This window comes from Cydia splendana, chromosome 10, assembly GCF_910591565.1.
Source record: "Cydia splendana chromosome 10, ilCydSple1.2, whole genome shotgun sequence".
Lineage (NCBI taxonomy): Eukaryota > Metazoa > Arthropoda > Insecta > Lepidoptera > Tortricidae > Cydia > Cydia splendana.
In genome coordinates this window covers 5299387-5359334 of record NC_085969.1, presented here as the reverse complement: position 1 = coordinate 5359334, position 59948 = coordinate 5299387, and the positions used below count along the sequence as shown (strand labels likewise).

Here is a 59948-nt window from a genome sequence, read left to right as displayed (position 1 = left end):
ATTCAGTTCATTAAACATGAAAAGCAATTGAATTTGATACTGTGTTCAAGACAATATTTTTTTGTTCATCAATTTTATTTGCTATTACATACATACAAAAGTATAACAATAAGCATAATTCCTTTCATTAATTTTCAAAATGCAGTCGATGGTAAAGTCATATTTACACTTTTGCACCTTAACTCCTCAATGATAATGTAAAAAAAAAATATCTTTGACACTGTCGTGATGGACAAAATTCACAGTGTGACTTAGGTAGGTACACCTTTGTATATGTATACTTTTCTTGTATTAAGGAAATTGTTAAATATAGTACCGTCAACTGTAAAAATATGGGTGTAGCCAACTTATTCAAAAATATGTCCCATAGTACTTAATTCGCTGACATAAGAGCTATGGCACATATTTTTGAGCTGATTTGTGCATCCATATTTTTACAGTTGACTGTACCTACCGTGACAGACAGTCACGGTACGGTACCTACCCTACTATATTTAACTAGCTGTGCCCGCGGCTCCGCCCGCGTAGAATTCGGTCTGTGTCAGTAAGCGGCTAATTTCTCTCCCTCTCCCCTGGAGGCGGAACTTGAAGTAAATTTGACAAATGGATATGCTAGAGGACTGTAGTCCAGATAAAATATTTTACAGTTAGGTACCACTAAATAAAACTACACTCCAAAATCAATAGCTTTTTTCGCCCTTATAAAAATTTTACATGTGATTTTAACGACAGAGTAGTAGGTGTATATCGGACGATACAGTAAGGTATACGCGCGCGAGCGAAAGCGAAGCGGCCTGCCTGGCTAGAGCGCCACTCACCGTGGTCTTCTTCAGACTCCCGAGGAAGACCGCGTGCCATTTGTAACCTCAATGCGTTGCGAGACTTTCGCGAATGTTTCGATTTTTTTCGGGAAGGCATGGAAATGCGTATAAAATGCGAGTCCCAAATCGTTTGACTTGCAAACGACCAGTGCCGGATTAAGGTATTCTGATGCCCTAAGCATTTCTAGCGAAGCGAGCGCGAAAATATTTCGATATAAAAAACGCAATTTGATAGACAGCTGTACATTTCAACTTTTAGAATGGAAATCAGTTACATCATTTTATCACGAAAATTGACAGTGCTGCAGCAGTAACGTTGCAACAGAGTAATGCTGCTGCAGTCGCTACCCGAATGTCACCTTTATCATATATTAGAAAGTTATTGAAAACGCGAGCGATTGAGCGCGAAAATTTTTCCATATAAAAAACGCAATTTGATAGACAGTTTTACATTTTAACTTTTAGTATGGAAATCAGACACATTATTTTATCACGAAAATTGACAGTGCTGCAGCAGTAACGTTGCAACAGAGTAATGCTGCTGCAGTCGCCACCTGAATGTCACCTTTATCATATCTTATAAAGTCATCGAAAACGCGAGCGAAGCGAGCGCGAAAATTTTTCGATAAAAAAAAAACGCAATTTGATAGACAGTTGTACATTTTAACTTTTAGTATGGAAATCAGTTACATCATTTTATCACGAAAATTGACAGTGCTGCAGCAGTACCGTTGCAACAGAGTAATGCTGCTGCAGTCGCCACCCGAATGTCATCTTTATCATATCTTAGACAGTTGTACATTTTTATTTTTAGTCCCAACCAGGCACGAATCCAGGATTTCATACAGAGAAGGGATGGAACAGTTTTTTATCAGCCTAGCTTCGCATAGGGCTCGATATTTAAGGGTCTCAGTGAAGTTGTTTAATGCAAGAGAGGTGAAAAGATGCAAGAAAGCAGAGCTTGGAATTGACCAAGTGAATTGAATTGGCGAAGTGTGAGCAAGGCAGAAGGCCCAGCTGCGAAAGAGGAAAGCTTGGATTTGGGTCCACGCCCAAGTGTAATTAAGGCAGAAGATCAACTTTGCTGTAAGGCAGAAGGCCTCGCAATAAGACCTAACGCCGAACTGCAAAAGAGTGGCTTGAAATCGAATCTATGCATGTAATCACGTCTCTTCTACTGCTCGCTCTTTGGCTTCACTCGAAAGCGCTACTTGATAGGATGCTTTTAGTTTTCGGCTTTCACGGGGTCCCTTATAACACTTTGACAGTTAGGTCTCAGGATCGCGGCTAAGGAGCAACTCGGCTTGGCCGACAAATTTGGCGTGCAAGAGAGCAAAATTCGCTATAAAATCGGTAACCTATGTCGAAAAAATCGGCTGGTCGCAAGCCCGAAAGCAAGATTTTTTTCCATGACTTTAAGGGCCTCCGCGTAAGGTCAAATCGAAAGCCTACGTTGGAGATGTTCTTACGTACCCTCACTCTCTTACTTGATCCCTACGACCCTTCGTTATTAGATGGGTAGGTACTTGTACACGTATAAAAGTTTCATGTAGGTACTCTACTACTCCACGACGACTGCAATGCTGATGCAGCCTGCGTGTTTTTTTGCCTACGGTTTTGGTGCCCCCTAGACGTGGTTCCCTAAGCAAGTGCTTATTTTGCTTAAAAGGGTTAATCCGGCACTGCAAATGACAGAGGTCAATGTTTTTTTTTTCAAAGTACCCACCTTCGTGGCCATTATTAAGTGCTGTAGGTATACGTATGAATATGGATTTGATATGGATGCGATATAATTACGATTAGGTATAATTCATGACGGAGGAAATTAATAATTTTAGATAATTATGCAATTATACGCGTGTGATATGTGTGTTTATTTTACTACTACGTAACTATGTAAACTCATTTTTAGTTTTCTTGATTACTTAATGTTTACTCAGTTCCCCAAAAGATGGCACTGTGCAATGGGGGGCAATTAATTTTCTGTCGTTTAATTTTGTTGTATTATTAAATTAACATAATTATTCAATTAAATTTGTTGATATCCCTACCCTCTCTTCTAAACTTAGAGTTAATTTGGCAAAATCCTTCCTCGGTTGCTTATTCATGTCAAAACGTATTAAATTCAGTGCCATCTGTTAGTTTACCAGGGTACTCTATAGTGGCAGCACATATTTGAAAAAAGTTTGCCCCTCCTTCCTAAGTAGCGCCATAAGATTCAGGGGCAAACTTAAGTCAATCGAGTGTTGTGGCTACCTCCCCCTTTTAGGGGTTGAATTTTTATAGCCTATAACCTGGCCGGGGATTTTATCGACAGATTAGTAAAGTTTGCATCAAAATCCGTTCAGCCGTTTTCACGTGATGCGCGTTCAAATAAACAGACAAACAGATAAACAGACAAACAGACAAAAATTCTAAAAACTGTTGGAACGTGTTCTGTTATCGATTCTAAGTATCCCCAGCCAACTTTTTTTATAATATCTTCCATGTACAGACTTTCGACCCTCTTCAGCTTTATTATATGTAGGTATATATATATTTAACAATTTCATGTTATGTTATGTTTGTCTTCAATAGCATGGTGTTGAAAGGGACACTTATCTATCACGTGGACAAAGATTCACCTGTTAAGTTGTATATAAGTTATATCAATAGGTGTGTAGAAGTGTAGGTATAAACCTGTACCTGGGGAAATAAACCTTCGGTCTTCCTAATTTGTTATGATTTATTTCGGAAAGTTACAGACACGATATAGGTAACTATTTATGCAAAGTTAACTAATGAAAACTTTGAAAACTACAAGGAATTCCCTAGACGGTTACTACAAGTAACCTGGTATTATTTTATCAAAATTGTAGTAAAAAGCAGCAACAAATTATTATCTTGTTGTGGTTATGGATTTATCTTAAAATGGTCAGTCAGTATCCAAACTAGCGCACCTATATCAGACTTACGTCCCGATTTGAACTTTAAAATACGTCAGTTACTTATAGACCTAAACTGCAAAACGTAATTCAAGACCAAAAAAAGTAATGAAAATGTTGCCACTTTTTACTAGCGCGTCTTGTATTTATGTAAAAATAAGTAAATAAAAGCACTTTTTTAAATCGTACGAGTAAAATTACTAATAAATAAATTATCTTAGCGTGATTATTTATCAAAAGGAATTTACCATTTTACAAACAAATTATTGCAGTGGCAACATTGTCTTACTTTTTTTGGTCTTGAATTACGTTTTGCAGTTTAGAGACAATATGGATTAGATATGTCAGTGTCAAATGTGACGTTTCTTCAGACAAAAACGTCACTTTCCAAAAAATCCATATCGTTTCTAGATCTATTAATTGATGTACCTATATTAAAGTTTGAAAAGGGCAGTATGACTAATGAGGTCAAAAGTAAATATATATTCTTTGATAACTTAACAAGAAAAGATATGTTTTATACGAGTAGGTACTAGACTAGCGACCCGCCCCGGCTTCGTACGGGAAAACAAATTATACACCCAAACCTCCCTCAAGAATCACTATATAGTGAACACCGCATGAAAATCCGTTCAGTAGTTTTTGAGTTTATCGCGAACATGCAAACAAATACACAGACAGACGGGACGGAGGACTTTGTTTTATATAGTACAATTATATAAATTGTTGCAGGGGGCCGATTTTTGAATTTCGATCGCTCGATTTCGTCACTCGAAAATCGGTGGAAAACGGAGAAATGCTAATTTTTGAAATACGAGCGATCGAAATTTGGAATCTATTAGTATTGACCACTCGATTTGAATTCTATTAGTAGAATTTAAATGCCTAATAGTGAAGATATATAGATATATAGATATTATTTAACGAAATACACGAAATCGAGTGGACGAAAAAAAACTCAATTTTCAGATTAATACAAGTATGTATATATACCTATGTATCGTGCATTATTAATGAAAAGTATTTATATTGGAGCATTGTTAATAATGGCGGAAGCGTCATCGACAATAAGGTTCCTTTTCATAGATAACGTCACATATGATATGTAGGAGGTTGATGAAAAATATTTCATCTAAATAAAAGCCAAAATAAAAATTATTATATTTATTTTATTTACACAATATACTACTAGTGTCGGAATCTGATAGAAACGAATATTAGCTAATATTGGATATCACAAAGAGTTACTCGTAACTTATACAAATATTGCATAAAATAACCTTGAAAAAACATCCATACACAATATTTTGGTATGTAATGTAACGATAAGTTAAAAAAAAATACTATACTTAACTACTACTTATAGTTTTTTTTTTACTTAGGTACCGTGCGCAAAATTTCAAAAAATAATTACCTGGTGTTTTTTTTTAAGTCATTTATTTACATAAAATATATATACAGTGGTACTACTAAACGAAATTATTAAGTAGCTTAAATCTAAAATAGGCCCCTGAGGCATTGTACCAAGGATGCTGGCGGCATTTCCTCGCTGCATCGCAATGCTGATATTTATTTATTTGTGTGTTTATTTCTAACTCAAAATGTGGTCTTATTGTTTGGGCATTCCACACTTAAGTACTTAACTTAAAATTGGAGCTTTATGGTAGGTATGAGGCAGAGTTTTTAAACCGCTTTTAGCAAGTACCCTTATAGTGTCCCACTGGTGGGCAAAGGCCTCTCCCCTTGATCTGCACAACTCCCGTTGTTGTGCTTTTTGCGGCAAGTTACTGATGAAGGTGTCTAAGTCGTCCCGCCATCTCCGACTGGGCATGCGACGTCCGCGCTTCTTTTGCGGCATCCACTTGGTGGCTATACTAGCCCCCTATCCGGATGCATGCGGCAGACGTGACCCGCCCAGTCCCACTTCAGCCTAGCCGTCTTCTCCCCCGCGTCAGCTACGCGTGGTTTGGAGCGTGTTTAGTAAGTACATCATTCTTATTTTTATGTATTTCATCATTTTCTGCTTTGGGATGCTACATGTGTTAGCACCATGTGACGATGCGTGTTGCGATGACATATGTGAAAATGTACGTTTTATTTTGCCGATACCTGAGGTGGATGAGCTATCTGTATGATGACGAAGCCTGCGCTGTGGATCTGAAGGCACCTATGCTGTTGCTGTTATTATTAATGTTTCTTTTTTGGTCACTGAATTAATATCATAAAGTCAGTTATATCTAATCGTAATAAGGCATGCAGCCTTCCAAGAATTGTCGTAATCCAGTACAAGCGTCAGTTTCCAGCCAGTTTGGACATTTCTGAAAATTTAATAATTGTTTTAGTCGATGATGGTCTCATTTGAATTTTGACGGTAGATTAATGAAAAAGATCATTTTTTTGTTTGTTTATCTTTAGTCTTAGGCCCTCAAAACGATCATAGAGACTCAAAATATATTTTTACTCTGTACCTTACACATTTTTGCAGTATTACTTAAGACCCAGAAGAGTAAAAGTGATGTACCTCCTAAATAGGTCCTTAACTTTTGTCAGAAGAGAGATTTCCTCTCATCTACTCGAAGGTTAGCTGGAAGAAATCCCTTATAGGGATAAGTTCGCCTTTGTACTTCCATTATTGTAATTTTTCGACGACCGGTCTGGCCTAGTGGGTAGTGACCCTGCCTGTGAAGCCGATGGTCCTGGGTTCGAATCCCAGTAAGGGCATTTATTGTGTGATGACACAGATATTTGTTCCTGAGTCATCGTTGTTTTCTATGTATTTAAGTATTTATATATTCTATATATCGTTGTCTGAGTACCCTCAACACAAGCCTTCTTGAGCTTACTGGGGGACTTGGTCAATCTGTGTAAGAATGTCCTATAATATTTATTTTTTATTTATTTTTCTCAAACATGCAATGAAATATTCATGTTATGTTCCTTATAATAGGCTGCGAAGTATGACGTTTCAGGTGCGGCTAGGACAAAAGGTCGTTAATGGAATTTCATACACATCTTGCAGGCCTAGGCCGGCAAAGTCCTCTTTTTTAATTTTCATTTCACAGATATTTGTGACACAGCATCGTGGCATTCATCCATTAAAAAAACTAGAGGCAGTATTTGCTTTATGGTTCGTAATGACACTCTGCCACTACGCCTATAAAAAAAAACGAAAAACAATGTTTCCTATAATTTGCAGTTTTATTTGTATAAAATCAACATGAACTTAATAAATAATACATTCTATAATTTTAAATTATAAATTTAACTACACAAATAAAAACATTTAAAATATTTCATCTAAACGTTAGCGGTAAAAAGGTCTACTCAAACACGCGTAGTTATATTTTTTAAATTGTTATGGAGGTAAAGTTGAAAAATATTCATTCTGTTTTATTGGATTTATGGTGCGTTGTTAATTTTTTGACTTTAATATGAGTTCCGACGAAATAATGAAATTAATATTAATTGTAATCGTAGGCGTTGGAATTGGCAGCGTAAGCAGAATTGATTTTAATAACTTGCTGCCTCTGCCGCCAAGTCAAAGACGAAGTATGTATATGGTTGCTTATGGCAATTTTATTATTTGAGAAACTAAGAAAAATGGCTTACAGTTTATTAGAAACAGTTTTGTGGCATATTTTATTTAAATGAATGTAACTACAAATTCGTCAACACTTATAAATTATACTTATTTACTCCGTGCATAAAGCAACGATGTATGTGAAACATGATATCAACATGAAAGACTATGTAAACTTATGTGACGAAAATGACAGTCAGACGGATACAAGGCGAAAAAATCAAAGATACATGAAAATATACGGGTAGTAAAAATACACGACTCGTGTAAAACATACGCGTGATAATGATATAGGTACGTGTTGGTTATATTTTGGGTGTACTTTACTTTTAGTTTTTTCTATAAATAAAAGTTGGGTTTCGTGGATTTTTTATTTTATTTATTTCATTGCATGTTTGAGAAAAGCACTATACATACCTCGGCGGGAAATGGGGTTGCCCGCGCTCAGAGCTATCCGGCCTCGCTTCGCTTGGCCGTCTATATGTCTTCGGCCGGCAACCCCTTTCGTCCCGGCCTCTGTAGTAATGTACTATTATTTATTTATTTTTGTAAAACTGCATTGTGTACAATAAGGTGATTACTACTACTACTACTACCTTTTGTAAAATGTGTTTGACCCAATTGCGAAAAAAGATTGTTAATGTTCTTAATTTAAGTGATAACATGTATACTACCCATCGCAAAAGCATTGCGAATTTGTGAAAGAAGAATTAAAGATAGTTTACAAAGAATGCCAACTTGTCAGTGCAGATTAATTAAAAAGTGTTGTCTGCTTGAAATCTAAAAACGAAAGAGATAAAAAATCTTACGTTATAGAAATTAGAATTGATGCAGAAAAGAAGCTTGTCTGCGTCACACATCTCTTTGGGTCCAAGCATAGGCTTCTTACCAAGACAGCTGCAAAATTAGAAAAAGAGGTAATTCAATACACAAAGAAAGTAATACTGGTACGGGGTTTATATTTGCATTCGTTTTGAAAACTGCAATGGAACCAGTTACACATATATAAGAGCGAGTAAGTAATATGGCACATATTTATAAAATCAAAAGCTCTTCATACTTTAGAAACACTTATGCTACTACAACAATTTAAAAAATAACCCCGCTTTCAAAGGTAATCTTACCGGTAAATATTACCATTTTCTATTACTTACTATAATTAAATGTGAAAGGTCTAAGCGAAAACTATTTGTTTTAAGATCGTTGTTATAGTTTTCGTCAAGTGGGTGCTACACTAACTATTCTCCTTCATCTAAGTAAATGCTAATTATAACTCCTTCCTCAATCAACTTATAATAACTTTAATAGTTTGTTATAGTAACGTCCATGTATGGAATGGACATGTTCTCCTGTAAGAAAAGTAAAATTTGCTCTGAAATCACATTGAAATAAAGCTAAAGTAAGCCATCACCCACAGATGTTTAACAGTATTGACTGCAAGCATGAACTCCCTCCTATTCGACACCCACTCGTCCAGGTACTGGTTGACAGAGTCCTTGTCAATTTCATCGTTGTCGAAGAGCAAATCGTTGTTCCGGAGTAAGCAAGTTCTTTCTGCACACTGTGGAACAAACCAACCCAAGCTTAAAACTTAAATGGAGTTGGGCGGGACATGTTGCCAGACAGAGTGGTGGCAGCTGGACCAAAATGTTGACGGATTGGTAGCCGCGTTCGGATGAAAGAAGCGCCTGGCGTGGCGTCCGTTGGCTCGTTGGGTGGATGACGTTCGAAAAATCGCGGGGCACTTTTGGATGAGACTTGCCCAGGACCGGGATTAGTGGCGTACACGAAGATGGGCCTATGCTCAGCAGTGGGCGATTGATTGTAGGCTATTTTTTTTTTATAGCACATCGGTGGCAAACAAGCTTACGGCCCGCCTGATGGTAAGCAGTCACCGTAGCCTATGGACGCCTGCAACTCCAGAGCTGTTACAAGCGCGTTGCCGACCTTTTAAAAACCTGTACACTCCTTTTGGAATATAAATGATGTGGAATAATACTACGATTACTTAGTCTAATAGAAAATCTAATAGTAATAGGTAACAGGTACAATTATTTTACCAGCTCCTAGCCTAGTCAGTACTCTTAATAACGTAAAAACCTTTACTCTAATTAAGTAAATAAGATTTAATTGTAAGTTTTCATGTCTACATATTTGTATTTAAAATATAAGTATAACTTATACTTACATCAGGTGATCCACGATTGGTGAACACTGGTTCTCCTTCATGCGTTCCACTTCCACTACTGCATCCTGCATTAGTTTCTATTTCGAACAGCTCTGGAATTTTGCAGCATTGATGGGGCTCTTCCTGAAATTACGTACAACTTTATTAGAAATAGAGAATAAAGCGCCTGGCGTCCGTTGGCTCGTTGGTTGGACGACGTGGAAGATTGCGGGTCGCTTCTGGATGAGATTAGCTCAGGACCGGGACAAGCGGCATACTAGAAGAGAAACCTATGCTCAGCAGTAGGCAATAAAGGGCTGACATGATGATGATGATGCATGAGAGAATAAAGTGTCACAAAACGGCCTCATGCTGCTAGCGTTTTCCAGTTTCCAGCGCTAATCTTCCGATGAGACTATTATGTTCCTGTACATATTTCCGACAGTGCCAAATAGGGGTACCACTTCCAAACCTCTAGGAAGTGGTTCCAGTAGTATGGAACCCTACAATCAGCACCAGAGCAGCATGGCCGACCCTTGCAATATCTCTCCCTACCTGTGTGCCAAGAAAGGTTTAAACGCGCGAGCGTCACTCCGGATCCACTTTAGGACAGTGATTGAATCAGTCCAGAAAATGGTTGGGAAGGGCTCAAAACCGTGAGCGCGACGTTGAGAGAGCCTTATTGAAGTTTTAAAATGTTATATAAAGAATATTCTACTGTCCAAAGAACTTAATTTTTTTCTAGACTTTGAGCTGTTAAATTAAATTGTAGGTAAACTTATTATAATAAATCAAATACCATTCACCACTAGCTGCGAATTGTCTCATCGTCACTCGTCATCGTCTAGACGCTGTTTACAAAATATGATGTGTTGATATAACATTATAGACGGAGAGCTAGCTACGGAAATAGGTTTGTAATTTATATTATAGAGCAACTAAATCCCTCTAGTTAGTGTGCAACAAAGAATTGTAAAAAAAATTGAAGGTATGGTAAGTCGTGAAGGAAATGTTTTTTTAAAGGAAAGTTTCGCACGGCAGACTCTTTAAACTAAGGTCAGCTAAACGTAGGACAAATGTCGTTAGAAATTTCACAATTTATACATTTTAAACTTCAACTCAACGTCAACTGGACATAGGAAAAAAGGTCGTTAGTATTTACTTGCACTAGCATTACTGTACTTTAGACATTTAAAAAATAGGTCGATTAACCGTAGGACATGCATCTTTAGGAATTTCCTACATTAGACATTTTGATTTTCGATGTTCTGTCTTTAGGAATTTCGTACTTAGGATATTTGATTTTAGAAATTATGCTACATAACCACTACTACTACAACCATTACTGCTACTGAATCTATGAGCTACCTATACCGGGTGTGGCCTGTAACACGAGCAAAGAATTAAAACATAGAATGTACTCCTCAAACGGTGACACTTTTGTTCTACAACTTTTAAAAATTATGAAGTATTTAGACTACCTATTTTTCATACAAAATAAATATTATCTTCAATGGACGCCATCGCCACGCCATATCATTGTGATTGACGTTGCTTGTCACGCCTTAAACATAACAAAATTCGCAATACATTGCGTCTTAGAATAAACTTTAAAGTGTATTAAAAATCAAACCACAAGTTATTTTTAAAAGTTGCTGAACAAATGTTGGTGAGTATGAGGAGTACAGCCTACAGTTTAATTTTTTGCTCATGTTACAGGCCACACCCTGTATAAAATATCTTACCGCTGGTATTTGTTTGCATAGTGGCGATGACAATTTTGTTAAAAAAGACCGTAGTGTTGTATCTTTAGCTGAAATAACCTGAAATAGTGTTAAAATCAGAAAGTTATTCGCTAGATTTAGATAAAAATAGTATATAATATTTAATATGTACATACACGGATACACGGATGCTCGATAGAAATGGGTCAAGATATTAAAGTGAGTAGGCGCGAAGAATTTCGTACATTGACCTACCATGTTCTATCTCTACCGCACGCGCATAATAATACCAATTGGTGTCCCGCTTGCACAGTGGCATTGACTGCCGGCATCATGGGCGAGACAGTAATATAATTACGCACGTGCGATAGAGATAGGAAACGTCGGGTCAGTGACGTCAGTGTACGAAATTCTTACTTTAGTACGAATTGAAATTTCTACGTGAGTCAACAAAACAAGTCCTTTTTATAAATAAACTATAAATATGTGTATTAATTAAAACTTACCCTGTCTTACTAGTTTGGCGCGATGACCCAAAATGAGTCTTGGCCTCCAACACAAAAGCACGCCATTTTACCCGGTCCTGCGCGGATTCACATCATGCGGTCTAGAATAAGTTGCGTTCTCGTGCGCGAGTCCATACTTGAAGTCGCGCTTGATGTAGTTATGGAGTCACGCGCGAGAACGCAATTTTCACTGACGCCGAGCTCTCGGAGATATACCTCCACTCTATCTGCCCACCGATACTCAGGATGACCTACCCTACAGGACGACCTTCACCCATTCTTGGTGGCCCAGCCAACGGAAACACTGTGCTTCTCACCAATTATATTCGGTTCGGCTAAGAGTTCTTCGATTTCGACATTTTTCCAAAGCCTCCAACTAAATCGATTAATTAAAACAATACTTACTTTTAAAATCACTACTAAATATATTAATTGCATTGTAATTTCCATTGTTAATTAATGTTTTTCTTTTTTTAATTTAACAATGAAGACTAAATAGTATTGCTTGCTACAGTTTTAGTCTCTCAATGACTAAAATAAGAATATAGTGCAAAACAATGAATGAAGTCATTATAAACCGTTCGTATTGTATTGAATTTAAGGGGGATTCTCCACAACCGAATCGCCGTACGTTCCGAATTTTTTTTTTTACCTACTAGCTAACTTAAATTTTGTTTGAAACTGGAGCAGAATTGTATACTGCGATGTTGGAGCGGGACAGAAAAACTAACTATAGAAGTAACTATAGAAGTGCGACTAGAGCTCAAATAACCGATTTGCAAGACCGCAGTCATCCCATAAGGGTGGAATCACGTCTTGCGTACAGTACAGTGGATGCGTACGCATCGAAAAGCTGAAAGCATGCGTACGCATCTTCATACTAACGAGCAATTTCTCATATATAAAATGCGGCTCGATGCTGATAGATGTGATTCCACCCTAAGAGCTCCGCGAACAGTTTTGTGCGGAGCTCTAAAAATGAAGTCACGGAAATTGTGGCGTGAGTGACTCAAGTGTACTGCGTGCTTTTGCGTTGCGTAGAGTTTTGCTATGTATAAAATTTTATACTAGCCAATTTTTTTTTATGACATATCAATTGATCGAGCATCAGCGAAGTTTCTGTTTCAATGTTGTGAGCAGGTTCGGTAGATATCTGCATAAACAAATTCTGCAGTTTCGTGTTTGAAAAACCAAAAGAAAATAAATGAACTTTTCATAAAGGACTTTTCGCCAGTAAGGTCTATGGCACTTAAGGCCATTGTGAGTTCCCTGTGATAATGACTCAACGAAGTACCTAAGTATTTAATTTTTACATTTTGTAGGCTAATCGCGAGGTTTACAGCTCAGAGAGCTACTAGTTTTAAAGTGTCCCCTTAAGAGAATATTTAGGAAACATGGAAGCGTAAAACTACTAGTATTTAATGAATTGTTATAAACATAGCATTGCTGGATCATGTAACAGTGCCGGCGTCCTATTTCATTTCCTTCCTATATTTTGTGTCAGTTAAAAAATCTTTTGTTAACCGACTTCTAAAGATGAGGATCTCCAAGCTGAATGTATTTTTGCTCAGTAGCAACCGATAATACGGATATATAATTTTTAAGAATTAATATTTGTTAAACATTATGTTAAATATATGTCCTGAGGGATAGTGTGATAAGAAAGGAGAGGTAGGAAGACGGGATTGGGGGCAAGACGGGGTAAGTTGTAACCAGACATAGAAGTTTTTGTGGCAAAAACGAGTGTTTGAGAAAATGAAACATCGATAAATCTGTTATCAATATTATATTTTATATATTAAAAACTCATTTATTATATTAAAAGTGTTTTAAAATGAATATAAAACTAAAATTAACTACAATTAAGATAACTATAGCTAAAAAATTTAAAAATATCCATCAAAATTTTGCGCCCTTGGTAGGGTGCCCATCACGCAGGCAGCGTTCCCGCGCTGGATTGCTATTATCTATTATATATTAGGTATTTAAAATATGTAATTTCTACTGGCTGTAGGTAAGTTAGAGAGAAATTTCAATAATACAAATAAATTACAAAGCGGTACATAATTTCTTTATTACATATATTCAGCACTTAAAAATTAAAACGTAAACTGTAGTAGTATAAAGTGCCAAAAGAATAGAAAACTACCAATATATCAAAAGAGAAGAAGATATCGAATGTGTTGTGTATTTCGCGGTAGCTTCTTATATCTAAGTATAACGTTAAGGTAACATCGATAACAGCATGTCGATATTTCATTTTGCCAATCACTTTCTTTTGCCACAAAAACTTCTATGTCTGGTTGTAACTTTAAATCAAAAGGTAACTATTAGATTCATCAGAGGCATACAGCCTGTATTTTGATACGACCACATATTCTAAATAAGGGTAATTAGTAGCCCAAATGAATCAACTTTCATACGTTTCAACACTTTCAACTATGAGTTTTATTTTTCCTTATAAAATAATTCAGCACGCAATGTATCATTACTTTGTATTTCACATTTATAGACGTGTCTATCGCGAATTTATTATAATATCTTTATTTATCGACATTTCGACACAGGTTTCACTGGTCGTGGTCGCGGCTAACTGGTCCCAGCCATGGTATAATAATATACTCCGCCTGGTACTCTCTTCCGACCACGTGACTGACACAAGTCATCATGCGACAGCGCTATATGATAATATGATATAGCGCTATAATAAAGTGGCAATGTTATTGTGACGTAGGCTCTGGGAAGAGAAGACCATGTTTTATTAGACTATGGTCCCAGCAAAATATCAAAACAGAGATTTGTGCAACTACCCGACGAAAAGTGTAGGAAAAAGTTTGGGGTAGATCACATTTTAAAACCAACCACATTAATAAATAACGTTAACTCCTACTTGTGATTTTCTCGATATAAATGTACGTTAGAGGTACCTACAGAAAAACAAATCAAATTTCGGATGGTGTATTTACATGTTTGAACGCCAAAGCCTACTCAAAAATAAATACTATAAAGCATAGCGGCAAATACAATTAAAAAATTTATTTTATTAGGGTGCTGGTAGGTGCTGTACATCCTTTAGTTTCTGTGATAAATATAACGCAAAATTATATATCAAATGATCACGTATTAATTATTTCAGTTAATAAACTGTACTAAATAAATGCCCATTTACTACTTTTTATAAACTAACCGTTACCGTATAATTATCTTTCGTCTAATTAAATTCAAAATCGAATAACCCTTGAGTTATCGATAAGTTTATAAAAGACGTGAATTATAAGTATCTATACAAAGTTACACTCTTGAGATAGTCATAAATGGAAATACTACGAGAACAGAGGAAGCGCCGCCCATTTCACCAAACAGTCTATAAAACCCTGATTTGATGCTACCAACAATTGTCACGAAGTTTTTTTTTCATAAAATTAGTCACACCATTATATGAATATTTATTCGTACTTTTATGAAAGAATGACTAAATGAATATCGTTTATTGAAATAAATTCAACAACAAGCAAGATTAATTATGCATCATTTTCTATTTATTGTTTTTCGCAAAACTCTGTAACGCATTTTCCGCGTGGTATTTTGCAATTCGTTTGTTTCTAAGAACTTAAGGGATATTTTACGGGAAACAAAAATATTTAAACATCAATCATAATTTTCTTTGGAATCGAATTATTTTTAGATGCGAATAAGGTAAACTGTGCATTAAGAATTTCGTTGGCATTTACGAAAAAAATAATATTATGTACATTATATATTCTGATTAATTTATTTTTATTTTTTTATTTATCTATTTAAAATACAGTCAAAAATTAAAATTAAAAACTAAAGTTAAAAACTAAAATTAAAACTAAGCTTCAAAATAAAACTATAAATAGAAAATTTGCCCCAAATCGCCGTCTATTGGCAGCGTGCCCAGAAGGCTGGCAGCATTACCACGTTGTATGGCAATGCTGATCCGCTGCGCTAGATATTATGACCCAGCCCTCTGGTCACGCTTCAACTCGACTAACCTGCGGCTACATTCGTTGAAAACCTTGTGGGCGCTTTCCCCCCAAAGCCCCATAGTCTCAACCCCAAACGGCTCAAATATGCAGCCACTATTTATGGCTGCATACTTGCGCTGCTTGAGAAGCTCGGCCGAGTTGGCAGCCGAGCCAGCCTTCACTGCAGTGCCGTGGAGATGGGACAGCGCTAGGGTGTCGGCACAGGTTGCGTCCCAAACCAGCGGCCGTCCCATCTTCCACGGCACTAGGGTCATACCGTCGGGTCTTTTACCGTCATCGCGGGCGAGGCCGGTAGGTTCTAAAACTGCCGGTGCCCCCACACTGGCTAAGGCCCGACGGATGCTATCATTAAGGCTGGCATGGCGGGGGGCACGCTCAGCGCTTCTACCGCAGGACAGACCATGGTGGCCCAACCGGTCAACTGGGTCACCGCAGCGACAGCGATGTGGGGAAACACAGTTCACTCCCAGGCGGAGAGCGACGGAGAGGCGGAAGGTGGAGTTGTCCAAAAGTGTTCCAGTTGATATGGAAGGCAGGGCTTGGAGCCACTGCCACAAAAAAAGATCGAGATTTGCAAGATTTTTCTTTGACGTGTGTAATTTTCTATGTATTTGTGCCGTCATTACTCATTATAGATTGGATTTTGTATGTAGTGTGTGAAAAGTGCGACTGTGTGCACGTTTCCCCCCGCAAAAATGATTGCAGGGCAGAATGATTTGTACGGCAAGATATCGGAAGCCGGCGTTGCTCGAAGATTATAAGCAAATTAATTGATTTCTTTGTACAGGCTCTTTAACCCGTTCTTTCCTCACACCCTCTTTAGTGACGTGTCAGGTTCTAGGTCACAGTCCAATTAAGAGTTTAGCCATTTAGTCAATAAGGTGCTTGCCGGCGTTTGCTCAGCCTTTATGTCGGTCTGCGGCGACAAGTGTCGGCTATTTATGGCGGTCTGAGCGGTCCAAGCGACGGCGAACAAGCGAGAAAAAATCTAAGAACTTCGGACGGTTTAAGTCCTAAGTTACTAAATAAATAAATAAATATCAGGGGACATCTTACACAGATAACACTAGCCCCAAACTAAGCAAAGCTTGTACTAGGGCTGCTAGGCGACGATATACATACGTATTTAGATAAATACATTTTATTTTTTATTTTCTTTTTATTTTCTTTATTTAGGATTACCAACAGATAATACATCTTACATGCTCTTAAAACTATATAACAATCATGACTGATGCTTATCTAATTATAGGTAACCACAACTTATATAAGTGTCTTGTATCTGTGAACAATATTTAACATGCGGTAAACTTATGGGTAAATGAATTAATAGGTACCAGTACATTACATTAACTAACATTACATAACTTGACAACTAGGGTGATGTTAAATTGTCGATAACAATTGTTAACTACATGTATACTTATATACAAATATTTTCTATTAATATTTTATAAAGTATTATTAAGACATCTGTGAATCTGTGGCTACAATTACTTTGGGATATTCAGTACATACATACTTATATACATAGAAATACACCCATGACTCAGGAACAAATATTTGTGTTCATCACACAAATAAATGCCCTTACCGGGATTCGAACACAGGACCATCGGCTTCACAGGCAGGGTCACTACCCACTAGGCCAGGCCGGTCGTGAATGGTCGTTAAGTTTCGTATTAATAATGACTCACGCTAGAACGGCCCGGGTCCGGGCCGCGGCAACCGACACTTCATTTTCTATGACAGGTGACCGGTGATCATGTACCGGAAATTTCTCTAGGCTGGAAATTTCCAGGTCAACTATACAAAGCAGTCTTACTATAGAACACGAAGTGCCTCGACCCGGTCCCGGGCCATTCTAGCGTGTCATCCTTAAATACGAAACTTAATAACTGAGGATTTAAGTTCCTTCAGTTATCAAGAATCTTTAACGTCATGCTAGTGACAAGTGCTATAAAAGAGCTGACCACTAGATAAAGGAAAATTAGTAAAAAAGCAGTTTCTCCACCACCTGCAAACATTATTTATTAATAATCCTATTGGCATCGGAAAATTTATAAATATGTATTGAGAAATCTCTTGGTAAAATCAGAAATTTAGTTCTGGAAGTAACATACCTACATAAAACATTGTTTTGGTAAAAATTTAGACACTTGGATTTGTAAGGGTGACCTGACTAATATTTGCAGAAAATTTTCCTGGGGCCTTATTAATTAACCTTGAGAAATTTCCGGTGCCAAGTAATAAAATTAATAAGTACATAAAAAAAAACAAAAATAACAGAAATATTCCTAGTGAATCGCTCTACACTTAAGCCACATCGTTAGAGTTTATGTGCCGTAAACCAGATAGTAGAGAAATCGAAGCAAATGAGTCGCACAAATCATGTGAATACCTACTTACTTGTTTATTCTCATTGGCTGAATCGCTGACTCACTTGTTTACGCAAGTGATGTAAGGATGGCTGATGGCCAACATTTGTTTTTTTTATTTTGTTAAAATATAACCGGAATTACCCTCTTGTCTGTGTATGAAAATGATCCTGACCTAATTTTTAGTCATCTTTTTGAATTTTATTTGAGAACAATTTTTCTCTGTACTATACTTACAGCACACCCGAGGTTTGAACCTGCAATTTTTGACAACAACACATAGGAAAAGTTAAAGAGCTAGGTTATAAAAAAAAACTTTTCTCATGCGGCCGTGAGATGTGGCGGCGCGGCGGTGTTATATTTTTTTAACCAATACCTCCCATTCGAAAAACTAATAAATATTAATACGGCACATCATAATTATATACTAAACTTATACAATGGAAATACCAAATGGTTTGGAATTTTCTGGAGCATATAAATTAATGAACTTATATAGAGGTTTCGTACATGTTTGATATAAAATTTCTTAAACGCGTTGCGTTGACATTCCTTTTTACACAACATAATTACAAATCACCACTATAGAACAAAAAACATTTTACTTTTAATTATGCCTACAATATCGTTATTTTTGACGCTTAGCCTCTTAGAGCATTTAGTAACTGGAGATGTCATCGCTGTCATTTTCTTTACGAAACAGTCTGCCGATTTTTGCGGTGGAGGGGACTTAAAATTTATTGCTATTTCTACATGATTTGTACGTAACGTACAAATAGCCATGTCAGTCCATACAAAAGTTTGCACAATTGTGCAAGTTATTCGTCAGACGGGTAAGCTCAAGCTCTTAATGGCCACTCCAGTTATTAAATGCTCTAAGCTTAGCCTAAATTAAATGTTACTCCTGAGTTTAGTTTATGTCCCTAGACATTGGTGTTTGTAAAACCTGTCATTAACAGCCAAGAATTTCATTTGTCTTGTTAATGTAAAACAACTACAAGGAAAATGTATTTTAACCCCAAAGGAATAATGGAGAGCAATTTTATGTAAATGTTTTCTTTGGTAGAGACAAATTAAACCGGGCAGCCCAAAAGGCTTTGGAAACTTCTGCGCCGTAGCCGAAAAACGATGTTATTTACCTGTTTTAAAGAAATTAAGAGTGTTTACGTCACGCTGGTATTTAAATAAACAAATAAATATTAAGGGACAACTTTACAATAGTACATTACGATACAAGTGTGAAAATTAGGAAATTAGCAACGAGTGGCAATAAATTAAAACACGACCGAAGGTAGTGTTTTAAATCGACACGAGTTGCGAATTACCTTTTCGCTCGTGTATTATAAGTCATCATCATCATCATCATCATTTCAGCCTATATACGTCCCACTGCTGGGCACAGGCCTCCTCTCATGCGCGAGAGGGCTTGGGCTATAGTCCCCACGCTAGCCCAATGCGGATTGGGGACTTCACATACACCTTTGAATTCCTTCGCAGAAATTGCTATGCAGGTTTCCTCACGATGTTTTCCTTCACCGAAAAGCTAGTGGTAAATATCAAATGATATTTCGTACATAAGTTCCGAAAAACTTATTGGTACGAGCCAGGATTTGAACCCGCGACCTCCGGATTGAAAGTCGGACGTCATATCCACTCGGCCACCACCGCTCCTAAGCTAAGTACAACGTTTTAATTACAGTACATATGGCCCTTTACAGTAGGCTACATATGGTGCTATTTTACCTCCCTAGTGCGGTAAATCTGGTAAAAATAATCTAGCCCCACAGTTAGCGCAAAAAGGCTTGTGTTGTGGGTATCAGACGACATTATTAATAGATAGATAAAAATAAACACACAAATATATAGAAAACATCCATAGCGCAGGTACAATTATTTGTGATAACACACAAATAAATGTCCTTATCAGGATTTGAACTAAGGACCTCCTGCTTAGTTGGCAGGGTCACTACCGACTCGGCTAGAGGCCGTTAATGTATGTACTTAAACTTCCACTACTTCCAGTGGCGTAGATATGGCTAGCCCATGTTATTTTTAGCACGTAACTAAAATGTCTATAAAATTTATAAATATAAATATTTAAATTCTATGTGTGTATGTATGTATGTAGTTTCAGTTTTCTGAAGTGCATTAAGTACCAGACTTAAAGGGCCCACTAATTACCTGTCCGCCGGACGACATCGGCCTGTCAGTTAAAAGCAAAATTTGACAGCTCCGAATAACTGACAGGCTGATATCGTCCGGCGAACTAGTAATCTGTGGGCCCCTTTAAAGGGAGTTAGCATACACTTAAAATATTTTTTAAGTAATAAGTATACTCGTAAGTACTTACTTCAAGGTTAAGCTCCTGGTGGCCTGGGCCCTGTTTAATAAATATTACGAATTGTAAATTGTAGATTGTACCTGACAGGTTACAATTCTACAAGTTTCTGTTTAATAAAAATTATAAGTTACAAATTTGTATGAGCGGAAAATTTACAAAATGTATAATTGTAGCTACAATTTTACATAATTCTGTTTAATAAACATTTTCACCTTACAGGTGATTGTTTACAATTTTGTATGAAAATGTACTTAATTAAACACATAATGGTACTGACAAGTTGACATATTTTGTAAATTGTAATATGATTACGACAGGTGTTTAAAGCTGTGTCAAAACTTGATTTGAAGTGTGCTTTACGATCTGAATAAGAAAAAAACATGGTTTTAATACAGTAATAGTGAGGATAGTGATGACGAATATGTAATTCAACGGAATCGGCGAGTTTTTCGTAAAAGGATACATTTTACTTTTGATGTAACGGATTTTTCGTTCAACGGAGGTTACAATCGGGGTACAGCGAAAAATTACCGTCGAATATTTACTTTTAAAAATAGGGCACGATCTTGAACATGATACAAAAAGAAATGCATATGATGGGTTAATTTTTCGCTAAACCGGCCGAATAATATATCTTTATTCTCGTATATTAGAGATAAAGTTCTATTTTTGTTGTTGTTCTCCATGATTTCAATAGGTAAACCAATTTAATAATTTATTAATGAGTAACAAATAAGTCTACCCTCATTTATTAAGAACTTGTAGAAAAAACTTACATTTTATGTAAATTGTACCTCACAATTACAATTTTGTAAGGACAATATTGTCTTACGTTATTAAACAGTAAACGTTTATTAAACAGTGTTTACAATGGTAATAATTCAAAGTTATTTACTTGTAAGCTTCTTACTTATTTGTAGGATTTATTAAACAGTACTTGTAGATAAATTTAACAAATATGTTACTTTTTTACAAAATTGTCGAATTGTAACGTTTATTAAATAGGGCCCTGGCGGTAAGAGCGTGCGATCCGGAGGTCGCGGGTTCGAACCCGTACCAATGAGTTTTCCGGAACTTATGTCTAATTATAATTGCTATTTTATTATAATTGCCCGGCAAACAATCAGAAATATGTAACGATTTCACGAATTCCTTTCCTTCCTTTTTCCTCTCTAAAGAAACTGCGACTCATTATTCGAATTCGGCGAAGAAATGTCGGATCTCCCTCGAGAGTTAACTTAGAAGGAAAAAGGACGGAAGTTAACGAAACAACTTAGTTTTATTAAATCTAGAAAGTGCTTTTACATTTGTAAAAGAGGCCTAATTATTTTTGTACCACTGGGAATGGTTAAATTACGCTTTTTTACAACCACTCCCAGGTCTCAGACTCCAGGTCCCACGTCAGCCGTTGTAAATAAAACATGGCTGTATGGGGACTGCTTCGCGGCCCTTCTAGTCATTGCGCCTGCAACACAGCACCGCAAACCATGGCGCACCTGTTGGCATGCCCCGCGTGCCCATACTCCTGCTCGGAATCTGGCCTGCAGAGGGACGCGACGGTCATTGCTGTCAGCACCGCTGCTTTCTGGGCATCAACAGTTTAGAGTTTTAGAGGAACCTGGACACGAGAGAAGAAGAACAACCACTCCCGTCAAAGTCAAAATCTGCAAATCTCAGTTATCGACATGTTTTTCTTTTGAGAGTGACAATGAAAGTAATGTAATCCGGGAAATGCGTTGGAATTATCTTTAAAGTTATTTAGGGTTCTGTAGTCAACATGGAAACTTTTAGGTATGGTTTCGCCATGTTTATATATTTATCTATCCTTCTGTCTGTCCAAAACTTGACTTAACCCTTATGTTGGTCTATGTCTCTGAGGAGTAAAGTAAATTATGAAATCTTCAAAAATATGTATCCCTCTCGTCTTACGTACGTCATGTGTAAATACATGACGTACGTGAGCTATAGCCCGGATACGTTTTTTTTAAATTTACGCTAGTTCTGGTGTGAGGTGTCTTATACATCTTTCAAAAACAATGATTGTCGGTGTGCACACGTGTGTGACAATATTTTTTCAATTCAGGAATCTGTATCTCTTCAAGTATTTTATGTACCTATAATTAGAATTCTTAGATCAATGTGCCATATTTTTTATGTTTCATTTATTATTCATTGTTATTTTCCTTACATTTAACACAAACGCAGTTCAACAATCCCGTTTATATAAAATGTCACAACAAGTCTTTTCCAAGAATGTTCACCTTTGACTTCAGATAGACTTGTTTATAAAATAGACTAGTCGTTATAGCTTGATAAATTTCTCCAGCTCAGTTCCTCATCAACTGTTGTGCATATCGTGCAAAAATGTTTAAAATATTCGCGTTGTTTTTGATTTGTTCGGTTTGTGTATTTTTGTTTATTACATATAGATTGTAATCACAGTTTGCGCGCGCATTTACTAGGTTTATTTGTGATTTTTAATGGTGATGCGGTTAAACTTTAAATTATTTGTTGTTAAAAAGTAAATGAGAGTTCGAGACAATTAATACGAAAAAATAGTTAATGTGAAGCCGTGTAAAGTACATATCATTTGAACCACTTGAAATGAAGTTGTACAGTAAAATAACCTGAATTTTCTGAATGACTTTGGTTTTATTTTATAAAAATGTAAATTGAAACTTTGCCCATATCCATTTTTCAACGCATGTGCATAAAATGAATTACTGTAAAGGTGAAGTTCGGATGGCAACCGCAGCTGCATTACTATGTTAGTTGCCATTCGAATGTCACCTTTAGTCTAGAAGATATGAGCGTCATTTGTTTATATCTGTTTAAATATTATTACGAGTATTGACACTATTGACATTTAAATATATAATTTCAGATCGTAAATGCTGACCTACTGCAACAACAAAGGCGGAAGGGAGCCACATTGGTAACGTACCTACTGGAATTTTAATTATTATAGCAATTAAATATTGAGGAAATGGATTATTTTTATTTTTCAAAAATAATGTAATAATGAATTTACATTTAAATAATGACTAATTAACGCTAACTAGCCTATTCTAGCTACCGACCTATATAATCCGACCACTTATGGTGGGTGTTAAGAAGTTAACCGCAGCTTGAATGCTTTTATCTCCTTACTAAATAAGTAAATATCTTAAACTGGAGAGAACGAACCGAAACTCTTCTCTTTATCACTCTTCTATATTAGTACGATAGAGACAGAGTTTCATTTCGTTTATCTGCGAACGATTGTAATCTTGGCAAGGCCCTCTGCTATGTGGTAGAAGTAATAGTTCGAGGGTTCGCGATTAGATAGTTTAGCGCCTGACACTCTGACATCGGCAAAGAATAAGAAACCGACATAACAAATATTACAATTGCGACTGTTCGTTGTGTAAAGGCAACAAAAACAAATGAAACAAGGGAAATTAAAATAGTTTAGATGAGAAGACAACAAGAAAAACACGCTATGGAATCGTTATAACACTTATAACAAATAAAATAAACTATCATCTTTGTACCCCATCCTACATTACTTTCAAATTGAGTTTCTTGACTATTCTTGTATTTTATGAAGATAACAGCTAATTCCTTGTTTAAAAAGTAATATTTTATACTTTCAGAAACCTTTATCAGCCTGCTGTGATATTCCGGAGTTAGGAGACTCTAAGCATTTAGCAGAATGCTCAAATCCTAAACTGCCTGGACCAGTAAGTAAAAAGTACCTTCTCATATTTATTTTAAGCTTTCGTGAACCTTTCATGATTTTCACACATTATTTTTTCTTTCTTTTGACGTGATGACGTCTTATAAATCGATGAACACCGGTAGCATGCACGAAAAAGTGTCACGTTGTGAACAGATCTCCATGGTAACGTTGTGAACAGATCTCCATGGTAACGTTGTGGACAGATCTCCATGGTAACGTTACGGCCAAATTATGCAATTTTTCATCAATGTTTTCTTATGACGTTATCACGCAAAATTATCGTCCGTAAACCGACTTTACAGACAACCATTTTTTTATTACAACAAGTTTATTTAAACTAAAACAAGAAAAAAATCACAAATTATTATTTAGGTGCTTTAACAGGACTTCATCGCGAATATTTAAACTTTAAAATTACCTTCGACGTTTTGAGGAAGTCCTTGTCCACATGGTCTCGGAAAAAGATAAATTATTGGGTCCCGTTAAAGTAAATAACAACATATTTATGTTAGTGATAAAACAAATATAATTCGCGCATATTTTATCTAAAAATATACAATGAATCACGTCTCAATAAGAACTTGATAATCTTTAATTGTTGCCCAGATATAATTATTTATCTATATATTTTATATTTATAGACCAAGGATCAAGGATCATGGTTCAATAAAATGTTCGTCAACAATTGACAATGAGTAATAATAAACGCATTACAACATATTTCCGGCAATAAACTGTAATAAAATATACACACAGGTGTAATCATAGTATATATTCGACACAAGGCCCTTATGGGTTGTTATCTACGAGATCAATACTGCTTTGTCCTGAAAGGTTGATTTCTATTCCTCCATTAATTCCTTAAAAAATATCGAAAGAGTTCTTCCATTGCGTACAGTACTGCGTCATATTGTAACGTATAAAATAATGCGCATGTTGGCACCAAAGCATAAGAATAATTTTTTTTCCAGTGCAACGACATCCAATGCGTCTTTGAAAAGTCAGGCTTCCTCATCGATAAAAACACTCTCAACAAAGAGGCGTATCGCGCTCACCTGAAGAAATGGTCAGAGGCAAACAGTGGCTGGTCGCAAGCCGTCGACCGAGCTATAACCGACTGCGTCGACAAGGACTTGAGACAGTACCTTGACTACTCCTGTAAGGCGTACGATGTCTTTACTTGCACTGGCATCGCTATGTTGAAGGTATGTCTACCAAAACTACATTTTTTAGAAGAGACGTGTTTTATCGTTATTCGTCAACAGATGGTGCTAGTAGTAGTCCTATTCAAGAGTAACGCCACTGTATCGGCGATAGTTTACGCCTCACACCGCTAGATGTCTCCGTCAATTTCCTTGATAAACTACAACTACCACACTACTACTAGGTTTATGCGTACTGTGCGATTTAAGAGGAATTTCCTTCCGCGGACGCTCCGGCTGTGGAATGAGCTCCCTTCCGAGGTTTTCCCGAGGGTCTACAGTATGGGGTTCTTCAAAAAAGGAGTGTACAGGTTTTTAAAAGGTCGGCAACGCGCATGTAACACCTCTGGAGTTGCAGGCGTCCATAGGCTACGGTGACTGCTTACCATCAGGCGGGCCGTATGCTTGTTTGCCACCGAAGTGGTATAAAAAAAAATGAGTGGCGTTCGCAGCCGCATTACTGTAGCGATTAGAACGTTCACATCACCCGTGTCAAGGCCGCAGCTGTAACGCCGCAACAGTTGCTATCCGAATGTCACCTTAATACCTATACACTTAAAAATTGTCGACATCCTGTCCACATATCCGTATGTCATAAATTATGACATTATGACTCATAATAGAAGTTAATTAAATATGCATAGGTAAGTACGTAAAAAAAAACTATTCCTTATTTGTTGTATTTTTTTTCTTTCAGAAATGTCCGGAATCATCTTGGAAATGCTAAACGAAGGCACATACTTAGATAAGAGTATTTATTTGAGCAACATCAACAGTAGTAAATCTCCGTCGAAATTATTTAAAATTCTAAATTAATAAATCTAAATATTCTTAATATTTTATTTTATTTCTCCTGTTTTCAGCACTGATAAATAATCATGTACTTCTTTTGTTGCAAATAACTTATGAAGTAGGTACAATTTAGTAACAAGTTATACGATTGGAATTTAATCGACTACGTTTTTTTTTAATATGTAACCTCCTCCTTTTATATAGATTAAAATGTAGCCTATGTCAAAGAGTATAGTAAGTATATTAAGGTCACCAAACAATTTGCACTTAATTCATCAAAATTGACTCAGCTCTTTCTTTCTGCTTGGTCGCAGATGTGTCACACACATAACACAAAAATTGTACATGTCTACTGGATATGCCATATGTCTAATGTCCTCATTGATGACATTGCGTTACACAATTGTACATTTACCCTACCTTGTATTGTCCTTACCTCAGTAAGCTAATTAACTAATTATGCAGTGCAATACTAAATTACTGGTCGCAGGATAAGGAAGAAGTATAATCTAAAGGTAATTAGCTCAAGTAATAAAATGACTACATTGTTATTGGCTATGTGCATGACAGCGATGCCGCCAGGCGCCTATTTCACCACGATAACAATGGACACCTGGGCATTTCTATTTAAAGTTGTACCCCCAACTTTCACTTTAGATTTGGATTTTTTAATAATATTTCCACTCAGAATCACGACCCTCCTAACCATACACCACACTCAAGGGGCATTTTGCGGGCGCGTTTAGAAATTAGCAAATACTTAAATGAATAAATTTTCGAGTTGCCAGAGTAAAGGATGACTCACGCTAGACCGGGCCGGGGCCGAGCGCTCCGTTTTCTATGGAAAGCACCACGTGATCACCGATCAGCCGTCATAGAAAATTACATGTCGAACGTCTCGGCCCGGGCACGGCCCGGTCTAGCGCGAGTAATCCTTTAAGGTATTATTACGAGTATGATTAAATACCAGTTTACAAATACTAAGTGCAAATACCTTATTCTGACAACACGATAATTTATTGATTTATTTGCAAACGTTACTTACTGACGTGCAAAATGCCCTCTCGAGTGCGGTGCATATGCTCCAAACAATGTATGGAAATAGTCATGTGACTTTTCGTAGCATCTGTCATCCCGATAATATTTTTCTTTTCATTTGGACTTTGGAGTTTGTCAATCTACGTTTGTCACCTTGACTATAGTCTATATCTTTAGGTATTTAAATAAAAGTAAACAAAATCTATCCTCAAATGTCTCCTTAAGCCAATTGAGGGTAGATGAAAACATTACATGATCAAATAATGTAGGTTAAAGTCAGGTCGTTCAGTGACAGATCCAGGCGGTTTTGTATTTGGTTGGTTAACCAACCAATTTTATACACTGTATCTTTTAGCTGTAATCATTACTATGTAAACCAATAAATGTTATAACTAGCCGAAAATGTACTAATTATTTGTTTACTTTTATTTAAATACCTAAAGATACAGAGTAGGCCCTGGTCAGTCCGACCTTACCACCATACTGACCTCTATCCCAAATGAACCTCACATTAATTAACTCGCCATTATCTTAGAATTATCTCCGGCCGTTGACCCCATTGGCCAGCCAACGTGTAATTGTCAACGCAAGGCCCCGACACTGATTCTTAGACCGTGGACGCCGCATCCGGACAGTGTATGACTACGGAAAAAGGTAGGTTTGTACATAAATTACCAATCCAACTCTGTTTTATGAAAAAGAATATAGACGGGTTTATCGCGAATTTATTTTATTACCTTTATTTACCGATGTTTCGACACACGTTTCACTGGTCGTGGTCACGGCTAACCTGTAACCTGTAACCTGTGTCGAAACGTCAGTAAATAAAAATAAAATAAATTCGCGATAGGCCCGTCTATATGTGTTCAAAACGCGAAAGTTTTAAATATTATAATTCAAATATTGGTGTGAAACGGCAAAGTTTACATCTCTACATTAAATAATCGGGAATCATGGTTAACTTACGGTATAGTTAATTTTTTTAACGAGTTATCTTGCCCTACAGTTAACCTACACTTAATACTTTTACAAGATACAAGATACAATATATTTATTGATAAAAGTCAATGTTTTACAAGTCAGTAAATAATAAATTAGTAATAATAGTAGGTAGGCCCTGGTTACCTCCAAGACAAATTTTAAGAAACTTGTCATTTGTGAGTAGGTTAATTGCGCTCATACGAGATTCATCATATTTTTGAAAATTCCATCACTTGTCATGTCTTCTGTATAAGTTTTTAGGTAAGAGACGCATTGTTGAATTATTTTTATGCTTACCAACAAGCTATGACTACACCATCTAGTTTTTACATATATAAAGTGCATGGTTGTGGGAATTTCAGTACTTTGTCACTGTGACGCGTGAAACGCCTTGGTCGATGCCGTGGTTGGGATATGTCAGCTCAAACAATGACAAGGTTCTAAAAGCGCTCAGTAATTTTTAAGACCGTCTGAACTGATAGCTGACCAATTCTAAACCTTCGAGCACGGAAATAAGGTTTACTATGCTAGTTGAATCAGTTCTGTAGTATGTTACGGCTCGATTTAAGATGAATGCATGTCTGATGACAAATTAATTGTTTTAGAATAAGGTTTAGTCAAGGTTCTAGATTTGCAACGCCTAGTCATCTTGGTGTTGCGGTTTATAGCGTTGTATTAGCTAAGTTTAGCCAGCTTTTAAAATATGGGCATGTTAGTAAATATTTTAAGTATGTAATTGACGATAATTATAATAATGCTTACTAAGTATAAGCTTTTATTTAACTTGCCGTTGTTATATTGGTTTGTTAAAATGTGTATTGAACCTCATAAGTCATAAGACACAACGGTTCTCATTCTCACAAGACCATTTATTTACAAACAAAGAACATGAATATTTTTTAAGTTATTTAGGATACTTGAATGGAGACGCATCACGTTATGACATTGTTTTTAATGAAAGAATGCCAAAAATGTTTTACATCGGGTTATAAGTTAAAGGTAAACGTACTGGTGCTCGACGCCGTCCCAGTACATGCCATCTTGAAACTTTAGGTAAGTACTTGTCAATTGTCAATAGAAGTGACAGCAAGGTATCATCTATTGGGCATTAGCATGTCGAGCACTAGTACGTTTACCTTACTAGGAGATCATATTCATGTGCCAAAAAGGGATAATTACTTAGAATTTATATTTAATTGTTAGTTTAGTTCTCTGTATATTTTTTTATCTAAAGCAAAAAATAAGAATAAACAACGGTCCATAAGTCGTTGCGGCAATTATGTGTTAACTTCATAATTTCAGTCAGAAATTATGCAAAAGCGTACATCACTTACAATCGAACTGATTTGTGACCCACCATATAACGTTTTCATAATAATTTCACTTTTTACGTCAATGTACTTAATGCCAATGACCTAGTAAATGTTTCACATTGGATCAGGTCAGCAATCAAGTTGTCCGATAGTACTTCATTCCGTTTGTAGCATATCTGAAAAAAAAAGCATTCACAGGACATTTGCACCTACTTTTAGCGATAATATTAAATAATAACAATAGACAAGACTTTCATACAAACAATAGGTGCCTGCAGATGTAGTGCATAATTATTTTTCATCGTTTTTTCACGGAAACGTACGAACGTGTCTTAAATTGCTATTTTAGTCAGTTTCAGTACAAAAAGTACTGAGTTGACTGAAGTTGCATGACAAATACGAACGTTTCCGAGAAAATATGACGGAAATTAATTATTTTACTACATCTGTATATAATCATTATACTCGTTTATATTCGTCAGTTATTCAGAATGAAGCAAAAGCCTACTCAAACGCATTTACGCAAGCTAATGAAATAGATCATTACTATCATTAGTTTCATCCTCGTTAGTGACTTCGTGCGACATATTTTTCCTCTGCCCCATTCAGAAAAAGAGGCATTTCTTAATAGGACATATAAGTCAGTTATATCTTTTGTATGCTGAATAGTAACACTCGTTAGGGTTAAATGTCAGTCTTGTGCTGGTCTAGCATTATGATAACCAAGAATATCGCCTCAGAAAAACTATAGAACTGTGACCTGGATATTCATATCAACTATACGTCACCAGAGTTCACACTTTACTGGTTTATGAATTGATATTGTCCAGGAAAATAGTTTCGCTTAATTATGCGTCAGGCGCAGTTACGCTTAAAGTTTCCGTGAAGATATTTTTCACAATCATAATCATTTAGTCACTGTTCAGTTGCTACTTTAACTCTATTTATCTTATATATAAGTAGTAATCATTATAGTAATCATAATAAATAGTAATCATGTTTACTTCAATAAATTTGCAGAGAAAAACATACGTGTTCTTCTAGTTTGTTCTCATGTTTAGGTAGGTACCTTCAAATTTAAGAGTCGGAGCTTAACGATGTTTTGGCGATATAATTTACTTACACATCATGGACGTTGTCTAGCGTGAGCCCTTATGTGGCTGGCCAGGCCGAACTTGGTCTTAAATACTCTATTGCACACGTGACAATAAAGTTGGCCAGCAGCGTTGAGCGTGTACACGTAGGAGGGCTTAGGTCTCTCTTTCCGTAACTGGCGTTTTGTGTCTAAGCTTGTGAGGCGGTTATCCTCAAACATTTTGACACTGTTATGGATGGTAGAACGCCAAGATGACCTTCTTCCAGCAAGCTCCTCCCAACGCTCAGGATCGATAGCGCAAGCGCTCAGATGCCGTTTGAGCACGTCCTTGTAGCGCAGGTGCTGACCACCGTGCTTCCGCTTACCCACTGCCAACAAAAAAAAAAACAAATATCAAAACCAAAACATTAAAATCAGGTATTAACTATAGTCCTTAAGTAAAACTATGGTCCAATTTTTAACGTTGATTCTTAACGAGCCTTTATGACTTGTACTCGTTACATTTGCTCTTTCTACATATTATATACTAAACATATTACTGCATAACTTCGTCTCGTTGTCAATCATTGTGTCTCAATCAGGGCGTCTCAGTTGTGACTTGAATCATAATTATCATATTAATTAGACATCATCACTCAATGTATTCTTGTCATATAATGAATGATAATAAAGATATAAGTAAGTACTCTTGTTCAATGTTGGTTGGAATAATTGATTCATTCATTCTTAAATAACATCTTCCTCGCGTTATCCCGGCATTTTTTGCAACGGCTCATAGGAGCCTAGGTTCCGCTTGGCAACTAATGCCGAGAATTGGCGTACGCACTAGTTTTTACGAAGCCATCTGACCTTCCAAACCAGAGGGTAAACTAGACCTTATTAGGATTAAGTTGTCCGGTTTCCTCACGATGTTTTCCTTCACCGAAAAGCAACTGGTAAATATCAAATGATATTTCGTAAGAACTCATTAATTGGTACGAGCCGAGGTTTGAACCCGCTACCTCGGGATTCAAAGTCGCACGCTCTTACCACTAGGCCACCAGCGCTCTGATTCATTCATTCTTATTAGGTTTAGTTAATAACTTATTTATAGTGAGCGTTTTACGGTAGGAAGCCTAAGGAGCAATCCTGCCACAGGAAATACGGCGTTTCGCGAACCAAATATTTCCTGAGGCAGGATTGCTCCTTAGGATCCAAGGATGAATTTAGGAAGTGGAGCCAGTAAGATTTTTGATATATTTTATTAGGAAGGGCTCTCAACTTCAACTGGATAAGTACATCGTTTAAGCTGCTAGGCCAAGTTTGGTATCGTTTTCGTATTAATCGGGGATGCCGAATAAATTTATGGTACCTACCTTATGGCACCCAGAGCGCTGGGCCAAAGTAGCAACGGACTGGATTCCACAGGACGGATCTCATGGCAGAGGAAGATTCAAACGGAGATGGCGGGACAACCTCGATACATTCTGTGTGGAGTAGCGGGAGTGTGCATTGGACAGAGCCAAGTGGCGGGAAAGAGGCCTTTGCGCAGCAGTGGGATACACTAATAGGCTAAAAACGTACCTATCATATTAACACCATTTTGAAGAAAAACACATACCAATTTAAAAAAACTTTCTTTAATTAAATCAAGATAATAAGATTAAGAGTATTTTTTTTTCAATCCAAAATTATTTAGGTATTTATATAACAAATATAAAAAGTAATATTATAGAAATTTATAGAATAGGGTCGATAGGTAGGTACCCGGGTAAATGTGCCTAGCACGCTGCTGGCACGCCTCTTTGAAGTCTTTGAACAGCCAGCGAAATATGCTGGACTAAATATGCGCCGGACCTGGGGTCGCCGCTTTTTTCTCGGAGGCGTTGACCTAACTTTGGTATGAAGATAGTTTGAGTCCCGCATACCAACTGGTGGCTGTTTTAGCCCACTGCTCATCCGGCATATGACAAACGTGTCCTGTGCAGTCCTATTTTAGATTTTAAGAGATATTACATTACATAGGTAATACATGTGCAATAACATCACGGAACACTTTAAACCTTTGCAACCAATATCAGATTAAGATCCAGACTAGCATTAAAACACCGTCAATTACCCATCGGCTTCCTCTATGGCGACACCTCACAATGGCTGACCTTACGATGGTGGTATAAAACGGTGTGTCCGCGCACCGGCGTCATTCGTCACCATGTTCAGAGGCTGTGTGTTGTTCGCTGTTTTCCATGTAAGTTACAGTTTATTTACAAAAAAACGAAAAAAAAAAACTAAAAGTGATCGGCGTCGACCTCTCGATGATGATAATCGGTATATATGTACAATACAATGAGTGATAATTTAACTAAAAAAAATGTTTCCGTATGTAAGGTTAATCTTCTTCCTCGCGTTATCCCGGCATTTTGCTACGGCTCATAACTATTTAAGGTATTTAAGGTTAATAAGGTCTACAATCCTTAAAATTTTGTATGAAACTACAAGCAAATATCAGCCCTCGTGAATTATTATATTGTAACCTTAGTCCGATAATTAAGCTTATTTTAAAGACTATGAACTCTAAGTACTAGAAATAAAGTAGAATTTTACTAATGTTATAATTCTGTAATGCGACATGCTAAAGACAGCTCAAAAAAATTGAGATGATAGAATAAAAGTTTCAAAAAATTTGAGCCGACAGAATAAAAGTGTCACGTTAAAAACAAAAAAAACATGACACACGAGTGATCCTGTACACTTGTACAGTATCCGTCTTTTTTCCTTTTAAGGTACGGTACCCTAAAAGTTAGATATATGTAGAACTACCACTTAACTTACGCGGTGGGTAAAAGTTATTAGGTACTTATCTACTTATGGTTAACATCGCATTCATCCAAGGCTTGCCTGTGTGCGATTGATTTGTTTATTGTTAAGTATAATAAATATTTTAAAAAAACTACGCTGTTTTTTACCCTTAGGTCGCATGGTCCGATTGACTAGTCCGATCAATCGGAATACGAATATTATTTTTTCCTGTTGGCTCGATTGATCGGACTATAAGGACTTCTCAAATCCTGTCAGTCCTACTATCGGAGTAATGGGATTTTAAAAGTTCGTCTAGTTCGATCGATCGAACCACGAGGTCGTTTTTTCTTCCTGTTGGATCGATTGATCGGACATAACCTTCGAGCAACACCGGCTTCCGACACATCGGAAGGGAGGGGCCCAAGCGATATCTCACCGTACAAATCTTTCTGCCATTTTTCGCGGGGGGGAAAGGTGCACACAGTCGTACTTCTCACACACTTACATACAGAATTCAATCTGTAATGACGACACAAATACATAGAAAATGACACACGTCAAAGACAAATCTTGCAAACCTCGATCTCTTTTTGTGTACGGACGAGTGACAAGTGTCACAACACGCACACTAACACATTTTCGTTGAAGTATGTTATTGTATTCTGAGAGATGAGAAGTCGGATTTGTCGCTCGACCGATCCGCAATTTGTACTGAGCGAGGAAAATCGATAAATCCAACAATTACATGAGACTAAAATATAATAATTGTGTTTGAATGTAATTAAACGTATGATATGTAAAAAAAAATATTACATGTGAAATGTAACACTTTCTTTTTGTAAATTTGATGTCCCCGACCTCTTTTTATAACAAAAAACCGAGCAAACAGGCATTTTTGTGCAGCAGTGTTCACGCGCGCGTCTGGACTCGGTCTAGTGAAAAATCCAAGTGCAACTAGTTTTATTACCCGCGCTAGATTAGATTGACGCGCTAATCTTGTACCTCGGCAGAGGGGAAATAGTGCGAATGCCGCCTCCCTTCTGCTCGAAGGACATAACCGTAGACTTGATATTTTGCTTAGTCCGGATGACACATAAAGGTTATCTAATCTTAACTCATTAAGTACTAGACATTGGCATTTGATAAACTTTTCTATATTTTATTTGATGCGATGTCAGTTCATAATGTCAACATCTGATCTGATCAATGTCAATTTATTGAACCGGACGGACGGAAGATGGAGGAAATAGATCACAACAAAATTGTATTCTTACGCCGTAAAGGAGGTTGCGTACTACTGAATAAAGGGCATCAATACCATAAAAATAAAACGTATAAAAAAGGGCCGTCAGTATGGACATGCTGTAATAAAAAAACAAAAATGCCGCGGAACGATTACCATTCATGTAAGTTTTAATCAATTTATTACAGTTTAGACCATAATAAAAGTAAATTATGATGTTGTTAGTAGTTAGCGTAAATCACTGTAGCGTCTGCCTCAGAGTAAAAATAAACTATTATCAAAGAATACAGGCTAAATCAATGAGCAGTTTTTAGAGATTAAGGGCTCTTAAGATTATTTGTTAGATCTTTCCCTCGAAATCACTATTTCGTGGTAGTAAAATTCCGCGTCGAAAGTGAGAAAACACTTAGATTACAAAATTAACCATAAAACTACCGGTCGGACAAACAGGAAAAATAAAAATTGTGTGATCGGATTTTAAGAGGATTTTTCAAGCTCTCGTGGTTCGATCGATCGAACTAGACGAACTTTTAAAATCCCATTACTCCGATGACAGGATTTGAGAAGTCCTTATAGTCCGATCAATCGAGCCAACAGGAAAAAAAAATATTCGTATTCCGATTGATCGGAGTAGTCAATCGGACCATGCGACCTAAGGGTTTTTTTACTAAAATTGCAAGACGCATTTTACCAGCCGCGTGAATTACCTAAGAAGTGGTATCACTGTTAAAAATTATGTAATTTTACATGCAAAAAAATTACATAATCCTGTAAAATTCCCGAAAAATCTGGGAAATTTACCAGATTTTTCGGGAATTTTACAGGATTATGTAATTTTTTTGCATGTAAAATTACATAATTTAATTTAAAATTACATAATTTTTAACAGAGACCTAAAAAAAATTTTTAAGATATAGAACTTTTCAATAAAAAATTGCCTAAGGTGCAAAATTTTAATAGGTAATTGAAAAAATATTCGTTTCAATAGCTTAACTGGGAACACCACTATAAATATAAGGCCATATTCGAACAATTAGTGCCTACGTGCCTATAAGATATCATTCATTCATTCATTCTTTTAAAATTATGGCTTCAGCCCAGTGGGGCTATTTCGCCAGTATCAAGGTCGTAGTTGCAAGGTAATACGATTGAAATTGTACGGTTAGTACAAGACGGTGTACGGTGATTTTATTCGCTCTTGTAAAGCGATAGCACCTTTACAAGAAGCACGTGGAGCCAGCCGTTGACTCCAAAATGGTAGTTAAACGCGCTTCAAGATTAATTCTCCATTCACTGCACACTACGACATTAGTTTACTGTATAATAGGCTATCGATATTACACTTTAAACAATACTAATGAGCAATAAACAAAGGAATTGATCACGACGCGTGACTATCAAGATGGCGCTCAAACCGGAAGTCCCTATAAGATATCACAGCAATATGATACCGATCTGTCAGTGTCAAAAGTGACATTTCTTCAACCAAAAACGTCACTTTTGTTGACACTATAACGCTGTGACATCTTATAAGCAGCGGCCGTATAGTCTAGACATGACAATAAATGCAATTAGGTAGGAAATTCATAATATATAAAATGTGTCTAATTTTTACTTAACCCTTTAAAAGGCATAAGCCTGTCAGGAATTATGCAAAATTGAACCCTATTCTCTTCTCTTTGATATAAAATTCAAAATTGGGTGGGAAATATATTCCCTCTGCCTTGTAAAGGCTTAACCTCTTTTTCGTTGTCGCGTATAATTATTTCCTTAGTACACATTTCAGCTATTGTTATTTTTGTCCCATGACCCTGAAGACAAAACTTAGGTACTATGTTTCGCTAACAACCAGACATATACCTACGGGCGAATTTGTGTGCTAAGACTATAATAGTCTTTAGGTATTTAAATAAAAGTAAACAAAATCTACCCTCAAATAGCTACTTAAGCGACGAATTCTTTGAGCGTGTTACCGTAATGTAAATGTAACAGTAATTAAAACGTAATCGTAACGTTAAACGTATTAAGTAGATATTGTAAACTATATGTAGTGGTAATAGGTGATGTTATATACCTACATGTTAATAAGTGATGTGCCTGCTGCATGCTGATTATTAATAATGCACCCCAAACTGGTATGTACCTATGTCCGAGCTCACTGTTTATAAATTTAAATAATATTTAGTTAGTTATACATATATTTCTCGTGTAAGTGAAATGTAATTTCGTATGAGAAATAAAAATAAATATCTTTAAACCGAAGCCAGTTGAGGGTAGATGAAAACATTACTTGATCAAATAATATAGGTTGAAGTCACGTCGTTCAGTGTCTGATCCAGGCGGTTTTGTATTTGGTTGGTTAACCAATAAATGTTATAACTACCCGAAAATTTACAAATTGTTTGTTTACTTTTATTTAAATACCTACAGATACAGAGTATATTTAGGTAAAATGGGGAGTGCTATGTACTATATTTGTATGAGGGTACCAAATAGTACCAATTCTACGCGGCGGAAATAAAGAAGAGAGATCATAAATCATATATTTATAGTAATGTCATGACACAGCGGGGTTGCCAAATGCATCGCAGCCATAGTGTGTGCTTTAGTTTTTAAGACAGGTAATAATATTGTATTGTATAATATGCATGCTAGTTTTTAAGGATCTAAGATTTAAGAAACAGCCAATATTTGCCTCAAAATAAATATTTTTCATTCATTCATAAACTTTTTTAGTATGAGTTAATGTTTTTCTCTGGAAATCATGAAAAAAATAGATATCAATGACAAATGTTCTTGCTGAATTCATATTAATATTATTTATTTTACTCTGTACTCCCCATCGTGAATACCGACACTAATTTTTCGAAACCATATCAACATTTTAAGGAACATTTTGCCAAATTATATTCAATTACATAACAACGTAGTGTAGATAATAGTGATTGTGCTCAAAAGGAGCATTTCCAGAATGGTGCACAATTGCACATCGCTTTCGGTCGGATGATTAGTGGTCCTGGAAATGTTGCCTTTGTGTACTAACTCCTTCAAAATTAACCAAATGGATCCTAACAATAATGTACTTATTGTTTAACTGTGGCCTATTGCTAATAAAATACAAGCTACTAATATTAGTGAATTTGTATGTAAAATCACAAATAGTATTAGCTTGTATTTTATTATGCAATCCCGCCTCTTAGTTTAGTGAAAACGATCCATTAAAAAAAATTAAATTAGTTTAAAACTTGATTGACAGACTGTTATGGGTTGGATTTTTTTCTACATCATATTGTCCAACCTTAATGTCAAAAATATAACTGTCGAGAATTTTCGGGTACTCTCGTGAAAAGGAGTGTACTTACAGGATTCTATACGCGTATGTGACACCTTTGGAGTCACTGATGTCCAAAGGCCACGGTAACCGGTTGGTATTAGGCAGGCTATATGCTCGTAAGCCATCGACGTGTTAAAACAAAAGAACTTTTTAAAACCAAAGGTAGGGGGAGACCGGGAGACTTGGCCACGCGGGAGAATTGGAAATTTTCAATATTAGACTGAATAAAATAATGTTAACATTAATCGAAATCTGCACCTATTATTTTTTGATGCGTGCATTTTATTAAATAATAAAAGGTAAGAAATATTATCCAACAACCAGCATTAAAAAAAATCGCGTGACCAACAATGAAACCGTACAAGCAAAACAATGCCAACTTAGTGCTATGCAGGTGTGGGAAAATCATTATTTGTGTCAAAGTCTAGTGAAAGGTCCCACTATCGCTTACCATAAGGACGAAATTTGCTTATCTTTATATAAAGATTTACGAATGACCTGTCAAAGCGTCCTTATGGCAAGCGACAAAGTGGGACCTTTTGCCTGGGAACGACACATTTAAATAAAACCATGAACACTTGCCAGGCGATGAAGACTTTAGGTCGATGGCCGAAAGTCTGTTATTGTTTAACCTCCTTGTCTTACATAGGTTACGTGACATAACGTACGTATAATGCTGCATCTCTTTTGAAAAAAAATAGTTTTTATTTTTTAGTATTATAATTTAAATAATTATTTGTATATCCTTAGATTTCACGGGCCTATAAATCCCGGTCTTTTGATAGGCTTGCGTGGGGATATAGATCTAACACGTAGAGGCCCTTTGGAGAGCTTTAATGTCATGTAGAACGCCTACTGGAACCCGTTCACAGGCGCAACAATAGACACCCATGCACCGGTCTCAGCAGGCATTGGGACTATTGTAGAAATTAGTTTATTATTATTATTTTAATTTAAATAATTTTCTTTGTTGTTTTTCAGGTGATTTCCGCACAAGGACAATTTCCACCAAGTTTGCCACCAAACATTCCTCAAAAATGTCTTGGACCACCACCTTCCGTTGTAAGGATAGACATGATTTATTTTATCGCAGACCTAAATAATATTGCAGATTTGATTTCTTGAGAATCGCGCTAGTTTAGTACAGCCACCTGCAATAATATGTTACACAACGAAGGCCGCAAAAATATCTGACACGATCTTGTTTGTAGTGGCATAAGAGCATGTCACATATTTTTGCGGCCTTCTAAGCGTGACTGAAGCAAAATATTTTGGCCGTATACGCAGGTAGAGTACTCGTAGATGGCGCTCTACAGGGTCATACTTGTTTAGTAACTTGATTGCCAAAAGTACTACAAACGTAGGTATTTACAGTCGACGTCAATAATATGTTTTCACTTTTGCACATTTTGCCTCCGCCTTTGTAATAAGGCGAAAAATGTTGACAACCTTCGAGCAACACCGGCTTCCGACACGTTGTTGGAAGGGAGGAGCCCAAGCGATGTCTTACCGTACAAATCGTTCTGCCATTTCTTGCGGGGGGAAACGTGCACACAGTCGCACTTCTCACTCACTACATACAAAATCCAATCTGTAATGAAGACACAAAACAGAAAATAACACACGTCAAAGACAAATCTTGCACACCTCGATTGTGTACGGATGAGTCAGAACCTCAGAACACTCACAACACGCACCGCGCTAGTTGTGTGCATGCCCATTTGGGCATGTGCTTCGGCAGAGGGGAAATAGTGCGAATGCCGACTCCCTTCCCGGTGTTGCTTGAAGTTGACAACATAATTACTACATTACTAATTAATGGACGAGGCGATCTACTTCAACTTTTAAAATCGCGGGCATATTATTCTAGTTAGAATTGTTTCATATGTTTAATTTAGAATATTTAAATGTTTCAGGAAAAGCCCCATGAATGCTGTCCCATCCCACCCTTCTTCACGGACGAGGATTTTGCTGAGTGCGGCTTCCAAAAGTTGGATGACAGTGATCCTGATGCCAAACCACGGGGACCACCTGATGTAACCAATAACAATAGATAATAATAATAATTCAGCTTATATGTGACATTCCACGGAAAAAGGTACCTTATGGTGGCTGGCGCTTACGTCGCATAGCGCCGCAATAATATTGAAGCGACGTTAATAATAGCGTAAGCGCCAACCGCCATAAGGTACCTTTACCCCTGGGACGTCACATATACCTCCCACTGCTGGCAACAGGCCTCCTCTCATACGCGAGAGGGCTTTGTCTATAGTCCCCACGCTAGCCCAATGCGGATTGGGGACTTCAGATACACCTTTGAATTTCTTCGCAGATGTATGCAGAGCACATACACCATAACCATTTTATTGAATTATGTAATAAGAATAAAATTTATTTAAGTCGGTCGCGGCAAGTGGGGTAAGGAGAGGCAAGAAGAATATTAAGATAAGATGAACACCTTTCTTGCTTAAACGTGGAGGTTGATTCATAATTAACAATTTGTGATGATTTTGATATGACCGTGACAATCGTCTGGGGTGATTGGTCGCGCATAGGTATCATTTCATTTCTCATGCATCATTCAGCGTGAGCGATCTTCAAAGTCGTATCAAAACGAGATCCAAAAGCATAACAAATTGTTATGTTTCCCACCTATTTAATCTTACAGCTCTGAAAATTTTCAATGTTATTGTCTAAAAACATTCAAAGTTAAAATCTTGATATTTATACCTAGATAGCTGACTGACAATAATTATAATTATATCGCCTTTATGATGATAAAACCAAAATCACTTGCCTTAAAAATCGCTTTCATACGATGGGTTTTTCGTTTAAGTGGCAACATTAGTTCATTCATAATTATAGGTTATCAACTGAAATAAATGTCATAATTTAAGAAAAAGTGACCAAGGCCTCCAGTGCCCCAGGCTGGAATCGAACCAGCGTCTTCTGCTATCGCGGCAGTTGCGAGTTCATAATTTATAGTAGTTTTTCTACTTGAAATAAAAAATAAATTAAAATATTTTCTGAAAATTATTTAATTTATTCAGTCGACGTCAAAGATATGTTTACACTTTTGCACCTTACTCCTTTGTGATAAGGCGTAAAATGTAAACATATCTTTGACGTTGACTGTTCTAATACTTCTGATAGTATAAAATATGTAATTTTTATCTTTCATTATCTATTGCAGTGCTCGAAACAACTATGCATGTTGAAAAAGTACGAGCTCCTCAACGAAGAAGAGGACATTGACGAAGAAGCCATCACGAAGTTCCTAGACGACTGGGCGGCGAAGAACGAAGAGTTCCAAGAGGCGGCAGGCGCTGCCAAGGAACGGTGTGTTGGGAAGAACCTATTCGGACCCCCACAGATCTGCGAAGCTAATAAGATCGTGTTCTGTGTCAGCTCGACTATCTTCGATGTAAGTTGAAAAAGTTTTGGCGGGGTAGAGTTAGACCAACAAAAGTCGGCAGAGATTTTGACAGCACACGCAGTGTCAGTTTTATTTATACGTCATAATTTCATTGAAGTTTGACGTTTAAAATAACACCTGCACTACGTGTGCTGTTAAAATCTCTGCAGAGTTTTCGTGGTCTGACTCTATGACGATTTTATATCAGTGTACATTTCGACCCAGTGATCTATCTACCCCTATCTGACCTTATGGTGTTTGGGATTCCTCACGTCGTTGCATCCTATATGTGTTTTCCTATAAGTGCAGCTTAACTGGTTCAAATCCTGGTAAGGGCGTTTATTTGTGTATTCATCGCAAAATATTTGTTCCTGAGTTATGGATGTTTTCTATATATATAAGTATTTTTATGTGTATATTATATACAGTGTGGAAAGATAAGTCGGGCCCTGGAGGGAAACTACCTTAAATCCTTAAGCTGGCTCATTTTACTTAAAGGCTATATTTTTTTTATTTTTAGTCGGTTCGTGTCCCGGGCGAGGCATGCGAGTTTTAGAAAATCTTTGAATGCAGTTTTGGTTCTTTTTAAAAATAAAGGAATGTCTCCTTTAAGTAAAATGAGCCAGCTTAAGGATTTAAGGTAGTTTCCCTCCAGGGCCCGACTTATCTTTCCACAATGTATATCGTTGTCTAGTACCCACAACACAATCCTTATTGAGCTTACAGTGGGACTAGGTCGATCTGTGTAAAAAAAATGTTCTATAATATATAAAAAAACTGGTATAATTCCAATATCATTCTAATATAGCATGTTCGTGCATGTTTGAATTGGACTGTTTGTTTACCGTTTGTTAAAAAAAAATACGTTCATTCATGTCTTTTGTAAGCTTACCGATAACTTGGGAGTTATTTGGTTTTAAATAATAATACAATTAGATGTACGTTAATCGAACGATACGTATACCTACTACTATAACGGTTGTTGTATAAAAAAAGTGCTTAAAGAACATTTATAATAAATAAAATAAAATAATTAATACTTTAATCAACTAGGTACCGAAAATGGGTGAGTTGGGTGAAATTTGACTTTCAAACCTCGATAAAATTTTCTTTTTACATGTGTAAACTGAATGGTGTATATGTCGCAGTCAAAAGTGTGAACTGGTCAAAAGAACTTTTAACTGATAAAAACAGGCAAAACTGCTTTTGACTGAGCATGTTGGTCAAAAGTAGTTTTACCTGAAAATCATTGGTTAATAGTAATTGTGACTGTTACTATCAGTCAAAAGTACTCCCAGAAATAGGTAGGTTAGGGTTATTTTTTTTTTTGCTACGCCCTAAAAACGAAACTGTTCCCAGAGATAGGTAGGTTAGGGTTATTTTTTTTTTTGCTACGCCCTAAAAACGAAACTGCTGCCAGAAATAGGTATGATTTTCAGGTAAAACTACTTTTGACCAACATGCTCAGTCAAAAGCAGTTTTGCCTGTTTTTGTCGGTTAAAAGTTCTTTTGACCAGTTCACACTTTTAACTGCAACATATATAATAAGTGGTTCGGACCTTTGTATTTTAGTTTGTATTTTATTTTGGGTAGTTCCATTTCATAACTTTGACGATAAAGAGGAAAACCCACCTCACCCCGTAGTGCCTCGTATTTGGGGTGAGAGGGTTTTTCATACAAAGGTGGTTTTGTAAGATTGTTGGATCGATTTTTTTTTATTATGTATATTACTATAGCTCCATTTTAAATTGGAATACATTATTTTTGTAGCAGTAGCCTTAAAAACCCACCTCACCCCCTCTCCATCCTTCTCTCCTCATTCATAACCCATAGCTCCCCGCGAAACCTACTCACCCCGTTTTACGGTACATATTAATTTTACATTATTTTTTCACAGAAATGTCCAACATGGCAAGAAACAGAAGGATGTACAGCATTGAGGACTCATATGGATGACTGCAGACCTCCTTTCCCTAATTAAATAAATATATTTTGTAATTAAAAACTTTTGCTTTGCTTATTGTATTTATTTTTAGAGTAGGCTTTGGCGTTCAAACATGTAAATATACCTTTCGAAATTAATTTTGTTTTTCTGTATTTTTCAATGTATATATTTATATATTTATATAAAATTATAATATATACCTAACTCTCCCTCATTATCCTTATAATGGATGGGCCAGGTACCTATCTCATACTTAAAAAGAGACACCAACTAGCATAATATTGTAAAACTGCTTTTTTCTTTAGCGTAATTTTTATATCGATAAATTCACAAGTAGGGGATAACGTTATATGCATCTGATGAATCTTATTTCTTTTTTATTGATTTAAGTTTCAACTTACCACGTTTTGCCCCCAATTCCGTCTTATACTATCATCTTTTATTTCACTATTATAAAGACATAATATTCTTAAGTATTAGCTCTCCCTGAGCGGGGCTAAAAGTTACCGTGCAAAGTTTTATAATGTTGTAAGGAGGAAAGGAAAAATAGCAATACCTTTATATTTGAAGTGCGTATAAATAATGTCAGGTAACGCGCAGCTCTGGCAACCATTTTGGTTAAATTGGCAACGATGGTTGAGTGTATGTTTTCAGGGGCTGTAAAACGTTACAATTGCAAATATTTAAAGTAATGTGTCTATTTTGGACCGATTCACGTAATACTTTCGTGGTCTGCAGTGAGACTAGTAAGATATCGCATTTTTCAAGTATTTATTAAATTTATTATATTAGTTTTTTGGTTTATCCGTACATAAACTTAGTTTAGGGCAAGAAATATCCTTCTAACGGGGCTAGTGTTCCCAAGAAAGAACCTACATAATACTTTGATCAACCTCATTTCAGTACTATCAATTATTTTTTTCCGAATTTTATCATTTTGACGATGCGCAACTACAAGCGTAGGTCCAAAAGCAGGTAAAAACATTTTAAAAAAATGCAAAAGAAGTAAGAATAAATTTCTATGTTTCTTGATTTGCTATATAGTGCCAAAGTTCATGCTTTCCATAGAAAACGATGCGCTGGAAGCTCCGGCCCGGACACGGCCCGGTCTGACGTGAGTCATCCTTAAACAGTACCTAATGCTATTAAGAATCTAAATATGTAGTTATTTTATTAAAGGCAAGCTACTTATGTTAAATTGATAATTTATTGACAATCTACGCGGAACAACTTCCCTCAAAGGTGAAACAATTTGCCCCAAAACGGGGCAAAATGTTCCGCTCCGAAACATGTCGAAAAATTGCTAAGATATTAGTAGGTAAAAGACTGGTTTGATATTAAAAGAAAAGATAATACCAATACGAGAGATATAATATATCTATAACATTTCGATATTAAAAATGAATTTCATATCAAATTATCATGTTACTTGCTCTCCCCTATTTTTCTTCATGTTCAGCGCGTATGCGCCCACTGTTGTTGGGCATACGCCTCTCCAACTTTCCTCCACGCAGCCCGGATTCCTACATTTCTCCTCCATAGTGGGCCCGCAAACTTTTTAATATCGTCCTCCCTGAACAGTCTGTCTTGCTCGGCTGTCTGTCGTGAACTGATGTGATCTGGTCCTCTTGTCGTCATGTCTAATTTTGAATTTAAATGTCCGTAGTTCTAAATATGTATGTCAGTCAGCAGTCAGTCAGTCGGTCTATGTCAGGTCGCCACGGAGGTAGGAAGTCACGACACTCCCATCTGGTTGGCGGTCTGTGATCCGGCCTTTTAGAACGAGGCCTCTACTCTAGGCCACGCTTGCTCCAACCCCTATTAAATTTATCGAAAGAAACTGAACAAAAATGCATTCGGCTTCGAAATCCTCCTCTTTAAAAGGTGGTTAAAAATATCGATTGACACAAAATACCGATAGGAAGGAAACGAAATAGAATACCGGCGATTCAATGCAATGCTTATATGAGTCATATGATGCTAGTAGTTTTACGCTTCCGTGTTTCCTAAACAGTCTGTTAAGGGGACATTTTTTAATAATTTATTATTATTATACATCGGTAACTCGTGGCATTTAGGTAGCACTTAAAAGATTAGTTTAATTAATTTCCGTTTTTTAGTGGTTTCTTTTTCTCGAATCGTATAGGAAGAACATTGTCACATCACTAGTCTATGCCTGCTACGTGTGTATACCGACGTGTGCTCATCACTAATCTTTTAAGTGCTACCTAAATGCCACGAGTTACCGATGTGTAATTATTATGTACTACCTGTACTTACACGAAACATTCCTCGAGTCAAAATATACTTACCTCAATATATTTAAAAAAAATATAGTATAAAAGAAGCTATATACCTATATAGCTTTAAAGAAGCTATGTACCTATATAGCTTCTTTTTGTTATAATGATACCTCTAGTAAGAACTAAGAACTTTTAGTGTTATCTACAAATATAATTCAAGAACAAACTCCACTCTTCTAGAAATACGAGTGCATCCATGAGTATTAGGTACATACATTATGATTGCAGTTTCTGCAGCGTTACTGGCTACTTTTTTATTGGCTAATATAAAATTCTATATATCGAAACTCTTGCTCAACATTGCAATATTTAATGTTGCCAACAAGCACGGTATACAGTAGAGGCGCTCATGCCACAATTTCCGTGAGGATTTTTTGTGCTCTAGTCACACTTTTGTATACAATTACAGTACACAATTTTGCTTCAGTTTCAAACAAAATTAAAGTCTGCTAGTAAAAAAAATGTGTGGAACGCACGCCGATTCGGTTGTGGAGAATCCCCCTTAAATTCAAAACAATACGAATGGTTTATAATGACTTCGTTCATTGTTCTGCACTATATTCTTATTTTAGTAATTGAGTGACTAAAGCTAGTAACCACTACAATTTTTTTTGTGTTCATTGTTAGTTAAAAAATACTAAAATAATAATTAACAATGGAAAGTACAATGCAATTAATATTTTTAGTAGTGTTTTTAAAAGTAAGTATTGTTTAAATTAATACATATACATAATTATACATCACTACACCACCATAAATCAAAACATCCATAATTCAGGATTAAATATTTGTGATGAACACACAAATAAATGACCCTACCAGGATTCGAACCCGGGACCTCTTGCTTCGTAAGCAGGGTCACTACCGATAAGGCCGTGTCTGTATATATACATACATACATACCTAGTTTTACTATCTCTATCGCACATGCGTATATTACAGTCTCGCCCATGATGATGCCGGCAGTCAATGCTACTGTGCGACTAGGACAAGCAATATAATTATGCGTATGCGCATGAGATAGAGATACGACATGGTAGGTCAATGTACGAAATTCTTCATGCTTCGCGTCCTTACGTTAACATCTTGGTCCATGTCTATTGATGCCGGTTATAATTTTTTTTCTTCTACTCGTCGACTGTAATTCTTGAATTAAGATTTCTTATACCAAACTGCGATTGGGTATTTTTAATGTCCATACATGCCCATGCTCCCAACTCAACTATAATATTCATTTCGATACAGTTTAGTCAACTATAATGAAATTGACCAATCACAGCCCGTCGCGATCAAGAGGACGAAACAAAACCATAGCTCAAAATAATTATTTATTTTAGGTTGTATAGTAGAAACAATTGCTTTATAAGTCAGAAACGCGCATGTGATACCCTTAATAAAGCAACATCCATAGACTACGAAAACCACTTAGCGTTGCTTGTTAGTCTCCATAGGCTACGGTGGCCGAAATCGAGAAAACAACTGTCTAAAAATTGAATGTAGCGCGGAGCAAGTACCAGGGCCTCATGAGTTACGAGAAGGTGTCGTTGACCAGCCCGCCGGGTCGCGTACCAGTACCAGTATGAATGTATCGCTCGCGTATCTTAGCTTTTGGTTTGGTTTGTTTGTATGATTCTACTAGTTTAAAGTATTATTCTTGTTGACGCGTAGAAAAAGTATTGTATACAATAGTGATATAATCAAGCTTTTCAATCTCGTACCTTACTAAGACAACTCAGCAAGCTTCGTTGTCTAAACACGGTACTCGACTGAAAAACTCTCTATTATATCACGATTGTATAAAATACTATTACTTAATACGTTTCGCGCATAATTTTCGGTTTTTCACTATTTCAGGTCATCTCTGCTCAACCTTCTCCCCTTGAACTTGTTGAAAAAATAAAAGCACTAGAGCCTCTTTTAACAAAATTGTCATCGCCACAATTCCAACAACAACCAGAGGTAAGATATAGCTCAGAGATTCAAGTAGTAAGTACCTATGTACTTAGTTAGCCTATTCAAACTGCCTTGAAGACACTCACGGTCTGATTAGAACTTTAAAATAATTTCAAACATTTGCTAAAGACACTACATTGGATCGGATATGTTGGTGTCAAACATAGATGTAAGTAAATTGAGGTAGATATGGTACCAGGCGCACGATCGTGAGCCATTAAATATAGGTTACGGAACCTATATTTAGTTAGTCGTATGGGTGACACCAACCTGTCGAGTTGTCAAAATCGTTGGATCAAATTTTAGTTTTGTCAACTATGAACGTCACACGTCTACATAAATAAAAGGTCATTGGTGTCAAAAGTGATGTTTTTTTAAACAAAATCGTGACTTTTGACACTGACATATCCGATACATACAGTATCTAAAGCAAATTTTTGACGTATCTTAGTTTGAATCAGATCGCACATACAAATACAAAGTACTCTTTATTACACACCTCAATAAAAGAAAACAATACTAAAGAAAACAGAAATACAAGCTTAATTCTATTTCTATTTTCTATTCTACGTATAGACCCCGTGCATGAACTATAGGGGGCAGCATAGGAGCCGTCAGATTTTTGGCGCGAGGCATAAATGTGTCGTTTATACTTCCGATGTAGCCCACAAGATGGCAGAACCTACTATGCACAAGAAAACTTACCGACAAGAATGGTAGATGGTAGACTTTGGCAATGTACATGTGCATATATATGTAGCGTTGCTTGTTAGTCTCCATAGGCTACGGTGGCCGAAATCGAGAAAACAACTGTCTAAAAATTGAATTAAGCGCGGAGCAAGTACCAGGGCCTCATGAGTTACGAGAAGGTGTCGTTGACCAGCCCGCCGGGTCGCGTACCAGTACCAGTATGAATGTATCGCTCGGGTATCTTAGCTTTTGGTTTGGTTTGTTTGTATGATTCTACTAGTTTAAAGTATTATTCTTGTTGACGCGTAGAAAAAGTATTGTATACAATAGTGATATAATCAAGCTTTTCAATCTCGTACCTTACTAAGACAACTCAGCAAGCTTCGTTGCCTTAACACGGTACTCGACTGAAAAACTCTCTATTATATCACGATTGTATAAAATACTATTACTTAATACGTTTCGCGCATAATTTTCGGTTTTTCACTATTTCAGGTCATTTCTGCTCAACCTTCTCCTCTTCAACTTCTTGAAGAAATAAAAGCACTAGAGCCTCTTTTAACAAAATTGTCATCGCCACAATGCCAACAACGACCAGAGGTAAGATATAGCTCAGAGATTCAAGTAGTAAGTACCTATGTACTTAGTTAGCCTATTCAAACTGCCTTGAAGACACTCACGGTCTGATTAGAACTTTAAAATAATGTCAAACATTTGCTAAAGACACTACATTTGATCGGATATGTCGGTGTCAAACATAGATGTAAGTAAATTGAGGTAGATATGGTACCAGGCGCACGATCGTGAGCCATTAAATATAGGTTACGGAACCTATATTTAGTTAGTCGTATGGGTGACGCCAACCTGTCAAGTTGTCAAAATCGTTGGATCAAATTTTAGTTTTGTCAACTATGAACGTCACACGTCTACATAAATAAAAGGTCATTGGTGTCAAAAGTGACGTTTTTTTAAACAAAATCGCGACTTTTGACACTGACATATCCGATACATATAGTATCTAAAGCAAATTTTTGACGTATCTTAGTTTGAATCAGATCGCACATACAAATACAAAGTACTCTTTATTGCACACCTCAATAAAAGAAAACAATACTAAAGAAAACAGAAATACAAGCTTAATTCTATTTCTATTTTCTATTCTACGTATAGACCCCGTGCATGAACTATAGGGGGCAGCATAGGAGCCGTCAGATTTTTGGCGCGAGGTATAAATGTGTCGTTTATACTTCCGATGTAGCCCACAAGATGGCAGAACCTACTATGCACAAGGAAACTTACCGACAAGAATGGTAGATGGTAGACTTTGGCAATGTACATGTGCATATATATGTTTCTGATTCAGGACACAAGATGGCAGACCCTCTAACGCGCACGGTCCCTATATACGTATTTTATTTTTATTGTACCGATTGCACGTGATTTTCAGGTCAAGCCCACTCAATGCTGCGTAATTCCAGACCTGTTCGATAAGGAAACCAATGCAGGATGCATAAGGCCAGATGATGAAACATTGCGAATGACCGCCGTTCGTGGATCACCTGAGGTATTTATATTTATATTATACAATATTAACAATGAAAAAATCCAATAAGATTATTTAGGGAGAAGTAGAAGTGGAAGTTGGAAGGGGTAGAACTCGGCGGACTTTCTCTGATCAGATCGGGGACATCCTGAAGAAAGGCCAGGTCAAGAGCACCCTAAACCGGCCAGCGTGTATGAGGAATGTTATGAAAGTGAAGTCAGGATCGTAGCAAGTGGAAATCTCACCTTCTCTTCACACACACCTTCTCGTAACTCATGAGGCCCGGTACTTGCACCGCGCTAAATTCAAATTTTAGACAGGGTTTTTCTCGATTTTGGCCACCGTAGCCTATGGATATTTCATTGCAAGTTTGAGAACAGCACTATACAAGTCTCGGCGAGAAAGTGGGTTGCCGGCCGCGTATATCCTTATCTACAGTGTGGAAAGATAAGTCAGGCCCTGGAGGGAAACTACCTTAAATCCTTAAGCTGGCTCATTTTACTTAAAGGAGACATTCCTTTATTTTAAAAAGAAACAAAACTGCATTCAAGAATTTTTTTTAAATTCGCTTGTCTCGACCGGGAATAGACCGAGTAAAACTTCCAAAAAATAAACACTCGCTATTTTTTTCTACTAGTCGATACAGTTAATGTTAATGATAACATTTCTCTAAGAAACATTAGGTCTTACACTCGTCTGTCGTACAAAATATCCATAAAATCGAATATTTAGTACTCAAGATTATTTTTAGACAAGCAAAATTGAAGAAAAAAAGAAAAATCTTTAAATGCAGTTTTGTTTCTTTTTAAAAATAAAGGAATGTCTCCTTTAAGTAAAATGAGGCAGCTTAAGGATTTAAGGTAGTTTCCCACCAGGGCCACACTGTATATCTACTTGGCCTGAAACCCTTCGTTTCGCGGCCCCTATAGTAATGTCTCTTCCTTATTGCTAAGACTAATCTCAGTTTTATTCCACAGTGTGCAGAAAGAAAGTGCATACTCCGGAACAACGATTTGCTCCTCGACAACGAAGAGATTGACAAGGATGCCTTCAAGCAGCACCTGGACGAGTGGGTGGCGACGAGAAGGGAGTGGATGCCTGCAGTTAAAGCTGTTAAAGATGTGTGGGTGATGGCTTACTTTAATTTTATTTCAATGTGATTTCAGAGCGAATTTTACTTTTCTTACATATAACATGGGAACAAGTCCATACATGGACTGAAAGTTATTGAAGGGTACACGGAAAGAACATGTCTAGTCACTCTGACAACATTTTGAGTTATCGCTGTTTGAAAGGAACGATGTACATAATTAACCATATTAATTTCGTGTATAGGTGTTTTTAAAGAAAGAAAAAAAGGAGTTATATTTATGATTACACAGGTAACCGAAGTTGTTACTTTCGTTGAGAGCCATTGTCAGCTTGAGAGCTCTACATTTTGAGATTAAAATCTCATTTTTTTTTTAAATGGACTGGACATGTTCTTTCCGTGTACCCTTCAATTATAACTTGATCGAGGAAGGAGTTTCAATTAGTCTTTTATACTGAATAGTTAGAAGGTATAGCACCTACTTGACGAGAAATATAATAATGATCTTAAAACAAATAGTTTTCGCCTAGACTTTTCACATTATAATAAGAGATAACAGAAAATGGTAATAGTTACCTGTAAGGTGCATTGAACGAACTTCGAAAGCGAGGTTTATTTTGAAAATGCAAATAATATTTACTACCTACTAGTCAACTATACGGGCCACCCCACACAGGGTGATTTTCTACTGTAAATAGTACGTAAGCATGATGGCTTGATTAAGAGTAACTACAACTGTTGCCGTAGCGTAGGTAAGTATTGCTAAAGTATGAAAAGCTTTTAATTTAATAAATATGTACCATACCTATTACTATCTCACTCTTACATATTATTATAGGACAATTTTACACAGATCAATCTAGCCCCACGGTAAGGTCAATAAGGCTTGTGTTGTGGGTACTAGACGACGATACACATAATGTAGGTAACTGTGTAGTGTGTTTCAAAACGAATGCGATATGAACCCCGTTTATGCCCGGTTTACATTATTCCAGTCCAGTGATCCAGCGGGCTAATCCAGTCCAGTTCTGGACTGCAGCATATCGTTTACATTATTCCAGTCTGGGATCGTTTTCATTATACGCGCTGGATTGGGTGAGCTGGAATGAAAAGTTGACGGTCTCTCCAGTCACTGGACTGGAATGCTCACTGGAATGGGTACATTCCAGTGCATTCCAGTGTCGGTTCACATTATTCTAGTACCATTCCAGCACTGGATTGGATTGCTGGACTGGAATGCTACTGGAATAATGTGAACCGGCCATATACACAGCTGCGCGAAATAATGAGCGTGTGCTCTGTTTGTACCATGTTCGGAGATTTTTGAGCCATGAGTTACGTCTTCGTCCGGATGATCTTTTCCCTTGGATCTTTCCTTGTATATGAGTTGAAGGAGTTCATAGTTTTCGTTTCGCATGATATGACCAAGGTACTGTAGCTTGCGTTTTTGGACGGTCTTTAAAACCTCGACCTCTTTATTTACTAACTGCAGCACTCTTTCGTTAGTTTTTAGTTATTATACTTTCTTTATGATAATGAATTACCTGCTTTTCTAATTTTGCAGATGTCTTGGTAACAAGCCTTTGATTGGATTCATGCTGACGTGTGACGCGGACGGACTAATATGGTGCATCAGCGCTAATTTACTTCAGGTAAGATTTTGCTTTTAATAATTCATAACCAGACATAGAAGTTTTTGTGGCAAACACTCGTTGTATGAGGAAATGAAATATCGATAAATCTGTTATCGATATTATATTTATATTTAAGTATTAAAAATATCGGTGCCCCAATATTACAGGGTTCTATGTTTCACTTTTATTGAACTGAAATTTGAACATTGTCGTAGTGACATTAAGTCGAATTTCAACTATCTTGAAAATGTAACATAGAACCCTGTAATATTGGGGCAGCGATATGTAATTTCTACTGGCTGTAGTGACTGTGGGTAAGTTACCGAGAAATTTCAATAATGCGATTTTTAAAGAAGCAGATATACGTCTGCGAGCGATATTCCAAATTTTAGGGATTTTTTGAAGTGAAACTTCTTTAGCGGCGCTGTGCACATTTTGACGTGGGGAAAAAATGTTAAATTCGAGACAGCGTAAGGCGTAAGGCGTAAGGCGTAACCCTCTCTTTCTACCGCGCGAAAATGTATGCCTGAGCCTGCTGTTTCATTTTTATTCACCAAAGAACCTTTAGTCATAACGTATCATAATCAGGTCAATTATTTAAAACTGGACTTTTAAGCAATAAAGCCCAATGTTCTAATCTTGTATTATGGGCTGAATTACGAGGATCTCACAGTTACATTCTAACTTTATATCACTCCAATATAATTCAATAAAGCTACATCTTGATGAAATCGCTAATAAAATTGAACTCTAGTACTGGTGAATAAAACTCAAAATATCGTGACCAAATATGCGATGATAGATGATAGATGCGAGGTCTGCAAGGTAACTTTACAATTTCTATTCGAATTTTAAACAATTAACGCTACAAATTTAAGCTCACTGGCCAGCAATTTCGGAACGTTTTTCAATAGTAAGGAGGATGAGTCAATTATACATAGTGCTGCAGACATTTTGGACTAGTCATTGAGTTTTCACTTCTGTCGGCACTCCCGGAGTGCAACCCGTTGTTTTTTTTATTGGTTAGAGCAAACGCACGGATTGCGGACGTTGCGGGTTCAAGTCCTGCCGGAAGCGTAAATTTTTCAATTTTTTTCTTTAATATAAAATTCGGTACATCATTTCTTTATTACATATATTTAGCACTTAAAAAATAAAACGTAAACTGTAGTATACAGTGTCAAAGTAATTGAAAACTACCAATATATCAAATGAGAAGAAGATATCGAACGTGTTGTGTATTTTGCGGTAGCTTCTTATATCAGTATCTTCTTATAAAATGTAATAAATATCTAAGTATGTATAACGTTAAGGTAACATCCATAACAGACATCGCTGGCCCAATATTACAGGGTTCTATGTTTCACTTTTATCGAACTGAAATTTGAACATTGTCATAGTGACATTAAGTCGAATATCAATTGTCTTGAAAATGTAACATAGAACCCTGTAATATTGGGCCGGCGACATGTCGATATTTCATTTTGTCAATCACTTTATTTTGCCACAAAAACCTATGTCTGTTCGTGTTTATAACATTTTCACGCCGCTGTTCGGAAATGTGGCAATAGATGGTCTAAAACTAAGCTGGAAAGAAGGCAATAGCTGTAGCACCTGAACCACCACTACTACTACAATGTTTCATTGTTATCATCATCTGTCATTGGTGACAGTTCGCTACAGCAATGAATATCATTTAAAACATAAAAATCAATAAAAGGTCTTTTTTGGCGCTACTTTTTCCTTCAAAAATAAAATTAGGTTATTATTAGGACCAATTTATTGTTTAAAAAAAAAACGAAATGTCAAACCATTCATTCATTCAGTCAGTTCATTCGATTCACGCTTAAGGCGTTTTTTTACTTTTGTAGCTGTTTGTGGTTTTTTAGCAAAATAGCTTCTAAGTTTAGAGTCGGTTTGAAGCAAACAACAGAAAAACGCCTCTTAAAAGTGATAAAAAAGTAATAAAAAACCGGGCAAGTGCGAGTCGGACTCGCGCACGAAGGGTTCCGTACCATAATACAAAAAAAAATGCAAAAAAGAACGGTCACCCATCCAAGTACTGACCACGCCCGACGTTGCTTAACTTTGGTCAAAAATCACGTTTGTTGTATGGGAGCCCCATTTAAATATTTATTTTATTCTGTTTTTAGTATTTGTAGTTATAGCGGCAACAGAAATACATCATCTGTGAAAATTTCAACTTTCTAGCTATCACGGTTCGTGAGATACAGCCTGGTGACAGACAGACGGACGGACAGCGGTCTTAGTAATAGGGTCCCGTTTTACCCTTTGGGTACGGAACCCTAAAAAAGGCGGGATCGGAAAATACTCACTGAATTGGATAGTGTAAATTGTTTTAAACTTTCACGATTATTAAACATTATCAAACTGCACAACGGGACTTAATCGCGTATTAAAGACGTAAAGACGTAAAGACGGTGTACACACCTTTATCCAAAGTAGCAGGGAGCCTAAGGTCACCGAAGGACGTTATTCCGTTCCAGTCACCTGGCGTTTATAAAATAGATTGCAGTTGTGGTAGTTCCTATATCGGAGAAACTAAGCGCACCATAGCAGAAAGAGTTAAGGAACATATCGCAGCTGTCAAAAATCGTCAGGTCAACAAGTCTGCGGTGGCTGAGCATTTGCTGGAGTCAGGACCAAACCACTGGATTGAGCTGCATAACCCTAAAATCCTCTCCACGGATCGCCATTTCTACAGTAGAAAAGTGCGGGAAGCCATTGAAATCAAAAAACATTGCAATTTTAATCGGGACGAGGGTTTTAAGATCTCATCCACATGGAATCCAGTCATTAGTAAATGTAAGCGGAAACGAATATCGACAGTCGATAAATCGAATATCGTTAGTGTTGTGTGTCGACAGAGTGACATCCCTAGTGCGCAAAACGTTCAAACTGATAAACAAGACCAAGTGCGGGTAGTTCGAAAAACTCGCGCGGCTAGAAGATGTTGATGTCAACTTGAGCCAGTCTGCTCCGAGACCACGGGGACAACGCCGTCCTCGAAACGTCGGAGGTAAATCTTAAAACTTAAATACGCGATTAAGTCCCGTTGTGCAGTTTGATAGTGTAAATTGTGTTTGACTAAAAAATATCTCGCTATAAAAATGAGTTCTTTTAGTGAAGAAAATGATATTCTTACGCTGACGCCTACAGAAATTCGAGAGACAGCACAGGCAGTGGCTAGTAATTTGCTACCTGAGAAATCGCGGGCTAGTACTTATAGTTATACAAATGTTTTCTTATTTCCTCGCAGTAGTCGTGAAAAGCACTATGTAATGCCTCGGCCGGAAACGCTAAAGATGGACTCGTATTATTCGAGGGCCTCCACTAACGTGTCGGCCCTCAAACTCACTCGTCCATCTTTTAGCGGTTTTCCGTCTTCTCCTACAATGTACTATTTCAGACAACACTAGTTAATTAATCTGCACTGATAGAAGTTAACATTCTTTGTAAACTATTATAGGCCAAATTGCGGTTCATTTCTTTAGGAAATGGCCACATCCATTTTGTTTCTACATTCTCGCATTGCTTTTGCGATGGGTAATATTAATAGGTAATGTTGAAATTTATCAGTTAATTAAGAACATTAATAAAATCATGGTATGTTCATTTTGAGGGCCTAAACCTAACGGACAAAGAAATAAAATCGATGTATTTCATTAATCTACCGTCAAAAAACAAATGAGGCTATCATTGACTAATTATTTAATTTTCAGAAATGTCCTAACTGGCTGGATACTGACAGCTGCGCTGCAACGCGAGCATTTATGGAAAACTGCCTGCCTTATAATTTCGATAAAGACATACCTAAGTAACTGACTGTATGAAATATATGTATAAAACAAGAATGTTGTACTCAAAGTGCTTTAAAAACTATGCCCCATACCATCACTAGCACTACACATTATAAAACAAAGTTCCCCGCCGCGTCTGTCTGTTTGTGTGTATGTATGTTCGCGATAAACTCGAAAACTACTGAACTATCAATAGAGTGATTCTTAAGGAAGGAATGCTAAGTGTATAATTTGTTAAGGTTTCGTGTAACCCATGCGAAGCCGGGGCGGGTCGCTAGTGAAGTTATAACTTCAAGTTACAAACACTGTCCAGTGTCGCTTAGTGTAAGGCCTGGGGGCCGCTTTTTGAATTTCGACCGCTCAATTTCGTCACTCGAAAATCGGTCGAAAACGGCGACATGCAAATTTTTGAAATACGACCGATAGAAATTGGGAATCTAGTGGTATTGATAACTCGTTTTCAATTCTATTGTAGAATTTAAATGCCTAGTACCTAGTGGAGATATTATTGAACGAAATACACGAAATCGAGCGGTCGAAATTCAGAAATCGGCCGCTTGGGGGCAGAGTTTTGAATTTCGAGCGCTCGATTTTGTCACTCTATCTATGGAAAACGGCGAAATGCTATTTTTGAAATACGAGCGATAGAAATTATGAATCTAGTGGTATATTGACCACTCGTTTTCAATTCTATTAGTAGAAATTAAATGCCTAGTAGTGGAGATATTATTAAAGGGAAAAAACGAAATCGAGCGATTGAAATTCAAAAATTGGCCCCCTGAGTGGACGCTCGAAGCGGAGCGTTCGGCGGGGCGTGCAGCGTGGCGTCGGGCTCACAAGTGATTTGGCAGCGCGCACTAAGACCGCTCCTATGTATACGCATTGCATTTGTTTAAACCCTTGCTACACGGTCGCCGACAAGCCTTCTAACCGTCTGACCTTGGTCTGTCCTTGGTCAGTTTTGGTCAAATTTTGTTGTAAACAACTGTCTACACGGTCCGGGACGGACCAAGGCCACGCGGTCTGAAGGCTTGTCGGCGACCGTGTAGCAGGGGCTTTAATCGTGACCAAGTTAGGGTTTGGGTTAGGACATGCAGAATAAATTAGTGTATTCATCCTTACTTGTCCTTGTAAACAAACACTTCTCGAAGATATTATCACACTTTTCTCTGGAATTACACAATAGTCATGACTTAAAATGTTGTTGTATACTTAAAGAAACTCACACAAACTCTTCAAATTCACTCACAAAATAATGAAATCAACCAAATAACCACTGAAAAATATCATATCTAATAGGATTTTCATCAATAATATCCCCGAAATCGCAAAAAAATTGGCTGTTTCATAGAAAATGTCAAGATCGGACAGCCAAAATGTATGAAACAGCCAATTGATTTTTTTCGCGATTTCGGTGTTGGTTCCATAGTAAAAGTTGCTCAGTATGACCTATGACGGGATGAATATCCCGTAAATTATTGCAGGTGACTAATTAAACTCCCTGTATTAAAAAATGTTATATCGATCGCAGTCGCTTCTGCTTGATGAAAATGAGTTTCGTATAATATTCGGGGCAATTTACTCAATGGAAAAGTTTCCATTTCCGGTAAGGGAAAATTTCCAGCGGCATATTACTAAGCATAAGCGTCGGAAGCGACAGCAAGCTGCCACTTACTTAATAAAGATTGACATATAATTTGATTTAAACCACTTAAGCAATTAAATCACGTCTAAATATGTCGTATGCTTAATATAATTCGTTACAAAGTTAACATGTTCCCTTTTAAATCTTAACAAACCTGATTGAGTTAAATGTAATTTTAACCAACTTCAAAATTGAATACAAGGTTCTCAATTCGCATACATGTATGTTTTTAGCAATGACAGCTGACTTTTTATTTTGAATAAATGTAAACATTTTAATTGTTTTCTATGTAGCAAAACAGAAAAAAAACCGGACAAGTGCTAGTCGGACTCGCCCACCGAGGGTTCCGTACTTTTTAGTATTTGTTGTTATAGCGGCAACAGAAATACATCATCTGTGAAAATTTCAACTGCCTAGCTATCACGCTTCATGAGATACAGCCTGGTGACAGACGGACGGAGTGGACGGACGGACAGCGGAGTATTAGTAATAGGGTCCTGTTTTTACCCTTTGGGTACGGAACCCTAAAAATGAAAGTTTATGGAATGGATTCAGCCATTTCGTTTAAGATCACTATTAGGTACTTACCACTTAACTTCTGACCTTATTTATTTATTTCTTAATTACCTATTTCAGATAAAAGTATAATGTATGTAAATATTTTTTCACCTCAGCAGCTCGAACAAGGGTACTTTGCTTCTTAAAAACAGTGAGAAAAATGCGATTTTGCTCACTGAGTGAGACAAAATGACATTCAAGTGACCTTTATAGTCAAATGTCATTTCAACATGCAGGGTCTAATACAAGTTCGATATACTTGGGTTCTATTATCTCTGTCCCTCTAGGTATGTTCTCACTGCTTAGGGTGAAAAATTTTGTGTACTACACGAGATCAAAGTTATTTACATCTCGTGCGCTTTTGAATCCCTTACTACGCTCAAGATTCTAAATTAGATTCACTCGCTACGCTCGTGAATCTATTATAAAATCTTTCGCTTGCACGGGACTCAAAATAAGCACTCGAAGAAATATCAAACTTTTAATCTCTTGTTGTACAAATAACTATTTTCATTTTTAAAGTTTGAAAATATGGATAACATTCCATTTCTGACCGCAGCTGCACTACTAGTACGAACGCGTCGGTGTTATTGGCAATAACCATAGTAAAATGAATGGTAGTGCTGCTGTCGTTGGAAATGGACTGTCATCTTAAGGCTCCTCTTCACGTTGGGCCAACGCCAACGCCAACGAGGGACGCAGCCATGCGGTAGAATGAGATAGCAATATCACTTCCTCCCTCTAACGCATAAATGCGTCCCTCGTTGGCGTTGGCGTTGGCCCAACGTGAAGAGGAGCCTTTATATCATAGCCTCCTAACCGTTTTGGTCAACATGCCACTGCATTCTATCACTGACAGCGTCAGTGGTGCGCTTTCAATTGACCTACGTAGCCACTTGATAACTTTACTACGATTTAATAACTAGCTATCGCGATTTATCATCAAAACAGGACATGATAAGAACTAATTATTGTCAGCGCTCTCGGCGATGCTTTTTTCGTTATTCGGTTTTTTAAAGCTACCATTTTTGGAAGTACCTATTACATACATACACGTATAGGTGAACCAGGATCTATTGAGGGTGCGCCATGTTACGGAAATTTGTTGGTACTAATTTCTAGCAATGGCAACAACTTTAATAATAGACAACATCTACCCTCTATGATAGTTGTCAATATTGACAATGTAAACATTGCTTTGTCTAGTTTCGTGTGAATTATTATTAGACTGCAATAATCATGCCGAAAGTTTTAGATTTTACAGAGAAAAAGTTGTAAATAGTGTATATAGTTATTTATTGGAAAAAAAACGTGTGGGAGAGAAATTTCTTCCATTAGAAAACATAACGAAATTACCACCTGAATTGACGGGTAAGTTTCAAACTTATGGACAAATGTCACT

The 59948-nt window shown here is 36.8% G+C and overlaps 3 protein-coding genes across 3 annotated transcripts; all 3 read left to right on the top strand.

Annotated features, from left to right (window-relative positions):
- Window positions 1–22711: 22711 nt before the first annotated feature.
- Window positions 22712–26209, top strand: LOC134794130 (uncharacterized). The gene is made up of 5 exons (XM_063765837.1): window positions 22712–22851; window positions 23336–23386; window positions 24087–24173; window positions 25144–25377; window positions 26072–26209. Exons 1-5 carry the CDS (start codon window positions 22816–22818, stop codon window positions 26099–26101), a joined length of 438 nt encoding a protein of 145 aa, XP_063621907.1. The 5' UTR covers window positions 22712–22815; the 3' UTR covers window positions 26102–26209.
- Window positions 26210–32710: 6501 nt separating this feature from the next.
- On the top strand, window positions 32711–43380 carry LOC134794129 (uncharacterized). Its single transcript, XM_063765836.1, has 5 exons — window positions 32711–32821; window positions 38931–39011; window positions 39866–39985; window positions 41143–41373; window positions 43262–43380. Exons 1-5 carry the CDS (start codon window positions 32786–32788, stop codon window positions 43343–43345), a joined length of 552 nt encoding a protein of 183 aa, XP_063621906.1. The 5' UTR covers window positions 32711–32785; the 3' UTR covers window positions 43346–43380.
- Window positions 43381–45925: 2545 nt separating this feature from the next.
- Window positions 45926–56416, top strand: LOC134794193 (uncharacterized). The gene is made up of 7 exons (XM_063765931.1): window positions 45926–46312; window positions 47467–47571; window positions 48751–48855; window positions 49703–49819; window positions 50776–50921; window positions 52453–52540; window positions 56266–56416. The coding sequence occupies exons 1-7, from the start codon at window positions 46268–46270 to the stop codon at window positions 56362–56364; spliced, it is 705 nt and encodes a 234-aa protein (XP_063622001.1). The 5' UTR covers window positions 45926–46267; the 3' UTR covers window positions 56365–56416.
- The last annotated feature ends 3532 nt before the right edge of the window (window positions 56417–59948 follow it).

Excerpts from the sequence above, each read along its gene's own strand:
- LOC134794130 (XM_063765837.1), top strand. The coding sequence starts at position 22,816 with ATGTTTAAAATATTCGCGTTGTTTTTGATTTGTTCG. Across the intron at positions 24,174-25,143 it reads ATCCTAAACTGCCTGGACCA|TGCAACGACATCCAATGCGT; the intron begins GTAAGTAAAAAG and ends TTTTTTTTCCAG. Across the intron at positions 25,378-26,071 it reads CTGGCATCGCTATGTTGAAG|AAATGTCCGGAATCATCTTG; the intron begins GTATGTCTACCA and ends TTTTTCTTTCAG.
- LOC134794129 (XM_063765836.1), top strand. The coding sequence starts at position 32,786 with ATGTTCAGAGGCTGTGTGTTGTTCGCTGTTTTCCAT. Across the intron at positions 39,012-39,865 it reads TTGGACCACCACCTTCCGTT|GAAAAGCCCCATGAATGCTG; the intron begins GTAAGGATAGAC and ends TAAATGTTTCAG. Across the intron at positions 39,986-41,142 it reads AACCACGGGGACCACCTGAT|TGCTCGAAACAACTATGCAT; the intron begins GTAACCAATAAC and ends TATCTATTGCAG.
- LOC134794193 (XM_063765931.1), top strand. The coding sequence starts at position 46,268 with ATGGAAAGTACAATGCAATTAATATTTTTAGTAGTGTTTTTAAAA. Across the intron at positions 48,856-49,702 it reads AATGCCAACAACGACCAGAG|GTCAAGCCCACTCAATGCTG; the intron begins GTAAGATATAGC and ends CGTGATTTTCAG. Across the intron at positions 50,922-52,452 it reads GTTAAAGCTGTTAAAGATGT|ATGTCTTGGTAACAAGCCTT; the intron begins GTGGGTGATGGC and ends CTAATTTTGCAG.